The following is a 72,089-nucleotide window of genomic DNA, read 5'->3' as shown; positions in this document are numbered from 1 at the left end:
TTCGCAAAAGGTCATCAATTTCAAAAGTTATTTAGTCTCAGCAATGAGGCATCCAAAATCAAACCCCTTTTCAAGCTTTACGGACCCCAATTTCATCCTTTTGCAAAAACCCTATCGGATTCATTGTGCGGAAGTCCGAAGGTTCCATCATGGGTTCTTCTTTCGAGAATCCCATCATTTTCATTTCTCGGTCATGTTAAGGGATTAAACCTGAGCCTCATTCTGATGAGGTATTTCATTTTCCCGGTCAGGTTAAGGGTCAAACGTGATCTTCGTTTCTACACGAGGTATTTCCCGTCCCATCCAGGTTAAGGGCAAAACCTGAATCTCACTTCTTTCGAAGTAAATTCTTTCTTCTTCATTCTTCATTTCATATCTACCATTTTTCACTAGGGCTAATTTCTTCATACCCAGTCAGATCCTTCTAACTGGGGCATTTTTATAGCCCAAATTTGGTGTGTTTTCTTTGCCACTAAGCTCAACCCTAAGCTGGCTTAGTAGCAAAGAGGGGCATCTGTAAACACCCCAAATTTCCCACACTCATTTCAGACACATCCCTCGTGTAGTGCCAACCCTGTTAGGTCAGTGTAGGAGTCAAACCCCGAGTCAGTTTCAGAAAATCACCACTTTACCCATTTTCACTAGCAAAATTACCATTTTGCCCCTAGGTCATCCTGGACCTCAGTCAGTCGGAGTCAACCAAACTCATTGGTCACTTCAGAACATTTAGAATATCAGTCATTTCAAGCTCATTTGAGCTCACAGTGAGAAGGTCATTTTCATTTCTGACCATTCCTGCCAAAATGAGATCATTTCTTCTGAAATGAGGAAATGAGCTCATTTCTCACTCAAATCCAAGCCAATTGTCTCCGAGTCAGTCATTCCCAGTCAACCATATTCTCCAGAGTCTAGCTTGAGCTCATCAGAAGTTCAAGCACTCCAATTTCAGTTCAAAACCATTTCCAAGTGTCTAGGAGCCCATTTTAGCCCACTTAATCTCTTTCAGCTGAAATTGAGCTGAGTTCAGTCAGTTGAGATAGTGTTTGAGCCTTGATTTTAGTATCACTAACCTTTGTTCTAGCTCAAACCCAACTCAAATTCGTAATTCATTTCACTCCAGTGATCATTCCGTATCATTTCTCTAAAAATGGCAGTTTTTCTTGAAAATTTAGTCAGAAATGTCAGTTGAGTCAGTGTCTGATAAATTCATTTGAGTTCTGAAACTCTAGAATCCATCTCAATCCAACTCATTTCAGTTTATTTCAGCTCAAACCCTGATTTTCAGTGTCACTCTAGCTCGGTAGGGCCTGAAAACCATTTCTTCAATCATTTTGCAAATTTTATCAATTTTAATGCTTTTTAAGCTGGTACACCTGCCAATCGGGGTCTAACATCCAAAAATCTTCATTCAGGGTCTGCATTTCGCATAACATTTCATGTCATTCCTCATCATTTCATATCATTTCTCAGCATTTCATAACATTTCATCACATTTAATTTCATTTTCGAAGTCCATAACTCCAATTTTATAAAATTCAATCCAGATCGAGTTTTAAAAGTTTTCAGAAATCAATTTCAAACCCTAGGTTTCCAAAATTGACATTTTTACCTCCTGGAGTCTAAATTTGGAAATATTTTCCCGAGAAAAATAATTTGGATTTATTTCAAATTCAAATTTTCAAATTCTACACTGGATTTGCTTCGCAACGGGGTATTGAACTTCAAAATCCGAGCTCGTTTTAAAAACTGCCAAAAATAGCTCGTTTCGTCCAAAAATTTTCTAAAAAGACCATTTTACCCCTATGATTATCAAAATGAATTTCAAATTTGGAAAGAGAGCCCACTCTGAAATGGCTCCTTCATTTCTATTTAAAAAAAAGGTTTTATCTTTTCCTTTTCTTTCGTTTTATTTTTTTAATTTGTTTGTTATTTTTTTTATTATTTTATTTTCTTTGAGAGGAGGTGGGACCCACAAGGTGGTCGCCCAAACCTCCATCCCCCTCTTCCTTCCTTTCTTTCCTTTTTCTTTTTCCTTTTCTTCTTCCTTTCTTTCATTTTCTTTTTCTTCTTTCTTTCCTTTCTTTTCTTCCCTTTCTTTCCTTCTTCCCTTTCTTCCTTCCTTCCTTTCCCTCTAGACCGGTCATTCACGTAAAGGGTGCTCCCCTTTTTCATTGTGTCATTAAGCCCTAAGTTGGGGATGATCTTTCCCTAAGTCCAAGACCAAAAAAAAGAAAAGAAAAAAAAGGGCTATACGGCTGCCCCCCCCTCTCTCTCTCTCCACCTCCTCAACACAATCTTCCCTCAGCAAGAACTTCAACCACCTCCAAGGCAGCCCTCCACTACATGCAACCTTCAAGGTCTAGCTTCCTCCCTTCAGCCGGTGCAGCAACCTCCTCTCCAGCAAGGTGCAAGCTCTCCATTGTGACCAGCCTTCAACCACCACTTCAACGCCATTACCAGCAACCCCCCTCGCGCTCCCTCAACTTCCAACATCCCCAAGGTGGCCATAGTGTCCTCCAGCCAGCAAGATCGAGACCCCTCCGTTGCAGCCATCTTTAGCCCTCCTTCAGCCGATCCAAGCAAAACCTATGGTGATAAAGTAAAATCCCTTATAAAGCTTCTTTGTGTTGTCCTCATGAATCTGACGTGAATCCAATTCACGTTACTGATTTTTTTTTTGATGAGTCTCATGTTAGTGCTTTGCAAGTGAGGAGATCCATCCGAAAAAAATGGATCGGATCCCTCCTTTCAACATCCAACAATAAAAAAAAGTAAAAAAAAGTAAATAATATCTCCCTGTATTTCCTTTGGTTTTGTTATTATTTTGATGTAGGTTGCATGTTTTAGATATTGCACTTAGGGTATTTTGATGTTTCGTATCATTAGCTTCATTAACATAGGCTTATTGATCTATAGTTTTTTTCTTTATTCAAGTACACCATGCAGTCATTATTTCATGTTAAATCCCTGGTCAATAAATCCCTAATTTTTTGTGGTAGATGCATGTGTTTATACCTGATTTTCTGCAAAAATTCTGAATGGATTTGAGGTTTGCGGCTTTGTTTTAAAAATCTAACAATCGAACTGGGTTCTAAACCCTGTGGAAATTCTGGATAGCTCAGATTCAGACTTGTGGACCCAAAATCTCTACCATGGGAGATTCGAATCTTCCCCTAAAAATCACAGTGTATTCATGATGAAATCTAATAATCATCTGGAAATTTTGAGATCTTTACAAGCAGTTTTGACCTCTGTCAAAAATCGATTTTCCCAGACCCTTGGGAAAACCTCGATTTTTCCTTGTCAGGGTATGGATAGACCCTAATGCGCTGTGTTCACTCAACCCATAGCCCGTCTGCAAAAACTTTCAACATAAAAGTTGTTTCTAACCAATTTTCCTGTCTTTTCTCAAAAATTGGGAATTTTTTAAATTATCCCAGTATTTTTCCCGGATTTATTTTTTTTCTCTGACAGATTCCAATATCCAAAATATTCAGAGATCTATGTCTCTGATAACAGTGTGCCAATTTCCAAACCATAACCTGAATCCCAATATTGTAAAAAAATAAAATTTTTATTTGTTTGTCAGAGACAGTTTCCCACAATTCCAGCCATTTTCCCATCCGTCTTCTAGTTTTTCCACATTTTCTCCCGAAACCTGTCTGTTTCTCTCAAATCCTAGAGTCGCCGGGTTCTGAGCCGACTTGCCGGAGCTGTAAAGCTCCGACCATAGGTCAAAACCAGAAAGTGTAAAAGGCAAAAATATTTGCCTAACTGTCCTTTGTCACCCCATAAAATTTGGGAAATTTTTATTGTAGCTTGATATCCGACATTCAATTTAGAATCAATATTTTAGGCAAAATTCTATTTTTTTAGGATTTTAGCTATTTTCCATATTAAGAAAATAACAAAAAAATAGATTTTGGATTCTATTCTGTTTCTAGGGTTAGTCTAGGTGTCCATGCCAAATTGGGCTCAATTCCAAGTTTATTTTCTTTGTATGTTAGTTTATTTTTAAATTTAGAAGCGAAAATCAGGCGAAAATCAAGTTAAATTTGATATTTTATGATGTTTTTGCCATTTTAGGGTTTTTATCATGTAAATAAGCATTTCATGTCATATTAGGATTAATTTCAATATCATTTGCATTTCACATTTCTCATTTTGCAAAATTTATTTCAGAAAACCCTAGTTTCAAGGCCATAGTCGTGTTATCAGGGGCATTTTGATCATTTTGACCTCAATTTAGAAATTCCAAACTTTAATTTTCCAAATTTTCATGCATATCATTATATTTTATCATATTATGTTTGGTTTATTTCATTTGATTTTCAAATTTCCAAAATTTATAAAAATTCTTTTCAGAAAACCCTGATTTTAAGGTCATTAGGAGCATTTTGGTCATTCTGACCCTAATTTCGAATTTCCAAGTTTATTTTCAAATTTATTCATTATTTATAATGTTTATATCAAATGGAATATGATTCTGGGTTTATATTTGAATAATATTCGATAATTTTCAATATTTTTGGATAAATTCAGAAAAACCTATATTTTTTGAGCTAACACTGATTTCTAGTTTTGCAGGAACATTCAAGAAGAAGACTTAGTTATTTTATTTCTTTTCTTTATTTAATTCAATGTAAAAAACAATGTAAGATTTGGAATAAGAGTTACATTTCTGCTTAGAATAGGACTGCATTGCATATAGTTTAATTTCAACAATTTTCAATATTTGATGTATCATTCATGCACATTTTTCCAAATTCACTATGGTTGACACGAATGGCATGTGCACAAGCTCTTATGGAGTTTATAAACTCGGTGGGATTTGTATTTATGGCCATAGTCAAAATACGAAGAAAACCAAGATTTATGATCTTCGTATTAGCCACATTCAGCCTACACTCTTAGGCTAACTTAAAAAATGCACTGTATTTCTCAAAGTTTCAAAAGGATTTCCCAATTTCTCAATGAAATTCCCTTTCAAATTCATATTCATTCATTCATATCGTTTAAATTGCATTATTTTCAAATTCATTTTCCAATTTCCATTTCGGAAAAATCAATTTTCTCAAGGATTTACCAAGTCTTTCTTAGGATTGGATTTTCTCAGAATTCTGAGTTTTCAAATGACATTTCAAATCATTTCCCAAGTTCAAATCAAGATTTTCCAATGTTTTAACATTCTCAAATTTTAAAATCCCAAGTTTTCAAAAATCGATTTTCTCAGAGTTCCCATTTTCCTGAGAATCCATTTTCCATTTCAAAAATCATTTTCCAATGAACTTCCTGACTTTCTCAAGATTCTCAAATCCATTTTCTCAAAAAAGCAATTCCAAATCTCAAAAATCGATTTTCCCAAGATTCAAGTTTTTCTGAGAATTCATTTTCCAATCCAATTTCTGATTTCCTATGAAATTCAATGATTTTCCCAAGAATTTCATTTTCAAGTACTTTTCCAACCATTTTTCCAAGCATATTTCAATTTTCCAAGGCAAACATCATATTTTTCAAAACTTGCATCTTTTCAAAATTTCATAGCACATGCATGATTCTTTGTGCATTTTAGGAAAATAGAGCATAATTTAGATAATTTAACTTAGTCAAAGTGCACATTTGATCCTTGGTTCGATTACCTCTGGTAAAGGCGCCAGTAACGTTGAACCTCGTACCGACAAGCGGATCCCATTCCACGGAATTTTCCCCCAAAGTTTTAAAACGGAGGCGAGTGATTTTCAAAACCATTTTCAAAACTTTGGTCGAGTTTGACTCGCAGGATCATTTCTCTCTCGCAAGAAAAGGGAAAAATTTTGCGATGATAACACTAAGGACTTTGTTTTCATGAATATTTCATGCCGTTACACTTTCAAAACATAATTAGAGTCTTTACAGGCTACCACAAAACAAAACCTTTTCTTTTACTTTTCTAAATATCATAATCATTTATGCTTTATTCTCAGAAAATCAAATATATACATGTCATTATTTACTTATCTTCACTCATATGTTTTCAGCATAAATTTTCTCAATACTTATTCCTAAGCAGTGAACTTTTTTTTTTCTTTTTTCAGCTTTCCAATTTCTCCACACTTTTACTTTCTTTTTGTTGAGCACTATATCAAATTTTGAGTTTTCGTGACCCGTGTAATGAGCTTTAGGTCAGTGACTCCCATACCAGACGACCTAGGGCACCATATACAAAGTATCCCTTAGACTTAATTGCTCGAGTCTCTTATCCTTCTATTGTTATAATTTTATATATAGCTTACTTCTTGTCATGTGCAATGTCAATATCTATTAGGCTCTCTATAAAGTCCATGTAACGAGCTTTCGGGCCGGTGGCTCCCAAGCTAGATGATTTTAGGGCACCAGGTGTAAACACCTCTCAAAGCTCTACTTGCTCGAACAAAATAGGCCACAAATAGTAACTTAGACAAATGAGTGACTTCTTTCATTATCTTTTTCAATGTGAAACTCAAACACTTTAACTTGTATCTTAGCCTAGCTACTAGGGAGTACGAAAAGATCAACCAACTAAATGTATGCACTTTTCACTTTTTGAGCTCTTATTTTCAATGTTTGTTTATTTGTTTAGTTTTCAAAAATAAAACTGTGCATATTCATACGTGTGATTCAAAATATACTCAAACATGCACCTATTGCCATTTCTTTGAAATCCACATAAATAACAATGTTTTTATAGATTAGTGTCAGAAATTTTTTCGTGGGGCTTAAAAATTCTCTGAAAACATTAGATTATATAAAACATTCATATAAGATCAAACTCATTTCTTAAAAGCCCAATTTTTATGAGTTTTCATCAATGTGCACGAAGACAAAAAAATTGGGTGCAAAAAATTAGGTGTGCAAACTATACCCTCCCTCATGCTTGAATGACACTGTCCTCAGTGGTACTCCCCCATGCTTGCATGAAACTAGATGAATGCACATGAGAGAGAGAAAAAAAAAATAGGAAGAAAGTGGTAGAAGTCACCTGATCCACACTGTGGAATCTTATCTGATGCTGCCCTATACTGGCTCTGCAGAGATTTCACCTGTTTCAATGCTTAAAACTCATAAAAATACATAAAATATAATACATACATGATCTAACATTCATACTCATGAACAAAGAAAATGACAGAAAAATAACAAAACTACTAATATCACAACACTAATATGGGCTGCCTCCCATAGAGCGCTAAATTTTACGTATTCAGCTAGACAAATCTTTGGTGACCCTTCATCGTCCATGAGATCAATGGACATAAAGTCATGCTCAATTAGGAGGGCTGAGAAAAATGGTTTCATCTATGACCCTGCCCACAACATTTCCTCCAACTCTACTCCTTTGAACCCTAGAATGACTCTCATGCCTGCTAAGAACGAGCTTAGTCTCCATGTGAAGACTATTCTCACAAGATGGTGAGCCATAAACCAAATTTCTACCCATATAATCAGCCAACTGTGGATCGGATTGCTTCCATTGAACGGACATCATATGAAAGCATTCGTCATTTATGTTGCTCTCGTGCCAACATAAAAAATGTTTATGCGCAAATGCTTGTTGCCAAAAGAAACATCCAACTTCCCAGCACGATAATCAATACGAGCGTTGGTAGTGACCAAGAATGGTCTATGAAGAATGATGGGGGTCTGGTGAGCGACATTAGTGCCCTCCATGTCCAGAATGAGAAATCAATAGGTTACTAAAAATCCTTGACCTTGACTAACACATCTTCCAAGATTCCTCGAGGAAGCTTGGTAGACCTGTCAGTGAACTGTAAGATGGTCATGGTGGCTTTAAATCTCCAATCCCAAAAGTATCGTATAGGGAACCTAGTAATATATTCATACTTGCCCCAAGATCGAGCAATGCATGTTCGATGGTCATGTTTCCTATAACACAAGAGATGATCGGTGCCACAAAATCCTTCAGTTTAGGTGGGGCTTAGTGTCGAAACACCGAGCTCACCTGTTCAGTCAGGAAGATCTTCTTTGGCAACAACCTTGATTTTCTTTTATAGGTGCAAAGTTCCTTAAGAAACTTTGCATAGGTGGACACTTGTTGGATGACATCAAGCAGGGGAAGGTTTATGTGAACATGCTTGAATATGTTAAGCATTTCGTGCATTCTGGCCCCCTGCTTGCCAAAATCATTTGGTGTTACTAAGGCTTGAGAAAATGGGGCTCTAGAAATATACAAAGAAGAAGGCACAGGCTGTGGGCCCTGCCCACTTTCCTTGGGCCTTGTAGGAGAGAATGACTGGTCAATAGGTCTATCATTGGGCTCTCTAGTCATCTCTTGAATAGGGTTGTGTTCCTTCCCACTCTGAAGGGTCGTAACAGAGTTGGCCTATTCTTGATGAGACTTTGTGAGATGCAGGCTGTGGTGCATGGGTTTCTTATCCCTCGGGTTGACAACAAGTTGACTTGGGAGACTTCTTCCACTTCGCTTGCTCAAGGGTTCAACCAACTATCCCATTTGAGTTTCTAGCTTCGCTATTGACTGCATATGAGAATTGAGGTTGGCCTTGATGTCAGAAAAGGCCTCGAGAATCTTCTCCTGAAAGGATTGACTCGATGTGGGCTCCTAGGGAGAAGACAAGTTAAGCTGGGGAGGGGCCTATGAGAATGTGGACCGCGGGTAACCTTATGGGAGGTTACCTGGTCTGGTCTGCATCTAAGAAGGTAGATAAGATGGGGCTTGTGGATTGCTCCACGCAAAGTTGGGGTGGTTTTGCCATCCCGGGTTATAGGTGGGTGTATATAGATTATGTATCAGTCTGACAAAACTTCAGGCAACATTCACTTGCTCCTAAACGAATTCATGATAAAGTGGCACTGCTGAACAACCTGAAACATAGTGTGCAGGGCTAGCGCATAACTCACACACTTTTTTTATGTGATTCAATGAAGTTGGGTTGGCCAATAATTGATCAACTTTCTTGGTCAACTGGTCCACTTTGATTTGTAATTCATGTTCGAACCCAACTTCATCAATCCCTCACTTCTTAGGACCACTAGGAACAAATGTGGCCTTATCAAGTCTCAAGGATAGGGTATGATGCAAAGAATTTGTATATAATGTTTCGAATATGGCCCTTGCCACATCCTCGCTCTTGAGCATGAATGTGCTCCTACACAAAAAATCAACCATCTGTCTGTCTTTCTTAGTCAGGCTATCATAAAAGTACTGCAACAATTGTCAATGGGGCATCTGGTGGTGGAGGCACTTTGAGAGAAGATCTTTCGTCCTCTCCCATGTCTCATGAAACTGTTCTCCCTCAATCTGTGAAAAGATGATGATGACTTTTCGATACTGGTCCATCTTATCAATCGAGAAGTATTTCTTGAGAAGCTCTCTTAGCATGCATTCTCAAGTGGTAATTTGAACCGTATATAAGGCCTTCAGCTAGTGCTTGGCTTTGTCCTTGAGGGAGAACAAGAACAATGTCAACCTCAATGCGTCATCTCCAAAATTGTTGATTTGCACCGTAGAGCAAATCTCAAGAAACTTATCGAGATGACTGTAGAAGTCTTCGTTGCTAAGGCTGTAAAAGGATGATAACATTTGAATAATGCTGACCTTTCTCTGAAACTGATTGACTTCTACATCAAGTCTTGTGATGCAGGAGGCGTGAGTATAAGCATTGGGAGTAATGTACTCCCTCAGAGGATGGGTCGATTACTGATCCTCAACCATAGGGCCGAGTCTGCAGGCTTTCCTAATGATGGACTCGGGGTCCTCTACGGGGTCTATAAGCTCAGGGTCAAGTGAGCGGCACCCTTGCATACACTACAAGTAGAGACTGGTGTAGCCACCGTCCTAATGGTTGGTTTTCTACCTAACTAGCGCACTAACGTGATCAAACCACACCATGAAAGCAAGCAAAAATGAAATAAAGAAAGCAAGAAAACAAAAAATAACAAACCACACACTTGCAACCTACAAATATTTTTGCAAAAAACAAACTATGAGCATGGTACTAATCGTGTGCAGTCACCTCCTAGGAGTAGCCTAATAGGTGGATTGTCCAAGAAAGGTAAGCTGGTATCTAGGGTTTGCAAACATGTAGTTCTAGATCCTAAGTACTGTAAGAAACTAGCAATCCTAAACAATTATACAGGGAAAGAAACTAGCAATCCTAAACAAAGAACAGAAAGAAAACTAACAACCTAAGTAAATGAGAACACACAATGGCAATAAAGTGAATACTTATATTTTAATCGCCATTCCCCTGCAACGATGCCAAAAATTTGATGCAACTTTTTCAATAAAGCATTTTAAAAATATATTTTCAATAAAAATGTTTGTGCAAATCGTGCATCAAATAATAAAAACTGTCTCGCACGAGTGGGTGAAATCTGGGTCAAACTCAGGAAATAGGAAAAATACTTTGTATTCTACAAATAACTAAGCTACTCTTTATTGCCTTGAAAATAAAAATAATTAATTAAATAAATGAGAGTGAGCCCCCCCTACAGAGGGCTTAAACAAATAAAAATAATAAGTGCCTTATTACAAACCCAAATTGAATTGAATTAAAATAAACACCCTAAACTAAAAATGAAAGAAAGGGTCTTCAGTGCTTTGAGCTTCTAGTCCCCTTTGATGCCTCTTCCTTATTTGATATTTCTTTGCTTATTGTTGAGGGCTCCTTGAGAGGCTCAAAGGGTCTTTTGAGGGAACCTTTTGTAAACCTCAGAGAGCTTTTTTAAGGTACTTTTGAAGGCTCACCGCACGTTTAAATGCTCTCATGTAAAAGAAAAAATACAGAACACCAAAAATATGAAGAAAAACTATGAGAAAATCAAATGTTAGTATAATGAAAAAACACAAAAACACTAAACAAGCTAGGAAATAACACTATACTACAGGACAAAATAGCATAACTAACTCTATAACTAACATGAACTAAGTTATGAAACAAACTACTACAAGACAAATCAGCAAAACAAACTAACTAACTAATGAACAAGAAACAAGCTAAGATCAAATAAAAGAAACAAACTAAGTTAATCAACCAACAAGAAGAAAAATATGAATACAATTTATACCTAATTAAACTAATATATTATTCTAAGCAAATAAAATGTGCATGTAAATTAACTACTAACAAATACTTAAACTAATGCTAACCACCTTAGACTACCAAAACAAAACTAATGATTTGCTAATATATTATGTTAGACTAATAAGCAAAGACACACTTCATGAGATGATGCACACGCAATAACGTGCTGGGCATGCTTACCAAGTAGTGATCAAGATGGGTTGTTGCTAAGGCTCGTCCAAGTACTGGCAGCAAGGAATTGGATATGACAACTACCAAATAATCTATGCTGGCCTGCGACAACCCCGAAAAGAGAAGAAAGATCAGTTTTCGTGCAGCCCGGGCTGCCCTTCGGACTTAAAAAATTGACAGCCGGATGATCACGGATAATTTGCGTGATCAAGAAATCACGATGGCCAGCCTAGACTCGCTGGTGATCAGGACTGATCTACATGATCGAATGTTCTGCTCTGGCCTATTTGATCAATGTGTGCCAAACATTGCTGATTGCGGCAAATAAAAAGAAGTATACTAAGAAGAAAAAAAAACTAATGTTAAACAACTACACTATACTATGATTATTATATTTTTTTTTCCTGAAATGATAAACAATAACTATCTAAAATATGATATGCTAAAAATAGAACAAAATGGAATCATGCAATATACGATGAAGATGACAAAAATAAAACTAACTATGATGCATGCAACACTCCTAAATATTATAAAGAAGGGGAATAAAAAGTATACCTTGCGGCTTACCTCCGACGGAAGGGTTGAGAAGAAGGCAACGACTTTTCCATTGCAATCATTCAAACCTCCAATCTCTCTGATGATGAAGGCAAGAAGAACCGGCGATGATGAGGGCACGAAGAAAAGAAGAGAAAGAAGAAGAAAGAACGGGGAAGAAAACCAGTTTGAGAATAGAAAAGGAAAAAAGAAGAAGAAGAAGAAAAAGTAGAGAGAACATAGAAGGGGGGGGGGGGCAAAATTTAAGAGGGGAAAACATCCCCTCTTTCTAAAAACAATTTATAGCCTTCTAATTTGGTTTTCAGAAAATCTTTCAAAAAGTGTCTGTAAAATTTTTAATATTTTAAAAGTCCTCTCTTTCTAAAAAATATTTTCTAAAAACTTAATTAGTTTCCCAAATTACTCTGAAAAGGCTCAATATGCTCAAATTACAATTTTGATAAAAACCTTGAAAACCTTCTCAAACAAGCATTTTAAGCATTTATCGCACGTGATCATGCATGAAAATATATGAAATTATGCATAAAAATTATACATGATCACTGGGGCTTGTACAATCCCCAGTCTGCAGCAAAAGTTTTCCCTTGTGAACATAGTAGTTTGGTTTGCTGTGTTAAACAAAGCAGATAGCGGCTGCTGAACCTGCTTAGGTACAACAGGTCGAGTCAAGTCGAACTAGTCGAGTAAAATTAGAATTTATTTGACCAACAGGGGCTTGGCTTGGTACCAGTTGTTGGTGCATGCTACCTTGTATTGGGTCTTTGCATGTTCAAAATCTAATGGTGTAGTGGTATAATTGTTGGGGGTTTGCCTATCCCCAACTTGACTTTCAAGAAAAAAAGTGACCAATAGGGCTTCTCTTATATCGCTAGTGTAGTTGGCGCACGAAGGTTAGTGTGGGACAAAGTAGGTTCACCTAAACTGGTGTGCATGCTTTACAACAACTAAGTAAGTAATATAGATAATTGGGGAAAACATGACTCAAAGCAAACACTATATATATGTATGTATGTGCATGCCCTAAAAAAAACTAAAGAACATAAGTAAATGGCCAAGTAAGATATTTTTAATAAAAAATAATGTCCAAGTAAAAGTATTAAACTTAAAATTTTGCTGGATTTCAGAAACGGTTTTGGCACCCTAATCAATGATGTGAGACAAGGTGTTGTATACATAATTGTGACACAACCTATATCTTGTGAAACTGTTTGCTAAGATATGTTTGCTTGCTACTACTTGTATGCTTGCACAATTACTCGGCTCATATATGAGTCTATGAGTTTGAAAAAAAATGGTGGTCTTTTGTATACTGGGATCACTTATGTGACATGATAAACATAAGTGTTGTAAAATATCAGAAGATATTAATACACTCAATTCACCCTAAGTATGGGTTGGGGTTTTTAGAAAATTCCTAGAGTTGCTATGACTTGCACCAAGAAAATAACCAAATGTAATACATGATTACATAACTTAAGATTTCAGATCCTGGGTATACCTGAAAGATGATATATGTTACCTGTTTCTCCTAAGTTTTGGGTATTTCTAAAAGATAATATATGTTATTGTGGTCTACCATGGAGAGGGTAGATGATACAAACTTTGTGGGATATATTTATTTATGTGAGAGATAGGAATCTCACTTGGTCTTCAGTCCTTGATGTTAGGGGGCCAAGACTACCAATGTGTCATAGTTGGTAGATCCAAGTCTTTTGCAGAAGTCTCGGGATGCATTCTATTCTTGTTGTGCCTTTGGGAAGTACTCTCTCGGTCATGGACTATCCCCTCAGGGTATCTGTATAGCTAGTCACACGGGATACAAAAGATAAATAATATTGCATAATAAACCCCCATGTGGTCTCGGTCCGCTACGATGTCTCTGTAAGGTCCATAATATTTTTGAGGTAATATTATGCGAAGTGATACATTGTATGGAAAATTCTTGTGAGATTCACGAGCTTTTCATTTTGTACCTTTGTGAATATACGAAGTTGAAAATCGCATAAGTAGAATGTAAATGGCATTTGAGAGAAATCCGTGACAGATTAACCTCTGGAATTTTAAGGGTAAGTTCATAATATATATTTTTGGTTTGTCCCCGAATTTGAGATCCAAATGATGGAAAAACCCCGTCAGTGCATGTGACTTATGGGAGATCGCCTAGCGATTCAGTGAGGGGCCTATATGTTATCATCGCAAAATTTTTCCCCTTTCCCTTTGCGAGAGTGAGAAGAAAAGATTTTGCGAGTCAAACTCGACCAAAGTTTTGAAAATGGTTTTTGAAAATTAACTCGCCTCCGTTTTGAAAATCTGCGGGAAAATTCCGTGGAATGAGATCCGCCTGTCGGTACGAGGTTTGACCGTTCCTGACGCCTTTACCAGGGCTAATCGAACCAAGGATCAAATGTGTGCTTTGACTAAGTTAAATTATCTAAATTATGCTCTATTTTCCTAGAATGCACAAAGAATTAGGCATGTGCCATGAAATTTTGAAAACAATGCAAGCATTTGAGAAATATGATGTTTGCCTTGGAAACTAGAAGATGTCCTTAGAAAATGATTGGAGAAGTACTTGAAAATGGAATTCATAAGAAAATCATTGAATTTCATTGGAAATTAGAAATTTGCATTGGAAAGTGAATTCTCAGAAAAACTTGAACTTTGGGAAATCGATCTTGGGATTTGAAAATTGGAATTGAGGATGTGAAAATCTTGGGAAATCTTGATTTGGACTTGGGAAATACTTTGAAATCTCACTCGGTCTTCAGTCCTTGATGTTAGGGGGCCAGGACTACCAATGTGTCATAGGTGGTAGATCCAAGTCTTTTGTAGAAGTCTCGGGATGCATTCTATTCTTGTTGTGCCTTTGGGGAGTACTCACTCGGTCATGGACTATCCCCTCAGAGTATTTGTATAGCTAGTCACACAGGATACAAAAGATAAATAATATTGCATAATAAACCCCCATGTGGTCTCGGTCCGCTACGATGTCTCTGTAAGGTCCATAATATTTTTAAGGTAATATTATGCGAAGTGATACATTGTATGGAAAATTCTTGTGCGATTCACGAGCTTTTCATTTTGTACCTTTGTGAATATACGAAGTTGAAAATCGCATAAGTAGAATGTAAATGGCATTTGAGAGAAATCCGTGACGGACTAACCTCTGAAGTTTTAAGGGTAAGTTCATAATATATATTTTTGGTTTGTCCCCAAATTTGAGACCCAAATGATGGAAAAACCCTGTCAGTGCATGTGACTTATGGGAGATCGCCTAGCGATTCAGTGAAGGGCCTATATGTTATCATCGCAAATTTTTTCCCCTTTCCCTCTGCGAGAGTGAGAAGAAAAGATTGTGCGAGTCAAACTCGACCAAAGTTTTGAAAATGGTTTTTGAAAATTAACTCACCTCCGTTTTGAAAATCTGCGAGAAAATTCCGTGGAATGAGATCCGCCTGTCGGTACGAGATTCGACCGTTCCTGACGCCTTTACCAGGTCTAATCGAACCAAGGATCAAATGTATGCTTTGACTAAGTTAAATTATCTAAATCATGCTCTATTTTCCTAGAATGCACAAAGAATTAGGCATGTGCTATGAAATTTTGAAAATAATGCAAGCTTTTGAGAAATATGATGTTTGCCTTAGAAACTAGAAGATGTCCTTGGAAAATGATTAGAGAAGTACTTGAAAATAGAATTCCTAGGAAAATCGTTGAATTTCATTAGAAATCAGAAAATTGCATTGGAAAGTGAATTCTCAGAAAAACTTGAACTTTGGGAAATCGATCTTGGGATTTGAAAATTAGAATTGAGGATGTAGAAATCTTGGGAAATCTTGATTTGGACTTGGGAAATACTTTGAAATCTCATTTGAAAATTCAGAATTATGAGAAAATTGAATCCTTAGAAAGACTTAAGAATTTTTGGGAAAAACTGTTTTTCTGAAATGGAATTGGAAAATGAATTTGGAAATAATGCAATTTGAATGATATGAATGATTGAATATGAATTTCAAAGATAATTTCATTAAGGAATTGGGAAAATCTTTTTGAGTTTTGAGAAATGAGTGCATTTTTGAAATTAGCCTAAGAGTGTAGGCTGAATGTGGCTAATACAAAGATCATAAATCTTGGTTTTCTTTGTATTCTGACTATGGACATAAATACAAATCACACCAAGTTTATAAACTCCATAACAGCTTGTGCACGTGCCATTCGTGTCAACCATAGTGGATTTGAAATAAATGCACATGGAATTTTGTAGAAATCAAACTATATGCAATGCAATCCTATTCTAAGCTGAAAAGTAACTATTATTCTAAATATTACATTTCTTTTTACATTTAATTGAATAAAACAAATGAATAAAATAGCTAAGTCTTCCTTTTGGATGTTCCTGCAAAACTACAAAACAATGTTAGCACAAAAATGTAGGTTTATATGAATTTATTTGATAATATTGGAAATTATCGGATATTATTCATATATAAACCCAAATTCATACTCCCCTTGATATAAACATGATAAATAAGTAATAAAATGCAAAAATAAACTTGGAAATTCGAAATTGGGGGTAAATGACAAAAATGCCCCTGATGACCTTGAAATCAGGGTTTTCTAAAAGTTTTTTTGTAAAATTTGGAAATTCGAAAATCAAATGAAATAAAATCAAACATAATATGATGAAATATGATGATATGCATGAAAAATTGGAGAATTAAAGTTTGAAATTGAGGTCAAAATAACCAAAATGCCCCTGATAACAAGACTATGGCCTTGAAACCAGGGTTTTCTGAAATAAATTTTGCAAAAATGAGAAACTGAAATATAAATGATATGGACATTAACCCTAATATGACATGACATGCTTATTTACATGATAAAAACCCTAAAATAGCAAAAATATCACAAAATATCAAATTTAACTTGATTTTCGTTTCTGAATTTAAAAATAAACTAACATACAAAGCAAATGAAGTTTTAATTGAAAAAAATTTCTCATGGACACCTAGAATAACCATAAAAACAGAATGGAGCTCGAAAATCTAATTTTTTGTATTTTCTTAATATAGAAAATAGCTAAAAATCTTAAAAATCAAAATTTTGCCTAAAATGATGATTCTAAATTGGATTTCGGATATCAAACTTCCATAAAAATTTCCCAAATTTTATGGGGTGACAGAGGACAGTAACACAAGGATTTTTGCCTTTTACAGATTCTGGTTTGGACCTATGGTCGGATCTAGACAACTCTGACAAGTCGGATCGGAATCCGATGACTAGGATTTAGGGCAAACATAAAAGTTTCGAAAGAAAATGTTGGAAAAATAGCAGACAAATGGAAAAATGGCTGAACTTATGAAAAAAGGTCTCTGACAAATAGAGAAAAATTTCCTATTTTTACAAAATTGGGATTCGGGTTATGGTTTGGAAATGGGCACACTGTCATCAAAGATCTGGATCTCTGGAATTTCTGGATATTGGAATCTGTCAGATAGAAAATATAATTTCAGTAAAACTGCTTGAACAATCCCAAAAATTCCCAAATTTTGGGAAATGACATAATAATGGGTCAGGAACAACTTTCATGTTGAAAGTTTTTGCATTCAAGCTACGGGTTGAGCGGACACAACACATTTGAGTCGGTCTATACCTTGACAATGAAAAATCAAGGTTTTCCCAGGGGTCTAGGAAAATCGATTTTTAACAGAAAACAAATCTTCTTATAAAAATTCCAAAATTTCTAGAAAATTAGTAGATTCCACCGTGAATCTACTGTAATTTTTAGGGGGATATTCAGATCTCCCATCTAGGGGATCTTGGGCCAACAAGTCTGCTAAAAGAGAAATTGAAAATTCCAAGGTAGAGAAAACCCAATTTAGGGTTTTGTTTTGTTCAAAGGGGTTCCGAAACCCAACATAATCTGGATTTTTGGAGGGGAAACACAGATAAGCATATTCATCTAACACAAAAAAAAAATATTTATTAATGAAAAACTAGACATAAAACGATAGCTAGACTACACGCAAATTCAATACTTGCAAAACAATAAGAAGCCCTTGATATACCTATACTAGGCTTATGAAACGAATGATACATGATACTGTAAAAAAATTAATTCAGTGCTTTTGAAAACATATAATCAATATCAAAATAAAGAAATAAAGAAAAATCTCAGGGAAGCATAAATGTATTTCTCTCATTTTGGCTATTGAAAGGAAGATCCGGTCCATTGATTGGACGGATCTGTTTTCTTCAATAGCGAACATATGGAATATATAAAAAAAAAACATGAAAATATGTAACATATAATGAAGACTTTGATGTAATTAAGGATCTTACCTTGGATCGATTGGAGGGAAGGCTATGTTGGCTGCAACCTTGAAGCTTGAAGGTGGGCTGGGCGTCTCCAAGGAAGGGGCTGCACTTGCTGTGGCTGAAAGATGGGCTGCATCAACTGTTGGTGGTGCTATCAAGGAAAGAGATGGCTGCAAGGAGGCGTGAAATTGAGGTGGCTGGGCGTCGGCTGCAACAGCTGCCAAGGACCAATGGGGTCTGCTGCCAATGTTGAAGGTGGCTGGAATGGCTGGTGGTTGCAAAGGAGGTGAAGAGAAAGAGAGAGAAAGAGAGAGAGAGAGAGAGAGAGAGAGAAGACCCACCGTATCCTCTTTCTTTTTCCTCGTTTTTTTAAACTTAGGGAAGAATCAGATTTTCCCTAAGTTTTTAATGGAATTCAGTTTAATGAGAGGGGGGAAGAAGATTTTAGGTGACTGGCTGGAGAATAGGGAAAGGAAGGAAGGGAAGGGAAGAAAAGAAGGAAAGAAAGGGAAGAAGGAAAAAGGAAAAAGGAAAGAAGAAGGAAAAGAAGAAAGGAAAGAAAAAAAAGAAGAAGAAGGAAAGGAAGGTTAGAAAGAAAAGGAAGGAAGAAGGAAATGGGTCTGGAGGCTTGGTCGACCCCCTTGTGGGTCCCACCTCCTCTCACAAAAAATATAAATTAAATTAAAAAATTAACAAAAAATAAAAAAGAACGAAAGAAAGCAAAAGATAAATTTTTTTATTTTATTTTAAAATGAAAATGAAGTTTTCAGAGTGGGCGCACTTTCCAAATTTGAAATTAATTTTGAGAATCATAGGGGTAGAATGGTCTTTTTAGAAAGATTTCTGATGAAATGAGCTATTTTTGGCAGTTTTTGAAATGAGCTCGGATTTTGAAGTTCAATACCCCGTTGCGAAGCAAATTCAGTATAGAATTTAAAATTTTGAGTTTGAAATAAATCGAGATTATTTTTCTTGAGAAAATATTTCCAAATTTAGACTCACAGGGGTAAAAATGTTAATTTTGAAAACCCAGGCTTTGAAATTGATTTCTGAAAACCTTTAAAACTCAATCTGGATTGAAATTTATGAAATTGGAGTTCTGGACCTCGAAAATGAAATGAAATGTGATGAAATGTTATGAAATGCTGAGAAATGATATGAAATGGTGAGAAATGACATGAAATGCTATGCAAAATATAAACCTTGAATGAAGAATTTTGGATGTTAGACCCCGATTAGTACTTATACCAGTTCAAAAAGTGTTGAAATTGATAAAATTTGCGAAATGGTTCGAGAAATGGTTTCCAGGCCCTACCGAGCTAGAGTGACACTAAAAATTAGAGTTTGAGCTGAATTAAATTGAAACGAGTTGGATTGAGCTGGGTTTTAGAGTTTCAAAACTCAACTGGACTGACAAGACACTGACTCAACTAACCTTTCCGACTAAATTTTCAAGAAAAGCTGCCATTTTTAGAGAAATGGTACAGAATGGTCACTAGAGTAAAGTGAATTACGAATCTGAGTTAGGTTTGAGCTAATACAAAGATTAGTAATAATGACACGAACTAAAATCGAAGCTCAAACACTAGCCCAATCGACCAGACTCAACTTAATTTCAGCTGAAAGAGCTGAAACATGCTAAAATGGGCTCCTGGACTCTTGGAAATGGTTTTGAACTGAAACTGGAGCACTTGAACTATCGGTGAGCTCAAGCTAGACTCTGAGGAATATGAGTGACTGGGAATGACTGACTCAAAGACAATTGGCTTAGATTTGAATGAGAAATGAGCTCATTTATGAAGAAATGATCCCATTTTGGCAAGAATGGTCAGAAATGAAAATGGTCTGTTCATCATGAGCTTAAGTGAGCTTGAAATATTTGATATTCTAACTATTCTAAACTGACCAATGAGCTTAGATGACTCCGACTGACTGAGCCCCGGGATGACCTAGGGGTAAAATGGTAATTTTACTAGTAAAAAAAAGGGTAAAGTGGTGATTTTCTGAAACAGACTCAAAGTTTAACTCTTACACTGACCTAACAGGGTTGACACTGCATGAGAAGGGTTGTTTAAGAATAGATGAAGAAATTTTGGGGTGTTTACAGATGCCCCTCTTTAATACTAAGCCGACTTGAGGATGAGCTTAGTGGCAAAAAAACGCACACCAAATTTGGGCTATAAAATTGCTCCAGTTAGAAGGATCTCACTGGATATGAAGATTAGCCCTGATGAGAATGGTAGATATGAAATAGAGAATAAGGAAAAAAATTTACTTCAAAGAAGTGAGATTTAGGTTTTGCCCTTAACCTGGATGGGACGAGAAAATACCTCGTGTAGAAACGAGGCTCAGATTTGACCCTTAACCTGACCAGAAAATGAAATACCTCATCAAAATGAAGCTCAGGTTTTAACCCTTAACCTGATCGGGAAATGAAATACCTCATTAAAATGAGGCTCAAGTTTAACACTTAACCTGACCGGGAAATGAAATACCTCATCAAAATGAGGCTCAGGTTTAACCCTTAACCTGATTAGGGAATGAAATACTTCATCAAAATGAGGCTCAGGTTTAACCCTTAACCTGATTAGGGAATGAAATACCTCATCAAAATGAGGCTCAGGTTTAACCCTTAACCTGATCGGGGAATGAAATACCTCATCAAAATGAGGCTCAGGTTTAACCCTTAACCTAACCAAAGAGATGAAAAATGGTAAGTTGGCGAATAAGACAACTTTTTTTAAGAAGAATAAGGCGACTCTTTCGACAATGCGAAAGATAAATTCTTTTGACAATGCGAAAGACGACAAAGGTGATCCAAAGGAACAAGGTGATTCTTTCAACAATGCGAAAGATGACAAGGTGATCCAAAGGAGCAGGATGATTCTTTCGACAACACAAAAGATGACAAAGCGATCCAAAGGAGCAAGGTGATTCTTTTGACAACGCAAAAGATGAAATCTTTCGACAACGTGAAAGATGACAAAGGCCATCCAAAGGAACAAGGTGATTCTTTCAACAACGCGAAAGATGACAAGGCGATTCTTTTGACAACGCAAAAGATGAATTCTTTCGACAACCCAAAAGATGAAAAAGGTGATCCAAAGGAATAAGGTGATTCTTTCAATAACGCGAAAGATGACAAGGCGATCCAAAGGAGCAAGGCGATTCCTTTGTCAACACAAAAGATGCATTCTTTCGACAACGCGAAAGATGGATTCTTTCGACAACGCGAAAGATAACAAAGGCAATCCAAAAAAACAAGGCGATTCTTTCAACAACGCGAAAGATGACAAGGTGATCCAAAGGAGCAAGGTGATTCTTTTGTCAACACAAAAGATGAATTCTTTCGACAACGTGAAAGATGAAAAAGGCGATCCAAAGGAACAAGGCGATTCTTTCAACAACGCGAAAGATGACAAGGCGATCCAAAGGAGCAAGACGATTCTTTTGACAATGCGAAAGCTGAATTCTTTCGACAACGCGAAAGATGGATTCTTTCGACAACACAAAAGATAACAAAGGCGATCCAAAAGAACAAGGCGATTCTTTCAACAACGCAAAAGATGACAAGGCGATCCAAAGGATCAAGGCGATTCTTTTGACAACGCAAAAGATGAATTCTTTCGACAACGCGAAAGATGGATTCTTTCGACAACGCGAAAGATAACAAAGGCGATCCAAAGGAATAAGGCGATTCTTTCAACAACGCGAAAGATGACAAGGCGATCCAAAGGAGCAAGGCAATTCTTTTGACAACGCAAAAGATGAATTCTTTCGACAATGCAAAAGATGACAAAGGCGATCCAAAGGAACAAGGCGATTCTTTCAACAACGCGAAAGATGACATGGCGATCCAAGGGAGCAAGGCAATTCTTTTGGCAACTCAAAAGATGAATTCTTTCGACAACGCAAAAGATGACAAAGGCGATCCAAAAAAACAAGGCAATTCTTTCAACAACGTGAAAGATGACAAAGGCGATCCAAAGGAGCAAGGCGATTCTTTTGACAACACAAAAGATGAATTCTTTCGGCAACGCGAAAGATGACAAAGGCGATCCAAAGGAACAAGGCGATTCTTTCAACAACGCGAAAGATGACAAAGGCGACCCAAAGGAGCAAGGCGATTCTTTTGACAATGCAAAAAATGAATTCTTTCGGCAACGCGAAAGATGACAAAGGCTATCCTTTCAGAGAAAAGGCTAATCTTTCAACAATGCGAAAGACGATAAAGGTTACTCTCTCAAGGAGGTAAAAGGTGATACCAGAATGTGTCAAGATGGACATCAAGCTCTTCACTTCATGTCAAGATAGTAAGAAAATATTGCAAAAATGTTAAAAATTATTTGTTGATTCAAAATGCTTGAAATTGATGTATATTGGTATGAAAATCTTTCCTCTTTTCTACCCAAAGTATTACCTCCAATTGGGCTAACTCTGTAGAATCAAGATTCAAATTCAAATTGCTTGCAATTGACTTTCTTTCAAGGAGGCTATCAATTTCCTTGATATAATCAGAAAAGAGAGTATTCTTGATATTGTGAAAGCAATTGGTGAAAGAATATTGATAATAGAATTTCACAAAATTTAAAGAGGATTCTTGGCAGCTTTGATAGTTTGATATCCTGAGATTCTTTTCTCATGATGATCTTTCTGCACTTTCTTTTTTTTTTCTTTTTGGCAGAATTAGAGCTCTCTTGGGTTTTTTGGGGATTACATCATCCTTCATTTTGAAGATGTCCTGACTTTTTTTTTCTCTCTTTTTTTTTGAAAGGGTACGTCGCAAACTCCTTCATCTCAGAGATGTTTCAATCCTTCTTTTCTCTCAGGGATTATATTGACGGTTATTTGCTCATTGGCTGAAAATCTCTTTATGATAGCAGAAATTAAATATCCTTTAGGGTTTGTCGAGAGGTTCATCGCAGTCACCTTCATCTTGATGGTGACCTGAACTTTCCCTGGAAGGATCCGTTACAAACTCCTTTATCTTGGATATGATCCAAATCTTCTTTGGCCCCGGGGGTCTAACTCGCATAATTCGTCTTCACCTTGACGACAATTGAGAGATCCCTTTTGCCGATATTTAATTGCAGCTTAGATGATGAAGGAGATATGGAAATTGAGTGGATTTTTCTGTATCACCCAGGATATTTTGACTGCCTTATTTTCCAAGAATGATCTTTAAAAATGTTTCATTGACTGCGATCAATATCGATCACTTATGGCTTTATGACAACATTGAATTTTCTTTGCTCGCCATATCGAGAATTTATTCTTTATCCTTTTGGTTGGTCAATAGAAAGATTTTGAATTTTGAATCATTCTTCGCAAAAGCTTTGTCCTTTTGAAAGTAATACTGAAGGTAATTTTGAGGTAATTCTTTTATGCAATAAAGATTTTGAAATCAACAAATATTTAATGACAAATTGGCAAAATATTCTTAGAATCTTTGGTAAATGAAATTGCTTGATATCCGAGTTGACACATCAGTGGGGTTTTGGATGAAGGTCCAACACGAACCTAAAATCTGTAGGTAAATCCAATACAAAATTGGAATACTGAAGGTAAGTCCTAGCACAATGCTGGATTTTGAAAGTAAGTCCAACTCAAAGGTTGGTTTTGAAAGAACGACCGAGTCGAAACTCAGATCCTGTAAGAAAAACTGAAAAATTCGAGTCAGAACACAAGTCTTTAAAGGAAAACTAGAAAGTTTGGTTTTGAAGGAAAGAAAATTTGAGTCGAAACTCAAATCTTTGAAGGAAAAACTAGACCCATTTGGACTTAAAGGAAAGGAAATCCGATACAGAACTCAACCCCTAAAGGAAAAACTGGAAAATTTCAGAAGAAAAGAAAATTCGAGTCGGAACTCAAACCATAAAGGGAAACTTTATTCAATTTGGATTTAAGGAAAAGAAATTCGAGTTGGAACTCGAATTCTAAAGGGAAAACTGGAAAGTTTAGAAGGAAAGGAAATTCGAGTCGGAACTCAAATTCTAAAGGAAAAACTTAGACTGATTTGGTTTTAAGGAAAAGAAATTTGAGTCGGAACTCGAAACCTAAAGTAAAACAAGATCAATTTTATTTCCTATATATTATATAGATTTTTTTTTGTGGGTAGGGCCAATCGTGGCCCTCCCTTTAATATTTGGCCCACATATATTACAAACAATTATCTTTCCAAAGCCTATCCAAGAAGAAAATTTCCTCTTCTTATGAAATGGCTCCCATATAGTGTAAACATCCCAAAATTTCCTTATCTATTCTCAAACAACCCTTCTCGTGCAGTCCCAACCCTGTTAGGTCAGTGTAGGAGTCAAACCCTGAGTCTGTTTCAGAAAATCACCACTTTACCCATTTTTACTAGTAAAATTACCATTTTACCCCTAGGTCATCCTGGGCCCCAGTCAGTCGGAGTCAACTAAGCTCATTGGTCAGTTTAGAATAGTTAGAATAGCAGTTATTTCAAGCTTACTTGAGCTCATGATGAACAAACCATTTTCATTTCTGACCATTCCTGCCAAAATGGGATCATTTCTTCATAAATGAGCTCATTTCTCATTCAAATCTAAGCCAATTGTCTCCGAGTCATACATTCTCAGTCAATCATATTCCCCAAAGTCTAGCTTGAGCTCACCAGGAGTTCAAGTGCTCCAGTTTCAGTTTAAAACCATTTCCAAGAGTCTTGGAGCCCATTTTAGCCTGTTTCAGCTCTTTCAGCTAAAACTAAGCTGAGTCTGGTCAATTGAGCTAGTGTTCGAGCTTCGATTTTAGTTCATGTCAGTATTACTGATCTTTGTATCAGCTCAAACCCAACTCAGATTTGTAATTCACTTTACTCCAGTGACCATTCCGTACCATTTCTCTAAAAATAGCAGCTTTTCTTGAAAATTTAGTCGGAAAGGTCAGTTGAGTCAGTGTCTTGTCAGTCCAGTTGAATTCTGAAACTCTAAAACCCAGCTCAATCTAGCTAATTTCAATTCAATTCAGATCAAACCCTAATTTTCAGTGTCACTCTAGCTCGTTAGGGCCTGGAAACCATTTCTCGAACCATTTCGCAAATTTTATCAATTTCAACACTTTTTGAATTGGTATAAGTACTAATCGGGGTTTAACATCCAAAATTCTTCATTAAGGGTTTACATTTTGCATAGCATTTCATGTCATTTCTCACCATTTCATATCATTTCTCAGCATTTCATAACATTTCATCACATTTCATTTCATTTTCGAGGTCCAGAACTCCAACTTCATAAATTTCAATTTAGATTGAGTTTTAAAGGTTTTCAAAAATCAATTTCAAACCCTGGGTTTTCAAATTTGACATTTTTACCCCTGAGAGTCTAAATTTGGAAATATTTTCTCAAGAAAAAAAATCTGGATTTATTTCAAACTCAAAATTTTAAATTTTACATTGGATTTGCTTCGCAACGGGGTATTGAACTTCAAAATCCGAGCTCATTTCAAAAGCTGCCAAAAATAGCTCATTTCGTCAGAAATCTTTCTAAAAAAACCATTCTACCCCTATGATTCTCAAAATGAATTTCAAATTTGGAAAGTGAGCCCACTCTGAAAACTTCATTTTCATTTTAAAAAAAATAAAAAAAAATATCTTTTGCTTTCTTTCATTCTTTTTTATTTTTTGTTAATTTTTTAAATTAATTTATAATTTTTGTGAGAGGAGGTGGGACCCACAAGGGGGTCGACCAAGCCTCCAGCCCCATTTCCTTCTTCCTTCCTTTTCTTTCTAACCTTCCTTTCCTTCTTCTTCTTTCTTTTCTTTCCTTTCTTCTTTTCCTTCTTCTTTCCTTTTTTCTTCTTCCCTTTCTTTCCTTCTTTTCTTCCCTTCCCTTCCATTCCCTATTCTCCAGCCAGTCACGTAAAATCTTCTTCCCCCCTCTCATTAAACTGAATTCCATTAAAAACTTAGGGAAAAATCTGATTCTTCCCTAAGTTTAAAAAAACAAGGAAAAAGAAAGAGGATACGGTGGGTCTTCTCTCTCTCTCTCTCTCTCTCTCTCTTTCTCCCTCTTTCTCTTCACCTCCTTTGCAACCACCAGCCATTCCAGCCACCTTCAACATTGGCAGCAGACCCTTTGGTCCTTGGCAGCTGTTGCAGCCGGCGCCCAGCCACCTCAATTTCACGCCTCCTTGCAGCCATCTCTTTCCTTGATAGAACCACCTACAGTTGATGCAGCCCATCTTTCAGCCACAGCAAGTGCAGCCCCTTCCTTGGAGACGCCCAGCCCACCTTCAAGCTTCAAGGTTGCAGCCAACATAGCCTTCCCTCCAATCGATCCAAGGTAAGATCCTTAATTACATCAAAGTCTTCATTATATGTTACATATTTTCATGTTTTTTTTTATATATTCCATATGTTCGCTATTGAAGAAAACAGATCCGTCCAATCAATGGACCGGATCTTCCTTTCAATAGCCAAAATGAGAGAAATACATTTATGCTTCCCTGAGATTTTTCTTTATTTCTTTATTTTGATATTGATTATATGTTTTCAAAAGCACTGAATTAATTTTTTTACAGTATCATGTATCATTCGTTTCATAAGCCTAGTATAGGTATATCAAGGGCTTCTTATTGTTTTGCAAGTATTGAATTTGCGTGTAGTCTAGCTATCGTTTTATGTCTAGTTTTTCATCAATAAATATTTTTTTTTTGTGTTAGATGAATATGCTTATTTGTGTTTCCCCTCCAAAAATCCAGATTATGTTGGGTTTCGTAACCCCTTTGAACAAAACAAAACCCTAAATTGGGTTTTCTCTACCTTGGAATTTTCAATTTCTCTTTTAGCAGACTTGTTGGCCCAAGATCCCCTAGATGGGAGATCTGAATATCCCCCTAAAAATTACAGTAGATTTACGGTGGAATCTACTAATTTTCTAGAAATTTTGGAATTTTTATAAGAAGATTTGTTTTCTGTTAAAAATTGATTTGCCTAGACCCTTGGGAAAACCTTGATTTTTCATTGTCAGGGTATAGACCGACTCTAATATGCTGTGTCCGCTCAACCCGTAGCTCAAATTCAAAAACTTTCAACATGAAAGTTGTTTCTAACCCATTACTATGTCATTTCCCAAAATTTGGGAATTTTTGGGATTGTCCAAGCAGTTTTACCGAAATTATTTTTTCTGTCTGACATATTCCAATATCTAGAAGTTCCAGATATCCAGATCTCTGATAACAGTGTGCCCATTTCCAAACCATAACCCGAATCCCAATTTTGTAAAAGGAAGAAATTTTCCTCTATTTGTTAGAGACCTTTTTACATAAGTTCAGCCATTTTTACATTTGTCTGCTATTTTTCCCACATTTTCTTTCAAAACGTGTCTGTTCGCCCTAAATCCTAGAGTCACCGGATTCTGATCCGACTTGCCGGAGTTGTCTGGATCCGACCATAGGTCAAAACCAGAATCTGTAAAAGGAAAAAATCCTTGCCTTACTGTCCTCTGTCTCCCCATAAAATTTGAGAATTTTTTATGGAAGTTTGATATCCGAAATCTAATTTAGAATCATCATTTTAGGCAAAATTTTGTTTTTTTAAGATTTTTAGCTATTTTCTATATTAAGAAAATACAAAAAATTAGATTTTCGAGCTCTATTCTGTTTTTATGGTTATTTTAGGTGTCCATGTCAAATTGTGTTCAATTCCAAGTTCATTTGCTTTGTATGTTAGTTTATTTTTAAATTCAGAAGCAAAAATTAGGCGAAAATCAAGTTAAATGTAATATTTTATGATATTTTCGCCATTTTAGGGTTTTTATCGTGTAAATAAGTATGTCATGTCATATTAGGGTTAATTTCCATGTCATTTACATTTCAATTTCTCATTTTTTCAAAATTTATCTCAGAAAACCCTGGTTTCAAGGCCATAGTCTTGTTATCAGGGGCATTTTGGTCATTTTGACCTTAATTTCAAAATTTCAAACTTCAATTCTCCAAATTTTCATGTATATCATCATATTTCATCATATTATGTTTGATTTTATTTCATTTGATTTTCAAATTTCCAAATTTTATAAAAAATCTTTCAAAAAACCCTGATTTTAAGGTCATCAAGGGCATTTTGGTCATTTACCCCAAATTTTCGAATTTCCAAGTTTATTTTTGCATTTTATTACTTATTTATCATGTTTATATCAATGGGGGTATGAATTTGGGTTTATATATGAAAAATATCTGATAATTTCCAATATTTTCGGATAAATTCAAATAAACCTACATTTCTGTGCTAACATTGTTTTCTAGTTTTGCAGGAACATCCAAGAGGAAGACTTAGCTATTTTATTCAATTCAATGTAAAAATCAATGTAATTTTTGGATTAAGAGTTACTTTTCAGCTTAGAATAGGATTACATTGCATATAGTTTGATTTCTGCAAAATTCCAATATCTGATGTATGATTCATGTGCATTTATTTCAAATCCACTATGGTTGACACAAATGACACGTGTACAAGCTCTTATGGAGTTTATAAACTTGGTGGGATTTGTATTTATATCCATAGTCAGAATACGAAGAAAACCAAGATTTATGATCTTTGTATTAGCCACATTCAACCTACACTCTTAGGCTAATTTAAAAAATGCACTGCATTTCTCAAAACTCAAAAAGATTTTCCCAATTCCTTAATGAAATTCTCTTTCAAATTCATATTCATTCATTCATATCATTCAAATTGCATTATTTCCAAATTCATTTTCCAATTCCATTTCAGAAAAACAATTTTTCCCAAAAATTCTTAAGTCTTTCTAAGGATTCGATTTTCTCAGAATTCTGAATTTTCAAATGAGATTTCAAAGTATTTCCCAAGTCCAAATCAAGATTTTCCAAGATTTCCACATCCTCAATTCCAATTTTCAAATCCCAAGATCGATTTCCCAAAGTTCAAGTTTTTCTGAGAATTCACTTTTTAATGCAAATTTCTGATTTCCAATGAAATTCAATAATTTTCCTAGGAATTCTATTTTCAAGTACTTCTCTAATCATTTTCCAAGGACATCTTCAACTTTCCAAGGCAAACATCATATTTCTTAAAAGCTTGCATTATTTTCAAATTTTCATAGCACATGCCTGATTCTTTGTGTATTCTAGCAAAATAGAGCATGATTTAGATAATTTAACTTAGTCAAAGCACACATTTGATCCTTGGTTTGATTACCCCTGGTAAAGGCATCAGGAACGGTCGAACCTCGTATCGATAGACGGATCCCATTCCACGGAATTTTCCCGCAGATTTTCAAAATGGAGGCGAGTTAATTTTCAAAAACCATTTTCAAAACTTTGGTCGAGTTTGACTCGCAGAATCATTTCTTCTCACTCTTGCAGAGGGAGAGGGAAAAATTTTTGCGATGATAACAGGTTTGGCGACCGAGATGGGACCTGTCTTTGTCTGATCAATTATGTGCTTGACTTAGTTTAAATTATCAAAATCGTGTTCTATGGAATGTCAGCTTTTATTTTCTGATATCATGTGAACCTAGAAGCCTAGACTTGAACCTAGCTGACATGAACTGCATGTAGACTAGGCAAGGTTTGGTAGGACCATATTGAGGAGAATTATTCATGCTCACGTAGACTTAGGTCTGAAATACAACACTCTTCAATCTAAGAATTGTATGAAAACAATGCTTGCTTCTTCAAAAATTTCAAAATTCTATCTCTTTAGGACTTAGAGCCATCTGTTTGTCTGCATGTGATCATTTTTCAAAAACCACCCCACCTATGTCTACCCAGTCTTCACGTTGCTAGGCTCTCTTCCAGAAGCATAGTTTGGGACAGAGCCTCACAACTAGGCCACTTATTTGTGCTAACGCTCCCCTGTCACGTACCAAGGGCCATAGTCCAATGTATATCGGCAGGCGCTCAAGGATGTTGGGAAAACACAAGCTTAGAACCGGAGATGAATTTTTATGCCACGTACATCGAGCCTCGGCTTGAGTATATCGGCATACCATGATTGGACACAGATGATCTGAACCTAGAGTCAAGATTAGGATCCTAAAGCTCTTTCAAAACTGATGCATTTAGAGTCAGCTTCTTAGGGAATGATGTATGTGCACAATTATTTATGATTGAATGTATGATATTCATTTTCATCTTATTTTCTCATATTTTTCCCAATTTTTCCAAAATACCGGACAATTTTCCAAAATACCTCATTTTCCATCTTTTGTGAAATATGTCCTTTTTCTCAAAAACCTTGGATGATTTTTCCAAATTATCCACCTTTTCTTCAAAACTCCAGGTGATTTTCCATTCTTTCATTCCTCTGGACTTCAAATTTCCAGCTTTTTATTTTATCCTGCCTGCAATTTTCAAAATTCTTGTATTTTTCCAAAGTCTAATTCCAATCTTCCTATCTTTTAGTCCAATGGCATTCGGTCAGCTCGACTTTGTCTTTCCTGAGGGTCACATCTCCTATGAGGTGCGACAAAGTCTTCCTAAGCATCGAGCTCTTATCACCGGACCCTTCTTTCCCTGGTGGTACTATACTTGATTCAAGAACTTCTCTCGTATGTTTCTGGACCACTTGAGCGATTGCGGGTTGGAACTGGAATCCGTAGTGGGAAAGTTGGCAGTCAACGACAATCTGATCCATGCATTGGAAGAGCGGTGGAATCCGCACACTTGCATATTTTGGTTTCCATAGGGCAAGATGACCTTGCTGATGAACTAATTTTCTGAGATTAAGGGATTACCGAGCCAGTTGGTCAGCCTGAAGATCCACTTGAGCAACAGTTCTTGATCAATGTCAAGGGTTTGGATCCCAAAGATGCTTTAGCTCATATGACAGGACGTAAGTCTTGGCCACTGATTGAGGAAAATAGGAATGAATATGTGGGCTTGATCGAGATCTACCGACAGTAGGGGGCATTTGCAGAAGCCAGTTTATTATCCAGGATAGCTCAAGAAAGAATTCAGCATGCGATGGTTCTATGCACTGTAGGGCTCGCTTTCTTCCTAGATACACCTATATATATGGCAAGAGATTCAAGCTACTTGGTCCTTTCTTCTGTGCTTATTACCATCCAGACCGATGCGTCAGACAATTTCTTCAAAGACAGAAGCACGTAAAAGCTCGACTGCTATCAGAGGTTATGCCAGAGTTTGATCTCTCATTAACACAGTGGTCCAGAATATATCATTCTGCCAGATATGGCTGAGATTCCTTTTCTACTCTCACTCTTTATCCCAGTCCTCGGGTGTCTAATGATTTTCAGGAGTGGTGGAAAATTGTTCATCCCCCTCCTCTCTATCAAGTTTATTATTGATAAAATCATATCTTTCTTCAATAAAATTCCTTCAATTTTCATTTTATTATAGTTTGACGACCTTGCCTAGGTAACAAGGCACATTTTCAGTTGTTTATTTTACAAAAAAAAGGCAACACCATTGTCGTGATTCCAGCGACGACTCAATCCCTAGTAATGGGATACTCTTCCAATTGTCATCCTAATTCTCACCAGATACTTTTTCTCTATTCATTTCTATCTTGAATCGTCATCATCAAGTCCTAAATCATCTATCTTCTTCTGAAGAGAGCATCAGTATTCCCAAGTGGTTCAGATCAGATCAAGCAAGAAGACACCATCGTATCAGTGCATCAGTGACTTCAGCAGTAGGCAAGAAGAAATAGATCCTCCAAGATATGCCAGAAGATAGAGTCCGAATGGTAGGGATGACATTGATCTTGCTCATATCAAATGTTCAAGAAAATGATGATTAGGATGATGTCTGAGCGAGCTCAAGTCAGTTTCAAAAAGGCTCTCATCAAGGAGAAGACATTTGTCTCCTTCTCCCAGAATATCACTGGCAAAAGCAACGAGCGATCCGGCACATGTTTGTCTGATATTTTATTCTCGTTGATGTCCTCTATCGTCGTAGATTCAGTTCTGAATATTCCAGATGCCTAGGCGAGGATGAAGCCAAAGAAGTCATGTAGGTGGCAGACAAAGGCATTTGCGGCGGTCATGTTGGCTACCAAACTCTTATCAAGCAAATCATCCAGGCATGATATTACTGGAAGACTATGCAGCAAGATTGCTATCATTTTGTGAAGAAATGTACTTTATGCCAGATACATGCACCTTCTATTCATGCGCCAACAACATATTTGCAAACCGCCATCTCTCCATGGCTATTTTCTATGTGGGACTTTGATATTGTGGGTCCCATCACCCCTTCTGCTTCAAATGGTCACAAATATTTTCTTGCCGCAACAGAATATTTTACTAAATGGATAGAAGTTGTCACTCTACGCATAGTAGAAGGTCAACATGTGGTCTCATTCATCCACAAGAATATCATGTGCCGCTTTGGTATACCGCATGATATTGTGTCAGACAATGACAGTCATTTCAAGAATGAGAGAATGAGGACATTCTGCTCAAAGTTTGGAATCCATCATCATTTCTCTGCTTCTTATTATCTTCAAGGAAATGGTCAGACAAAGGCCACCAATAAAATTCTGATTAGAATCTTGGAGCAAACTTGGGAAACAGACCGTGACTGGCATGAGAAGATCCATGATGCATTGTGAACATACAAAACCACCATTCGAACTCCAACTAATGCTACTCCATCAGAACTTGTCTACAGAATTGAAGCAGTACTACTTTTACATGTTCAGAAATCCACTCTGAAACTTGCATCACTTCTAAAGCTGCCACTTGATCAGTATCAGCAACAACAGCTAGTATAGCTTATTTTGCTCGATGAAAGGAGGCTCAGAGTAGCAAAGCACGCTCAATCATATCGGTAGAGGGTAGCCAGAAAATATGCAAAATTTGTCATTGAAAGGAAATTCTGAGTCAATGATCTAGTGCTCAGATCCATGGCTTATCTCAAGCACCGCCCAGGTGGCAAATGGTTGCCGAATTGGGAAGGACCCTATGTTGTCGAGTAAGCATTACCCCGTAATTCATATCTGCTCATCAATGCCGATGGTGTGGAATTATCAGACCCCATCAATGTTCAACATTTGAAAATTTTCTATACTTAAATCCTCTATTCCATCCTTTGTAATTTCTCAATATATTTTCTTCAATAATGGTCAAATTCTTCTTTCTCAGTTACACTGTGGCATTATTTTGAAAATTGTCTTCAAAACGTCATGTATGCAGGCAGGATCACACAAATCTCTCCTTTTGCATGCATGTGCACCCATTTACAGCATTTGCATTCATTTGCATTTGCATGCATTCATTCATATTCATCTGCATTCACCTGCTTCAATTTGTATTTACATCAAACTTCCCCTTCAGGTTAAGGGATAAACCTGAGTTTCCCCTTCAGGTTAAGGGATAAACCTGAGTTGCTCATTCAGGATAAGAGATAAATCCTGAGACCCCGACAGTTGTCAAAGTCGTCGTGAGGGTGAAGACTGAAAATCTTCTATCAGAATCAATTGGTAATTTTTCAAAAAACCCAGTGTTCGTGCTGATAATTTTCCAAAATCCAGTGTTCGTGCTAGTAATTTTTTAAAATTTAATGTTTATGCTGGTAATCTATGTTAGAATTACTCTATGCAAGTAAATAAACTACTAAGTCTAACACATAAATCAGAAGCTAACCTATGTTAGAATTACTCTATGCAAATCAAGCTACATCTAAATTAGCAAGTTAAACAACTAATCTATTTTTACTAATGTTAAAACTATCTAATTAATCTATGAAATAAAAACAATCTAATTTAAATCAGAAAATAAGTAAACACAGGAAAACACTACTAAATCAGCAAATTAGCAGCTAATCTATGTTAGACAATATTAAAACAATCTAATTACTCTATGAAATAAACACAATTCTAATCTAAATCAGTAAATACAGGAAATCACTGCTATGTTATCTAAGACTCACTTGTCTAATAGATCATTGAAGCATGGAATTCAGTGAATCCTAAGAAAAACAACAAATGAAACCTATATTTTCTAACTATGTTAAAACCTACAACTAAAACAATTAAATAAACTAAACTAAACTAAACACATATTAATAAAATGATATCTCAGAAATAATCAGAATATAATCGCTGTTCCCCGACAACGGCACCAAAATTTGGTTGGTCTTTTTTGGAATGCATATTTTTCAATAAAATCAAGGGAAAATCGTCAACCAAAGATATAAAAACTGACTTTCCACAGAAGTGGCGAGTACGAGTCGAATCCACAGGGAACAGGATACATTCTGAATTAAATCTAAAATAACACTTTATTAATATAACAAAGTTTACAACTATGTCAGTATTACAAATTGAATCAAATAACAATCTAAACTATGAAAATAAACTAAGCAGGAAGCTAAGTCTTCTGCAGATCTCCAGGGGCAAAGTTGTCTTTTCACCACATGTGCAGTTGCACTTCATCTTTGAAATACACCTGTAAACCTGTTCTAACTTATCACCCTACAACAACGAAAACACAAAGTCAGTAAACAATAAAAATTAAATCTAAATTATATCTACAATCATTTCTAAACTAAGTCAGGAATTAAATTACACTTAAACAAATAATTAAAAACTACAATTACAATATCTAACTAATCTAACTAAACAAAGCAACTCTAATTAGTCTAACTACTCTAATTTACTAACTACAATACTAGAAATACTAAAAACTATGGTAAAACAAACAATTAACTAAATGACTGTTTTGTCCCTAAACAATGCAAAAGTGGACTCAGACAACTTTTTACAAATCGAAGAGTAGAGGGGTCAAACGAATTTCAACTTTTTCGAAATTACTTCTGTTCTGTAACTGATAGATTCAAGAATTTGACACATTTTACAGATTTGCAAAATACATTCTGGATCTCCAGATATAAGCGTTTCAAAATCAGGATAATCTTGGAAATCACAGGACCCGAAATTTGAAAACCCAAAAAAGCTATTTTCACAAAATGCTTAAAAACCAGACTAAATCAACTCGGATTGAGCTGAAATTTGGTCTGCAGACAATTAACACAAAGATGTGGAGAATAGAAAAATAAATTTTAGAAAACTCTAGAAAAATTCACATAAAATAATGAGGGCACCACAGGGTAAAAATCAGGGTTTATGTTCAGTGCACTATTCATTGATTTAAATCCACTAATGACATTAAAACAATAAACCTTGAATAAACACAGTTCTAAACTAATCTAAACTACTGGTTAATACATAAAAGAGCAACAATTAAGCTAATTATCTAAAATCTAAGAAATAACCTAAACCACTAAGATTAAGTCTAATCTAAATCACTCGTTAACTCTAATCTAACCTAAACTCACTAGCTAACTAACTCTAATGCTAAACTATCTAACTGCATCACAAATCTAACTAAGTCTAATATGCTCTAGCTAATATAATTAACTAATGAACTAATTAATCTAGTGTTAATGCTAACCTAATAAAACAACTGCTAACCTACGGTTAAGCTAACTAGGTTAACTATGACTAATCACTAGGGTTAATTAGGGCAACTAAATAACTAAGATTACACACTAACTAAGTTGGACACTAACTAGGGTTAGTTCTTAACTAAGGTCGACTGGTTAGTTACTAACTAAGGGAAGTTATGATTTAACTAATTAGGCTAACTAAAATTAATTAACTAACTATGGTTATCTACCTAGAGTTAGGCACTAACTAGAGTTAGCTCGGAGTGGTTTAGGATATGGTTTGAATAGGGTCCACGCCAACCTAGATGAATAACTAACTATGCTAAGAACTAAATGTTACTTCATAAAACACTAGTAAAAACCTAAATTAATTTCTAAATGAAATACATACCTAAAGAGATATACACGATTTTACTAATCTAATCTAAGTTAATAACTTACCTTAATTAAGCACACACGATTTTACAAAAGCTAAACTATTACTATCTTTACTAAATTAATTAATATTTACTTAATGCTAAGTCAAACTAGGCAATTAGTAAGTAGGGCTTTAAAAAGATGAATCCATGAATTTGGTAATTAATTCCCCCTCCCTTCTTGCCTTAAAAGCTCAATAGGAAAGATTTCAATTTATAAAAACCGTCCAGACTATTAGTCCATGCGTTTTTTTTCATTTTTCTCATTAAAATCAATCTAACCAAATTGAAAGCCTTTCCCAAAACATAATACTCGATTTTGGTTGATCTTAAAAGTAAATAAAAAATGGCAACTCAAGCCAAAATCGTGTAGTCATATTTTAGAAACTCTTTTGAAGTTCAAATGGAAAACCCTTTGAAAATGTAACTCATGGCAAATTGGCTGGACAAGATTTATTACCCTTTCCTTAATTGATTCCCACGAATTGGAGGGCTAGCATTATACCAAAAATGTTTCTTCAACTGTAAATACCATAGTGCCCATTATCTACAATCAACATTAATTAACTACCTATACTAAAATAAAATTAATCAAAGGGCATAAATGAAAGGATACCAAAACTCACAATCTATCTAAATTAACTATTACACGCAAATCACAATTCTAAGTTAAATATAAGTTAACTAGAATACACATCAAGAATTAACTTACTAATTAACCTATAATTAAATATAAACTCAAAGACAACAAACAACAAACTACACTACGAATATCTACAGAAATTTTAATAAAATGAAACTAAACAAAATCTTATATTGACTCTACACGAAAATACAAATTAAATTAAAGACACCTAACAACGTAAAGTTACTCAAGCATCTAAATTACATTACACTAATATACTTTAATGAATTTGTAAGACTAAGAAACACAAATTATTAATCTACCTAATCATGCTGTAAAAAAAACAAAAACATAAAACGCTGAAACAATTATTCCCACTACACTCGACTAATCTCACAACGCAAAACTGTATTTACTCTAAACTAAATATGATATATCAAGAGAACTACCTTACAACGACACAACCCCAATGACTGAAACTAATATACGACATTCAAATCCTACACAACACGCTACAACTAGAATCAAACTAATGGAAAATAAACTCCAATTTAGACGCACATGAGAAATATTGATCTTCAACAACACTCAATGGATTAAAATGAAAACTAAATCTAACTAAAGCTTAAAACACCTAATTGACTCACTATGTTGGACGAGAATCTCAAAATAAGCACATGATGACTGGAAGATACATAGAAACAAAAATCAGAAATCAACTTTTATTTTTCTCAAAATTAGAAAATGCATAAAACAAAGGAATAATACCTAGACACTAAAGTGCTGGTCTCAAGCACCACACAACTATACTAAGGCTGGAAAGACAAAAACCACACAGCAAACATACATAAAATAAAACTACACAACACAATCACACGTTGGGTTTTAACTAGAAGCAGTGGATGGGAAGATCTAACTTCCAGGGCGATCCGACGATTGAGGGGAAAGGCATAGCAGTCTTTGCTTCGAGTCTACGCCAAAAAGTCCTCGGTGATGCTGTCTAACATCGCTTTGCTGTACTTTTACAGGGAGCCACAGGTGGTGGTGTTCCGAAATGAGGAAGAAGAAGATGTAGTGGTGAAGATGCGTAGAGGGCCGTATGGAGGTAGAGATGATCGGCCATGGAGAAGTAGACGACGCCCCTACCATGGCTAGAACACTCCAATGCTGCAAATACCTGCAAAAGACAACCTTGATGATTAGTTTCAGCAAGGTGAATAGAAAAGAAAAGGTTTGGGAGAAAAGAATGGAAGAAAGGAAATGGCGCCTCTATTGGATTTGGTGTTTCTCATCAAATTCCATCGAAGATGAAGAAGGTGAATGAGGGATGGCTGGGAAGAGAGTGGTTGGATCAAGAATCAGTCCTCTATGGTGTAAAACCCTAGGCCAAGACAGCCTCTATGCTGGGCGTGATTTCCTATTTAAACATTGGACTGCTTTTTGGCAATTTCCTAGAAGAAGGATTAAAAATAAAATAATGCTTGGGCGCCTCTTTCTAGAGGGGTTTTTTGGAAAAATCATTTATGAAAACTTGAATTGGGTTGGCTGTGGTGGATCTCTAAGTGTTTTGGTCTAGATCCAAGGTGCAAATGGAAGTTTGGATCCAAATCTTTCAATTCTGCTCTAAGGTTTGACCCGTTACACTGTAAATGCATTAATTCCTTCGTTTTAAGTCCGATTTCAATGAAATTCAAACCAAAGCTCTATAATATCATTATGCACCTAAGTGTATGCCCTAAACCTATAGATGATGCATTTATACAATGAAAATGTGTTAATAAAGCGTATAATTTATGCATCATCACCCGTTGCATCCCTTTTGTCGAAGATCTCGAGAGAATTATTCATTCTCCTCGAGGTCCAAGGAAAATGGGTGACATGGCACTTTCTACTCTTACACGCCCTCTAAGGGAGTACTTCATTCTCATAGAGTACACCCAGGCGTCCTGCTTCAGGAGACCTATTGTAGGAGTGCCGCAATATGAGATTAAGGCCAACGTGATTCAGATGTTACCTTGTTTTTATGGCCTTAGTCATGAAGATCCCTATAGACATTTAGATGAGTTCCTCAAAATTTATTCTACTGTAAAAATCAAAAATTTCAGGGACGATGCTTTAAAGTTGACTATTTTCCCATTTTCAGTGAAGGCTAAGGCCAACTATTGGTTAAAGTCTTTAAATACTATAGAAATAAGGTCCTAGGATCGGATGCAGAAGGAGTTTCTGAAGAAATACTTTTCCATAAATAGAACGAACCAATTTGGGTGAGCTATAACTAGCTTCTCAGAGCTAGAGGGCAAGCAATTTCATAAGATCTGGGAGAGAATGAAAGATCACCTTTGAAAGTGTTTCCATCACCAGGTGCCAAGATGACAGTTGGTGCAGTGCTTTTATGATGATCTATTTGAACATAATTGTCATATGATCAACTTTTCTTGTGGGGGCACATTCATGTAGAAGAGCGAAGATGAGACATGACAATTATTTGATACATTAAACAAAAATTCCATACATCATGCCTCTAGCTCTCGTACCAAGAGACCCATTGATGATGCATTAAATGCATATCATGTTATTAATATATTCATTCATTTTTAGGTGATTTTAAGGTTTAAAACCCATGATTGGATGTATTTTAGCATAATGGAGTCATGGTTCGAATTTCAGGAAAATCAAAGTTAAATTGAGTGAGATATAACAATTTTATTGTTCGGGCACAAATTTCAAGGTGATTTGGATCAAGATCCGACCCATATAGACCATCTTGGGTCGTGGATCAGTGTTTAAAACATCATAATCCATCTCCAACGTGATCCAAAACTCATTTCAAAAAGGTTTTCAGAAAACCCCCTCCAAAAGAGGCGCAGAGCAAAATTTGCCATTTTAAACCCCTTTTTGCAATTTTGGAAACTTGAGCCAAAAGACAAAAATGAGTTTTCTGAAAACCGTAGAGTTTTTTGCCTAAGGATTTGCACCTCCTCAACTGGTTCTTGCTCTAGCCACCTTCTTCCCCAACCATTCCACGCCAACCCCCTTGTGTCGTTGGGTTTTGCTTGAGATTCAAGCATTTTCCCCTTGTTATTTCTATTTGTTTTCATATCTATTGTTCATTTCTTTTCATCTTTGCTGGGTGTTGAGCAAATGTGCTTTATTTTGCAGGTGTAGCATATGTTGAAGACACTATTCTTGCGTGGAGTGCCGTCTACTCCAACAAGAAAGATCGACCCTACCTCCATCTGATCTTCTACTCCACCCGATCGTGAATCAGTTCTCCTTCCGCCCTCGGTGTACTTCAAACGTGGTGCAGCTGCAAGAACGAGTTCCGTTGTGAGGTTCCAGCATCATTGAAGAAGATGGGATGCATTTCCATAGACTGATTCCGCTCTTTCCACCCCCACAATTGTCGGATCGCCCTTGAGGTAGGTCTTCCTCTCCTTCATTCTTTTAGATAGAATCGTGTCATCCTATAGTAGATTCTTTAAATCTCAGCCCATTCTCTGATTTTCTCATTCTTTGACAGCAAACCACTGTCATTTTTCTGTCACTTCATGCTTTTGAATATCGTTTTTGGGTCTAGATTAGGTGTAATCAGTTATTTGCAAATCGTTTTAGTCAAAACGTGAAAATCGGCTAGCATTGGTTCTAACCGATTTAGCGTTTTGTCCAGGTCCAAGTTCTGAGTTTTTGTCGTAGTGCAGTCTGTTAAAAAGATTTTATTTCAAGTATTTGATGATTGAAATTAGTTTAATGTTATGTTGAATTGTTAGTTTAGTGTTATTTGTGTTAATTTGTTGAAATCGTCTAGTGTGTGTCTAGTTCAAATTTAGCGATTTTTGAGATTCCAATTTAGATTAGTTGTTTAATTTTTTTTTTAGTTGTAATTCAGTGGCTGTGGAATGTTTAACTGCGTTTAGTGGAAATTAGGTCGAAGCTTGTTTGAAATTTGTTTCAAAAAGAAAAAGAAAAAAAATATTATTGTTTTTTTTAGTTTAGGTAAAGTCGTTTTTTTAGTGTGTTATAGTGGCTTTCTTCTCCAAAGAGACGTATGCCATTGCTGTAGTTTAGGTTTTAGGAAAGTGTGTTTAACATCCTTTTGCAATTTACTTAATTTAGCAATTGTAGGTGTTAGTCATTCATGTTGATTTAGGTGCATTTTCTATAATCGTCATTTTCTGTCCATTTTAAGTTTAGCTTCCTGACATAACCCTTCATTTCATTGTATAGAGGTTAGTTTATTTAGGATATTGATAGTATAGGTCAATTAAGTAGGTAATGTCGAATTTTAGAAGGAGGGCAAGTAGGTAATTTTTATTGAAAAACGATTTTGGTAAGTTGAAAGGCTCATCCAATTTCGTGAATTCCCCTTAAAAAAATTGTAACTTCTTTTGTCCAAAAAATCTAGAAACATATCTCCTTTCAAGTTTAAAAACAAGTGTGAGTTTCAAATCCATTCCTAAAATCGTGTTTTGGGAAAGATTTTAAAAAAGGGTCTAGTGCTTTTAATGCAAAATTAGAAACCGTGTGGGTCCCTTTAGCTGAACAATTTTGCTAGCCCAAGCTTTCCAATTGAGTTTCTAAGGCAATTATGGAGAATGGTCTTCCTTCCAATTTCGTAATTCTCATTTATTAACCCTTTTTCTAACCTTCTATATTGACCTAGAGTAGATTTAGTATTAATCATTTTAGTAAGTTTGAATTAGCCTTAGGTTTTAGTAAGTGATTCATCATTTTCTAATCGAGTCTTTAATTCTTGGGTTTCTACGTTAATTAATTTTCTAATTGAGTCAACCTAGTGGGTTCATAGGGTGGCATGAACCTAAGTCAAAGTCAACCTTAAACCGCCCCCCTAATTAACCCTAGTTCCCTACTAAATCCCAATAGTCAATAGCCTTAGTTAAGTTAACTAGTTACTTTGAGTTAATGTTCTCTTTAATGCTAATGTTAATTTAGCTTTGGATGTGATTTGCGAGTTTCTAGTTCATCATTTAGTTAATATTAGTGTATTAGGATGATTGAAGTTTAGTTCTTTAGATGTTCCAAGTAGTATTACCTATTAGTTTATGATAGTTTAAATGTGGCGTGTTGTTTAGATTAGAATATCATTAACTTGTGTGTTTCCTTTACATGATCGCGTATTTCACTTAATTGTATTCATTCTCTGTATTTTAATAGTCATTTAGCAGTGTTAGGACTGTTTTTGCATTTAACTTACAGTCATAGTGTCATTAGTGGATTCGTGTAAGTGAATAGTGCATTGATTTAAAAACTCAATTTTTACTACATTTTGCACTCATCATTTTATGTGCAAATTTTTGAAGTTTTCTCAAAATTTCTATTCTATTCTCTTCATCAAAGTGTTCACTGTCTGCATACCAAAAATCATCTCATTTTGAGTTTACTTGGTCTGACTTTTAAGTGTTTTCCAAATGCAGCTTTTTCGGGTTTTTCAGTTTCGGGACCTGCGATTTCCAGAATTTTCATGAATTTGAAACACTTATATCTGGAGCTTCAAAACGAATTTTTCAAATCCGTAAAGTCTGACATATTCTTGAATCTGTCAGAAACAGAACAAAAGAAATTTCATGAAAATCACACTTCGTTTGCTCTATCAAACTCTCTGTTTTCAAAAAGCTGTCAGAATCCACTTTTGCACTAGTCGAGGGTAAAACAGTCATTTTAATGGTAGTTTGATTTTCGGTAGTTTTCAGTGTTTTGCTGCATACTAGTTAGTGCATCTGCATCAATTAACTTAGTTAGACATATTATAATTAGTTAGTAGACTTAGAATTGATAATTTAGTTAATTTTTATTTTTAATTAGAATTTAGTTCATTAAGTTCTTGTAGAATTAAATTTAGCATAATTTCTAGATTTATTTATCATAATTGTGTACTGACTTATTCTTTTCTTTGTTTTAGGTTGATAAGCTTACTACAGATTACAAGGTTAATCTTATCCAGTGTGAAAAAGTGATATTTGGTGAAAGGACAAAATTGCCCTTGGCGATCTGCAGGAGAAATTAGATTCATGTTTCTAGTTAATTGTAAATTTTAGTCTGTAATTTTTTTAGAATTGTACTTGTTAACTTAGATTCAGAGTTTGATATTAATAAATTGAAATTTTTAGAATTAATTTGAATAGTTCCCGTTCTCTGTGGATTCGACCCGTACTTGCCACATTCGTGGAAAGTCGTTTTTTATTACTTTTGGTTGACGATTTTCCAACTGTTTTATTGAAAAATAATCTTTTAAAAATATCATTGCAAAAAGTGCAACCAAATTTTGGCGCCGTTGCCGGGGAACGACAAATATATTTTGTTATTTCTTAGATTTCAGTTTATTAATCTTTGTTTAGTAGCTGTTTTCTTTTAATTTTCGAGTTAGCAGGATTAACATAGTTAGTAAATATAAGATTCAATTACTGTTTTTATAGGATTTACTAAATTTCATTCTTCGAGGAGCGATTAGACAGGTGGGTTTTAGAGAACATAGTTTTTGATTTCCTGTATTTTTTTAGTAATTTAAATTAGATTTTGTTTTGTTATTTCATTTAGCATAGTTAGTCAATTCTGACATAATTAGCTTAATATTATTAGTTATTCTTTATTTTTGTTATTTGAATTACAATATTTAGCTTAGTCTAGTTTAGATTTAGGTCGTTTCATACATCTGGTCTTAGTACCAGTGTATGCAGGGGCGAAGAGCTTTGGATACTCCATTACATTTGTTTGTTGACAACCTAGAGAGAATTTTACATTCTCCTCGAGGTTTGACAACTGTGGGTGATATGGATCCTCCAGCTCCAGTTCCTCCTCGCGCTCTGAAGGAGTACTTCACTCCCACAGACTATGTTCAGGCATCCTGCATTCGGAGACTCGATGTAGGAGCGCCTCATTATGAGATTAAGACCAGTATCATTCAGATGCTCCCATCATTCTATGGCCTTAGTCATGAAGATCCCTATAGGCATTTAGATGAATTCCTCGAAATCTGTTCTACAGTGAAGATACAGAATTTCGATGATGATGCGTTGAGATTGACCCTGTTCCCATTCTCATTGAAGGACAAGGCCAAGTATTGGCTAAAGTCCTTAGATTCTATAGAAATATGGTCATGGGATCAATTGCAGCAGGAGTTCCTGAGAAAATACTTTCCCATCGGTAGGGTGAACCAATATAGGTGAACCATCACTAGCTTTTCAGAGCTAGATGGTGAGCAATTTCATGAGACCTGGGAGAGAATGAAGGATCTCCTTAGGAAGTGTCCCCATCATCAGGTGCCAAGATGGAAGTTGGTGCAGAGTTTCTACGATGGATTGTCTGACAGGAATCATCAGATGATCGATTCTTCATGTGGAGGGACATTCATGTTGAAGAGTGAAGATGAAGCATGGAGACTGTTTGACACATTAGCAAAGAATTCTCTTCATCATGCTTCTAGCTCTCATACCGATAGAACCACACCTAGCATTCCTAAGAAAGGTGGTGTTCTCGAGATTGGATCATCTACAACATTACAATGCAAGGTGGATATGCTTTCTCAGAAGTTGGATCAACTTCTCGCGGACCCATCTATCTGTCAGCAGGTGTGTACTCTCTGTGCCGGTCTGGCACATTCGATCACTGAGTGCCCTTCGGCAGCTCAGTACCCTGAATTTGTGCAAGAGCAAGTTCGGGCTGCTCAAGGTTACGTCAGACCCCCGAAAAATCCATATTCACCTACATATAATCCGGGGTAGCATAACCATCCTAATTTTTCATGGAAGAATCTTCAACCTTCCACTCAACTTTCATCTTCTCAGCCTGCTTGGCCGCCACCATTCACTCAGACATTTCAGAGGCCGAGCTATCCTCAAAACACTCCTTATTTTCCTCCCCATATCCCACAAGAGTCTGCTCAGTAGACCTCTTTCGAGGAGAGACTTCTCCAAGCGTCCTAAGAGGTGAAAACCTCTAATCAAAATGCTTTTGAGAAGTGCAGTCAGATCTTGAGCTCATATACTCAGTCCATCACGAAGTTAGAGTCACAGATGGGACAGTTAGCAGAAGCGATGAGTCGAATACCTGAGGGTAGTCTGCCGAGCCAAGCAATGATAAACCCGAAGGGCAAGGAACAAATGACAGGAGGCCTGTACATCACTGAGTCACAGCAACATGCCAAATCTGTTATGGCCCTTAGGAGTGGACGTGAGTATCACGTCGAGAGTAGAGAGAGGACAAATGAGCCAGAATCGAGCATACCATCTTCTGTGGCTCAACCCTCTACCCCAGTTCAGGAGCAGGATAGGAGTGAGCCTTCTCACAAAGAGGAGGACCCCCAGATGTATATCCCCAAACCACTCTATCCCAAAGCGTTAGAATTTCTCAGTGTCAGAGGAAAGCAAGGCACGAAGGTCCAGGACATGCTTGAGATCTTCAAGCATGTACAGATCAACCTGCCTTTGCTAGATGCCATTCAGCAGGTGTCGGCTTATGCCAAATTCCTGAAGGAACTATGTACCCAGAAGAGGAAATCTAGAGAAAAAGTTCCTACCAAGGTCCATCTGACTGAGCAGGTGAGTTCAGTGATTCAACATCAGACTCCACTAAAGCTTAAGGACCCTGGAGCCTCGATCATTGCATGTACCATAGGAAACATCCGGATAGAACGCGTTTTGCTCAACCTTAGAGCAAGCATGAACATTCTGCCTAGATATTTCTATGATTCATTTGGGCTGGAAGAAATGAAATCCACCCCAATTACACTTCAGTTAGCAGATCGTTCTGTCAAGGTACCGAGAGGTGTTTTGGAAGACGTGCTAGTTAAAGTGGATGAGTTCTACTTTTCAGTCGATTTCATTATCCTTGACATGGAAGGAGTGGATAGCCAACACCAGACTCCGATCATTCTGGGTAGACCATTCTTGGCGACTGCCAATGCATGTATCAATTGCAAAACCGGAGCTATGGACTTGTCATTCGGCAATCGAAAGGTCAGGCTGAACATTTTCAATGCCGCGATGGGTCCAGTGGGAGATATGGAGTGCTTCCAGGTTGATATAGCACATGATTTAGTGAAAGCACAGCCTGAGTTGTACATGACAGAGGATTCCATTGATTTGTATCATACAGGAGAGAATAGCTGTAGAGTTAGTGTATATGTGTCTGTAGTTTTGTCAGGATTCCCTCCTTGGAGAGGTAGCATTGAGCCTCTTCCACCACTTGCGGAGACCCCCGCCAAATCATCGATAGAGTCTCCCCCGAAACTTGAGCTGAAACCCTTGCCAGATTCACTCAAGTATGCATACATCGGAGTTGGTGAGACTCTGCCTGTGATCGTCTCGTCGCTGCTCACAGAGGAGCAGGAGCAGAGATTGCTAGACATTTTACGAGAGCACAAGGCAGCGATTGGCTGGGGGGTTGCTGATTTGAAAGGGATTGATCCTTCATTCTGCATGAACAGGATTCATTGTGACGAAGAAGCCAAGCCAGTGCGTGACATGCAGAGAAGATTAAATCCTAACATGAAAGAGGTGGTGAAAAATGAGGTGGTCAAGTGGTTATATGCTGGGATCATATACCCCATTTCTGATAGCCAGTGGGTCAGTTCGATTCAGGTTGTGCCGAAGAAATCTGGACTCACTGTCGTGGAGAACGAAAAGGGGGAAAGTATTCCGATGAGGACCACCACAGAGTGGCGAGTCTGTATTGATTACATGAAGCTGAATGTAGCAACACGGAAGGATCACTTCCCATTGCCATTTATTGATCTGATTTTGAAAAGACTCGCAGAACAAAGCTACTACTATTTCTTGGACGGATACTAGGGATATAATCAAGTAGTTGTCCATCCTGAGGACCAGGAGAAAACCACATTTACATGTCCGTATGGCACCTTTGCATTTAGACGTATGCCATTTGGGCTCTGCAATGCCCTGACAACTTTTCAGAGGTGCATGTTAGCTATCTTCTCTGACATGGTGGATGATGTCATGAAAGTTTTTATGGACGATTTTTTGGTGTATGGCTCTTCCTTTGAGGATTGCCTTCAAAAATTTACTCGAGTACTGAGTAGGTGTATGGAGACAAACCTGGATTTGAGTTGGGAAAAGACTCATTTTATGGTCCAAGGGGGGATTGTGCTCGGACACATTGTGTCCAAGAGAGGGATAGAGGTTGATAGAGCAAAACTTGAGTCTATTTCATGATTGACTCCACCCACCACTGTTAGGCAGGTTCGATCATTCTTAGGGCATGCCAGATTTTATAGGCGATTCATCAAGGATTTTAGCAAAATATCTCGACCGCTTTGCTTATTATTGGAGAAAGATCAACCCTTTGAGTTTAGTGATGATTGCATGAAGGCCTTTGAGATACTCAAAGAGGCCTTGACCACTGCACCCATTTTGAGACCTTTGAATTGGATGCTTCCATTCGAGATTATGTGTGATGCTTCTGTTTATGCTATGGGGGCCATTTTAGGACAAAGAATTGACAAGAAGCCATATGTGATATACTATGCGAGTAGAAATCTGTCCGATGCTCAAATGAATTATACCACGACAAAGAAGGAACTACTCACAGTCGTATTCGCGTTGGATAAGTTTAGGTCCTATCTTCTCGGTTCGAAGGTGGTTGTCTATTCTGATCATGCTGCATTGAAGTACCTTCTTAGCAAGAAAGACACCAAACTGAGACTCATCCGATGGGTCTTGCTACTACAGGAGTTTGATCTCGAGATTCGAGATAAGAAGGGAAGTGAGAACGTAGTAGCAGACCATCTCTCTAGACTGATCATGGAGACCACTCAGGATCAGAGACCGATCAATGATTCTTTCCCCGATGAGCAGATCATGACAGTTAGAACATCGTAGTTACCCTGGTTTGCGAATATTGTGAATTATCTGGTTTTAAGGCAAATCCCTGAGCATTGGAACAAGAATGAGCGAGAGCGATTCTTATCACAGGTGAGACAATATTATTGGGATGAGCTAGAGTTGTTCAAATATTGTGCAGACCAGATCATCAGAAGATGCGTCTCGGAGGAGGAGTATGAGTCCATCCTCAGTTTTTGTCATTCATTAGCCTGTGGATAACATTTTAGTAGTAGGAAGACAACTGCAAAGGTTTTGTAGTCTAGATTTTTTAGGCCCACACTTCACAGAGATGCACATGAGTTATGCAGGAAATGTATTTATTGTCAGCAGTCTGGGAACATGTCCAAGAGGGACATGATGCCCTTGCTCCCTATTTTGATTGTAGAGATTTTTGATGTTTGGGTGTGATCATCACAAAATTTTTCCTCTCGTTCCTCTTTTCCTTTTCTCTTCGCCTTTCTAACCTCTGCTCCCTTTTTGAAAGGGAATAAAAGATAGAAAAGAAGAGAGAATGAGAAAAAGGAAGAAGAGAGAGGAACTCTTTTGCAAAGTCTCACTTGACCTTAATTTTGAAAATGTTTTAGAGAATTACTCGCCTTCGTTTTGAAATATTTGCGGGAAAATTGGGAGACGGGATTCGCTCGTCGGTACAAGGTTCGACCGTTCCTGACGCATTTATCAGGGGTAATCGAACCAAGGATCGAATTTATGCCTTTTTGTTTTGCTAGAATATCATCTAAGAATTTATTCTAAGTCTAAATGCACAAAGAATCATGCTTGTGCAATGCAAAGATGTATGCTCTTTTGAAAAGAATGATTTTGGAAATTTGAGATTTTCCAAGTGAAAATGTGATGATAGAATGAAGAAATGATTTCTGAATAGTTGAATCTAACTTAGAACTTGAGATATATCAGGAAAGATATTTTGAAGTTCTAAGTCTTTGAAATAATAAGAGTTTGGGAAAAATAAATCTGGACTTTGAAAGGAATGATTTGAAGCTGAGATAAAAGAAAAGGAAATGAAGTTTCAAAGTCAGAAATGGACTTTGAATTTAGACTTTTGAACCTGAATTTTAGGAGAGGAAATGAAATTTGAAGTGGGATTGAATTCCAGATTTAAAGTTTGAAATCAGGATGAAATTTGGATTTGAGAAATCCAAATTGAGTTTGAAAATAGAAATGGGGTTTAAGAGATTTAGGAAAAATGGAATTGGTTTTTGGAATTTGAAAATCAAGATAGACTTGGATTTGAAATCGGACATCCTAAATGGATTTCGAAGGCTGAGTTCCAAGATGGAATTTGGATCTGAAGTCTGAGATCCAAAATGAAGTTGAATTCTAGGATCCTAAATGGAATTGGATCCGAAGTCAGATATCCAATATGGAATTGGATTCGGAATCTGGATCCAAAGTGGAATTGGGTTCTAACTTTGGATTTAGAAAGCCCAAATGAGACTTTTGAAGATGGATCTGGGTTTTTGAAAACCCCGATTGAATTTAAAACTTAGGAAAAATCGAATTTTGAGATTCAGAATCAATCACAAACTTTGATCTTGAATTTGAAGATAAGGAAACAAACTTGATTTTGATTTTGAAACCAGAAGATGAATCAAAAATTTCAAAGTTAAATTTGAACTTTGAAATTGATTTTGAGATATTGATTTGAGTTTGAATTTGAATCTTGAAAATGAATTTGGAATTTCAAAGTTGATTGGAACTTTGAAAATTTGATTTGAATTGGAAATTTGAAGTTTGAATACAAAATGATTTTGAAATTTCAAAGTCAAATTGGACTTTGAAATTGAATTTTGAATCTTGAAATGAGATAGAATTGAATTTGAATCTATAAATAAGCATTGATTTGAGAAATGAAGAAAATACTCAAAATCACTTAGAGTTTTGAAAGGGAATTTTGAAAATATGATGCAATTCTATCCTAAATGATGAATGAATCTAAAGAATGTGAAATTGGATTTGAAAATCATATTTCATTCTTTAAATAAATGCAAATAAGATTGAGGATATAATACACTTCTGACAATGGTCATTAAATGTATTATATAATAATCATATTTAAATTCAGATGAAGAATAAAATATATTTTGGTGCTTTTATAGAGTTTAAAATGAAATTAACTCTCAATATATCCTGACTATGGCCATTGATATATATTTTGAATTAATTTTAATTTAAACCCTGATAAAAGAAGAAAATATTTTTAAAAATATAATGATTTTTGAAGAGGATCCAGTGTGGATCCAGTGTTATTCTATAAAAGATGAAATTCCTAAGTTTTTGTTTACATCCTCACTGTGGCCATTGATGTAAATCATCAACTTAGGATTAATCACCTTTTATAAAACGGTGCACGTGCCATTCGTGTTTCCATTTCGTGAATTTTCTTGAGAAATAAAAGAAAATAATGAAACAGAGGGTATTTACATGCTCATTCATTCTATCTAAGACTGGAAATGTAGAGTTTTCATTAATATCTAGCTTATTACAACACTGGAATTGAAAATATCGAAAACTTCTAATTCAACTTTTCACATATTCCTGCAAAAATGGAGTTAGCACAATGCCAAGATAAAAAAAAGTGGAAGAAATTAGGTTGAAAATGCAAATGTAGATGGTTATGATAATTCTAACATAAGATGCTATACTCATGCTAAATAAGAGAGGCATATGGCATATCTTGCATTTATGAGAAAATGTGCATATATACATGTATATATATTATATATATATACATATACATATACATATACATATACATATACATATATATGGGCAATACCATAAGCAAACGAAAACCTGCATGTGAGAAGGCACATGTAATGGATGAAGGCAAGAGTCAGGATGATCCAAGATGAATCAACATGAAATAGGGTAGTTCCTGATGAACCACCATAGAAAAGAAGGGACACAGTGGTTCATTGTGAACCACTGTGAAAGAAAAACAAACTATAGTAGTTCTTAATGAACTACTATAGTAAAGAAGGGTTACAAGGGTTCTTTGTGAACCACTGTAAAAGATAACCACTATAGTAGTTCCTGATGAACTACTATAGAAGAAAAGAAGGCCATGGTGGTTCATTGTAAACCACTGTGTAAAATAACAACTATGGTAGTTCTTGATGAACTACCATAGAAAAGAAGGGATGTGAGGGGTGTATGAATGTGAAAACAAGTAGATGTAGCATATGCAGCAAATAAAGTGATAGGAAATGTATGATGTTGTTTTGAAGGTATGGGAAGATGCAACAGATGATACTGCAAAATGAATGTGATGCACAAAAGGAGGTGTGTATGATGTAGATATATAGGGTAAATGTGAAGGTTGTGCAAATGGAAGGGGAAATGATGCACAACAGGTGGTTGGGGGTTGTGAGGATGTGATGAAGGAATTGTGCGTGTGTAACAGTGTGTTTTGTAGGTATAAAGGGTGCTGAAGGACATATAGTGATGACATATGCTGATGCAGTGAGAGTCATGGTGCCACTGTAGTAAGTGAAGCAAGTTAGGTGCAGGAGAAATGATGAGCTGCTGATAGTGCAGAGAAACAATGACAAATGGAATGGGTGTTGGAGCTGGAAGCCACAGAGATTGCAGCAGATGGTAATTGACAGACGTGAGTCCTCTGATTTTGCAGGAATAGTCACCTTTGTAGTAGACGAACCAAAAGGCAGCATTCATTCCCTATCTCCACATCTGTCAACAGAAAAAGCTGAATTTTCTTTGGCAGCTCTACTATCAGAATCTTTGTTTGCTGCTAGATCCGATGGAACATACCATCTACTAACAACAGTTTACGAGAATAAAGTGCAATTGGTAGTGAAGTATGCAGAAATATGAGTGTATATAGTGGGAATAAAAGGTGCAACAGTGAGGTGAGTGATCAGTGATGCAATGTGGATGAACCATGATATGCAACAGACGATAAAGATGGCCTGGCAGGTGTGGAAAGTATCATGTGCCATTATACAAGTAGAATGCTGTGAGGGATGATTTACAATAAAGTTGAGACTCTGCACATAGGTTACTCACCTTGGGTTATAAACTTTAATTTAATATGACAAAATCTGCATGTGATGAAATTTGGGAACAATGAAATGGTGGCTTTCAAACTCATCCATCCTTGACACAGAGGTGGACTGACATGCACATTTAGGGAGACATCCAATCTCTAAGAAACAAAGAACCCTCTAAGTGCCTCCAGGATGATTTTGACTCAATCATGGGAGCCTTGACATATGACAGCAGTCAAAGAGGTGGCTACCTGACGTATCAACCCTTCCTTAGTTGAATGTAGGGTTGTTAATGCTCCAGAAATCACTCACGTAGCTACAACTCTTACAGTAAAACAGAGCTTCAGATCCAGTTGTGGTCATCAGTAGCTTGGATAAGCTATTTGATCATATGTTGGTGCTATGACGAAGCTGTAGAGACAATGAACTTACCATAAATTTGATAGATACGACAGAGACTTACTCAGATAGTCTTTCCCTTCTCTCGTACTTTCCTCCTCATAACATTGTCTGATGATTTATAGACTTTTATCAACGGCAACAAGTGCCCTTATCCCACATCACTGCGATTTTACCATATCATGTTTAAGCATTAATAGCCTTTTAAGGCCATAATGCCTAAAATCCTATAGTTTTGAAAAGGCCTTTCAGCAATGGCCCTGCAATGGATCTATAGGGAGAGGTTGTAGATGGTGTGATTAATGATGCAAAGGGACACAACCAGATTGAGAAGAGGATTGTCGATAATCAGAGAGGAACCAAAGTTTAAAACAGTGAACATAAATTCAGAAGACTAACCTTCGTATACCAAATTTAGCAGTGCTAACTTGAATGAACATATGAGCTTATGCCAGGTCAAACCAAATATCCATTACTCATTGGCTCAAGGCTTCAGTACACTTGATAATTCTATCATGGCTTGCCAAGTTTTTAATGATTGGTAACATGTGCTATGTCAAGAAGAGGAGCCACAAAGAAGATAATCTGAATATATCTTTCATAAAGGATTGACTGTACAAAGGGACTGATTAGATCTTATTACAAAATAACTAAGTGCTCTAACAATGTAATAGCTAACAACTTAGCTAACGATATCCAATTAACTAACAGTAAAGATTATATTGAAAAATCAGTATAAATCGCAAGGAAAAATCAGTTTAATAATCAGTAAAAAAAAAGAATCCTGTTAAATTCAGCGGTAACAACAAATCTAGCTAGCAAGACTCATTTAAGGATGCTCATCAATAGTTAAATGGCGTACCTGATGAGTTGGTCCTCACTTGATCTCAGGTGACTGATTGCAAGAGTTTCTGAATCCAACTGAATTTACAGATGCAAGTGGTGCTGGAGATCATTCAGGGATATGCTTTAAGAGCAGATCATCCAGTAATGACAGCTGAATACCCTTTTATTATGATGTATTTCTCCAGAGGTCACTTGGTTACAAAAGAAATATTCCGCTAATGACACAAGAAAACTTTCTTGTAAATTCTTTTCATTAGAGATTTGGCGAGGCGAGTCTGTCATGAAAGAACTTCATGATGACCGATTATATAGCCTAAACAAGAACTATCAGAATGATCCCAATCAAAAATTTCTGCTTCTGAAAATTCAACATTGATATCTAAACATTATAACTCTGACTAAAACAGATAGGCAAAAAAGCATCATTGGTTTGAATGACATCCAAAAGAGGAGTAGATTACAAAAAAAGAAAAAAAAAAGAATGTGGAAAGCACAAAATGTGAATGCCAAGCGTAAGATCGAGACAAACGATGGCTTATAAATCTACTTCTACAACTGCAAATGATTGGAAATAAGAGCAAGGGATAGAGAAATACCTCAAGCTGATTATACACGTTTATATGCTCAATAATAAGAAATAAAGACAATGCAAGGGTAATGAGCATAAATATTCCAGCACTAACAATTGGCCAGCTACACAGCAACCATACTGATCCATCCATACTGGAGGGCCATAGTCTTCTTGATCCACTTAATGACTCAGCTAAAGCGAGATGAAGAAGAAATAACAAACACCAAACTCCTCTCCATGCCATCATGAATGCTAGCTTATGAAAAAAAATGAGCTCCGAAAATCATGAAAGTTTAACACCCTTAATTCATATCAATTTGCCTCTGAAGCACTTTGCATGATAAATGCAAAATGATCATATGAATTATGGAGTCCTTAAAACACTTCCAAGTTAAACCACAATGCAATCATCAGATAGAAATGATTCAACCAAGCAACAGAACACACAAAAACAACATCCAAAAGCTATTTGGTGATAATCAGTGCTATTATATATCTAATTTCCCTAGAGGCATGAACAACTTAATAGGAATATTTTATTTTCATAAAATCTATTTGATCATCTGAAAAATTTATTTCGCATAGATAGATCGAGAAGAGCTTCAGACTTTATGCATATAATGATTATGAAAACCCTGCAACCTGTGAAGCCACTTAATCACCAAGTAATATCAGGTAACGAAGAGATGAGAAGAGATGGCAGATACTCGTGAGTTATCTGTTACCTCAGACGCCAGTTTCAAATGAGAACAAAAATTAATCTGGTAAGTATATCCTAATTACACAGACAGTCGAGACAGGGCTTCGATATGTATAGATACCTATGATAGGATAATGAGATAATAAGCAAAATACATAAGATATTGCATCAGGAAAATTCAAATTGCAAAAATAGCTAACGAAGTGAATAGTAACAGGTAAAATATAAGATTAACCGAAGATTACGGAAGATTAAAACCCGATCTGATACTGGATCAGATCGGATGTTTACTTTGAAAATCATTGGAAAAGAAACCATTACAGAAGAAAAACAAAGGTAGGATGCATAAGGAAGGATTCATAGACCATGAGAACATTAACGTAATCCAATTATGCCGAAATCAAAGAAAATTAAACAAAGTAAAGAAGGGAAGGAGATGATGATATGTGAGTGCCTCTGTATGATAAGGAAGTCAAAATGCATAGGTGATACTAGAACAAGGATGTGATGCTTTGCAATTGAAATGAACGAAAAACCAGGTGAACAAAATGCCATTAAACTCTATTGAAACAGGAAATGAAATCAATAGAGAGTTGTTGGATCAACAAATGAATGAAATAATGTACTAAATGAAATGCTATGAACTAAATGCAAGTAAGAACCTATTAATGAAATGCATTACAGGTAAAAGGGAAGAAACAAAACAACAATAAATAAATAAAAAATCGATGAAGAAACATACTGGATCTAACGCATAATGGCATAAGCAGGTATTGGAAATAAGAAATTCAGAAATAAATTGTAAAAGGGAAATGAAAAGATGTAGGAATATACATTCCGTTGATTTTGCATACAGGTGGGTCGGTTCTGCCATATGCAGACCAGTTCCACTCCTTTGCTTTGTAATAAAAAGAAGAAAGATGAAAGAAAATGGGATTTTAAAGAAATGCTACAAAAGAAAGACAAGTTTCTATGAAGAATCAGAAAAAAAGGGTGATTACTTACCTACGACTGCAGGGGTTTTGAAGGAAAGAGGAGGTCCTCTTTCTCTACCGTGAAAATCCTCTCCTAATTGAGAAGAAGAGGGGATTCAGAGGCTTGATTGTGAAGAGATGAAGAGGCGATAGATTCGGGAAAGAGGGAGGAAGACCGATGCGGGGGTGAGAGCGGAGCTGCTGTAGGGTTTTCTTCAGAACCCAAAACGAAGAAAAGAAAACTAAAAAAAAGAAAGAAAAAAAAAAAAGGATCGAGAGGAATAGGGGACGTTCCTTCTGAATGTTGCAGGGAGGGTCATCTTCCTTCAGCTGTTTGGGAGAAATCGAGAGAAGAGAGGCTCGATGAAGCTGCGCAAGAGAAGAGTCTTTCTTCTGAACAGTGGATGGATCCGACTCCTTCAAACACGAGAATAAAACCAGGGAAAACGATGGATCCTCGAGAAGGAGGAGGGTGCAAAGGTGAAGAGCGGCCGATGCATGAAGAAGAGGGGTGCGGGGGTGAAGAGGCGGTGTCGTCCCCCTTCCCCTCTGCATCTTTTTATAAAGAAGGGGAAGAAGCCTAGAGAAAAGAAAATTTTCAAAAAGCTTGAGAAATTTTTAATAAAAATCAAAGGGGCGGCTCTTTTAAGAAAATTTGCTAAAAGGGGTTTTAAAAAAAAGATTTTTATAAAAAGAGGCTTACTTAATCATTTTTTTTGTATTTTTCTCTCTTTTTTTATTATTTTTTTATTTTATTTTTTTTTTCTTTGCTTTGGATTTTCTATTTTTTTTTTATGTTTTTGATATAAAAACTTTGAAAACTAAAAAGGTTTTAAATTAATTTGGCAAAATTTAAAATATTTATCAAAGAAGTATTTTTTGAGGATTTGGGTTTATCTTTTTGGAATTTTCTTCAGAAGACAGGTTTAGATCCGGGATTTGAGAAAATATTCGAGTTTTAAACCTCGAATCGAGAAATACAGAGCAGTGGATCCAAACGGATGCCAGATGAACTGCCCGAGCCATTCAAAACTATTTTTTTGGTATTTTTGTAATTTTAATTTGAAAATTTGACAACGAGGCTCAGATTTGGATTTTGACAATGGATCTGGATCCGAAATCGAGTCAGCTATATAAAATGAATTTAATTTCTTTAAGTCCAAAGAATAACTGAAATTTAAATTGGAATTGACTTGATTTACTCAGAAAAATGGGGTCAAGGGCAAAAAGGGAATATTTACAAAGTTTTGAAAATTTTGGAGTGTTCACATTGGGGCATAGATTTTATGGGCTCATTTCCGCCATCATTCGGTAATTTGTATATCTTAGTGGCGGTCGATTATGTTTCCAAATGGGTCGAGGTTGTGGCAACCAAGACCAATGATCATAGAGTTGTGCTGAAGTTCATTAAGCACAACATTTTCATTCGTTTTGGTGTGCCACGCGCGATGATAAGTGATGGTGGCAAGCATTTCAGGAATGTACAGATAGCTTCACTTCTGAGAAAATACTCTGTCAATCACCGATTCACCACTCCTTATCATCCGCAGACCAGTGAACAGGTCGAGGTTTCTAATAGGGAAATCAAGCGAATTTTAGAAAAGACAGTTCGTCTGGACCGCAAGGATTGGTCTCAGCGCTTAGATGATGCACTTTGGGCATATAGGACTGCATTTAAGACTCCCATTGGCATGTCCTCGTATCGTCTTGTGTTTGGGAAAGCATGCCACCTCTCTGTCGAGATGGAGCACAGAGCATATTGGGCAATCAAGAAGTTTAATTTTGACCTCACTCAGGTTGGCAAAGAGCGATCATTGCAGCTCACCGAGTTAGAAGAGCCAGGAATGATGCATATGAGAATGCCAAGTTATATAAAGCTCACACTAAGGCCTTTCATGATAAACACATTATCAGAAAAGTGTTTGAGCCGGATCAGAAAGTTTGGTTGTTCAATTCTCGCTTGCATCTATTCCCAGGAAAGTTAAGGTCAAGATGGGATGAACCTTACATTGTGAGAGAAGTATTTTCACACGGGGCAGTGACATTATTTGACCCACAGACCGGAGGCACATTCAAGGTGAATGGGCAAAGACTGAAGCCCTACATTTCAGATTCCTTACAGGTTGGTGAGTGTGAGGTCTGGGATCTCATGAAAGAATAGGATTTGAGCAGAGGAATGTATCATATGTAGATAGTAGATTAGTTCTGTTTTTTCAGTTCAACATTTGCTTTTGTTCAGTTATTTTATTTCATATGAACTTACACTTGTTCTGATTCATGCATGTTTATCTAATATTCAATGTGTGAGGATTAGTTACCAGGTACAAGGCACAACTTTCAGAGCAGACCATTGACCAAATTAGCAGAAAATTATGCATTCATATATGCATAGGGTGATGCAAAGTCAAGTTAATCAGCTTCAGAGGCCCGACACATATCAGGTTGTATCTATCCTTTCTCCCGTATTTAGTTTATTGATCTTTAGTGTGCATTTGCATTGCATGTTTACATATTTTGTATGCCACTAGGGACAGTGTCATTCAAGCATGGGGGGGGGGGTTAGATGCACACTAAAAATTTAATTTTTTTTTATGTATGGTAGCTAAAAACTCATAAAAGTAGGCTTTTAAGAACAAGTTTATAGCATATATGATTGTTTTTGGCATAATCTAACAATTTAGAATTTTTTAAGCCCCATGTAAAAAAAAAATTCTGATCTGATCCAAATAGAGTAGTTATTTATGAGAAAATTCAAAGAAAAGATAGTATTTGAATGTTAGAAAGTTTTGAATCACTTTAGTATAAGTATGCACAGTATGTTTTGGGAAAAAAACTAAGCAGTGGAAAAATATTTTGAAATATGAGCTTAAAGGAAAAGAACTACGTTTAGTTGTTGATGTCTTCATGATTCCTAGTAGTGGAACTCAGACACAAGTTGAAGTGTTTGAGTCTCTTGACGAAAAGGATAACGAAGGAGATCATCTTCTTGTCTAGTCAATATCTGTGGCCTATGTGGTTCGAGTAAGTAGAGTCTGAAGGGTGTTTTACACCTGGTGCCCTAAAGCCATCTGGTTTGGGAGCCACCGATTCGAAAGCTTGTTACATGAACTTCATAGAAAGCCTAAGAGATAGAGACATTGCACATGATGAGAAGAAGACTATAGGTAAACTATTAAAATAGAAGGTCTAGTGACTCGAGCAATTAAGTCTGAGGGATACTTTGTATCTGGTGCCCTAAGGTTGTCTGGCCTGTGAGTCACTGACCCAAAGCTCGTTACACGGGTCAAGAAACTGGATATTTGAAATAGTGCTCAAATGAGAATAGTGCTCAAGTGAGAAGAATGCTCAAGAGAAAAGAATTGAAAGATGGTGAAAAATTGAAAAACAAAAGAAAAAGAATGAGCTTAATGAGAAAAATTCATTGCTTAGGAATAATTGTGAAATACTATGCAGAAAATATACAAGTGAGGATAAATGAATAATAACACGATAATACTTGATTTTCTGAGAAAAATCATAGATAATTACAAGTTTAAAAAAGTGAAAGAAAAAGGTTTTTACTGTGGTGGCATAAGAATTCTAAATTTGTTATGAGAGTGTACATTACATCAAATATTTGCTTAAACTGATTTCTTAATTGCCTAATATTTCTGGAAAATCATTCTTGCATGGCATTGATGTTTGTGGGTAGCATCTCTGCAAACCCTCATGAGACCTTACTCTTTCACTGGGGTAACCCAGGGGTTTAAAGAGCTTGTTACATGAGCTAAATGCAACCGTGATTCCTACGAAAGTGAGTTATGATTTTAATTGATTAGTGCATATTTGTCTATTATTTCTTTTCAAATTCATAACATAGTTAGTTGTTTGTTAAGGGACTAACAAACATTCAAGCATGGGGGTATTTGATGCTGCATGAAATGCACATCATGTTATTAATATATTCATGCATTTTTAGGTGATTTTAAGGTTTAAACCCATGATTGGATGTATTTTGGCATAATAGAGTCATGATTCGAATTTCAGAAAAATCAGAGTTAAATTGAGTGAGATATGACAATTTTAGTGTTCGGGCACGGATTTTAAGGTGATTCGGATCAAGATCCGACCCAAATAGACCATCTTGGGCCATGGATTAATGTTTAAAACATCATAATTCATCTCCAACGTGATCCAAAACCCATTTAGAAAAGGTTTTCAGAAAACCCCCTCCAAAAGAGGCGCAGAGCAAAAATTTTCATTTTAAACCCCTTTTTGCAATTTTGGAAACTTGAGCCAAAAGATAAAAATGAGTTTTCTGAAAACTCTGGAGTTTTTTGCCTAGGGATTTGTGCCTCCTCAACTGATTCTTGCTCCAGCCACCTTCTTCCCCAACCATTCCACGCCAACCCCCTTGTGTCGTTGGGTTTTGCTTGAGATTCAAGCATTTTCCCCTTGTTATTTCTGTTTGTTTTCATATCTATTGTTCATTTCTTTTCATCCTTGTTGGGTGCTAAGAAAATGTGCTTTATTTTGCAGATGTAGCAGAGGTTGAAGACACTATTCTTGCATGGAGTGTCGTCTACTCCAACAAGAAAGATCGGCCCTACCTCCATCCGATCCTCTACTCCACCCGATCGCGAATCGGTTCTCCTTCCGCCCTCGGTGTACTTCAAACGTGGTGCAGCTGCAAGAACGAGTTCCGTTGTGAGGTTCCAGCATCATTGAAGTAGATGGGATGCATTTCCATAGGCTGATTTCGCTCTTTCCACCCCCACAATCGTCGGATCGCCCTTGAGGTAGGTCTTCCTCTCCTTCATTCTTTTAGATAGAATTGTGTCATCCTATAGTAGATTCTTTAAATCTCAGCCCATTCTCTGATTTTCTCATTCTTTGACAGCAAAACACTGTCATTTTTCTGTCACTTCATGCTTTTGAATGTCATTTTTGGGTCTAGATTAGGTGTAATCTGTGATTTGCAAATCGTTTTAGTCAAAAAGTGAAAATCAGCTAGCATTGGTTCTAACCGATTTAGCGTTTTGTCCAGGTCCAAGTTCTGAGTTTTCGTCGTAGTGCAGTCTGTTAAAAAAAATTTATTTCAAGTATTTGATTATTGAAATTAGTTTAATGTTATGTTGAATTGTTAGTTTAGTGTTATTTGTGTTAATTTGTTGAAATCATCTAGTGTGTGTCTAGTTCAAATTTAGCGATTTTTGAGATTCCAGTTTAGATTAGTTGAATTTTTTTTAGTTGTAATTCAGTGGTTGTGCAATGTTTAACTGCGTTTAGTGAAAATTAGGTCGAAGCTTGTTTGAAATTTGTTTCAAAAAGAAAAAGGAAAAAAATTTATTATCATTTTTTTTAGTTTAGGTAAAGTCATTTTTTTAGTGTGTTATAGTGGCTTTCTTCTCCAAAGAGACGTCCGCCATTGCTGTAGTTTAGATTTTAGGTAAGTGTGTTTAGCAACCTTTTGCAATTTACTTAATTTTAGCAATTGTAGGTGTTAGTCATTCATGTTGATTTAGGTGCATTTTCTATAATTGTCATTTTCTGTCCATTTTAAGTTTAGCTTCCTGACATAACCCTTCATTTCATTGTATAGAGGTTAGTTTATTTAGGATATTGATAGTATAGGTCAATTAAGTAGGTAATGTCGAATTTTAGGAGGGCAAGTAGGTAATTTTTATTGAAAAACGATTTTATTCATTCTCTGTATTTCACTTAATTGTATTCATTCTCTGTATTTTGATAGTCATTTAGCAGTGTTAGGACTATTTTTGCATTTAACTTACAGTCATAGTGTCATTAGTGGATTCGTGTAAGTGAATAGTGTATTGATTTAAAAACTCAATTTTTACTACATTTTGCACTCGTCATTTTATGTGCAAATTTTTAAAGTTTTCTCAAAATTTCTATTCTATTCTCTTCATAAGAGTGTTCACTGTCTGCAGATCAAAAATTAGCTCATTTCTAGTTGATTTGATCTGACTTTTAAACGTTTTCTAAAATCAGCTTTTTCGGGTTTTTCAGTTTCGGGACCTGCAATTTCTAGAATTTTCACCAATTTGAAACGCTTATATCTGGAGCTTCAAAATGGATTTTTCAAATCCGTAAAATCTGACAGATTTTTGAATCTGTCAGAAACAGAACATAAGAAATTTTGTGAAAATCGGACTTCGTTTGCCTTATCAAACTCTCTGTTTTTGAAAAGCTGTCAGAATCCACTTTTGCACTAGTCGAGGGTAAAACAGTCATTTCAATGGTAGTTTGATTTTCGGTAGTTTTCAGTGTTTTTTTGCATACTAGTTAGTGCATCTGCATCAATTAACTTAGTTAGACATAGTATAATTAGTTAGTAGACTTAGAATTGACAATTTAGTTAATTTTTATTTTTAATTAGAATTTAGTTCATTAAGTTCTTGTAGAATTAGATTTAGCATAATTTCTAGATTTATTTATGATAATTGTGTACTAACTTATTCTTTTCTTTGTTTTAGGTTGATAATACAACAACAACAACAACAACTACGCCTTCATCCCAAAACAATTGGGGTCAGCGATATGAACCAAAAAAGAAATTCATTTTGGGTCTTCCACATGAATCCTTTTCCTCCAATCATTTCTATCCAACGCCATGTCCTTGGTGAGGTTCAAAGCATTCATATCCTTTCCTATCATCTCCATCCAAGTCTTCCTAGGCCTACCCCGACCTCTTTTAACTAATATATTTTCCCATTTCTCTAACCTTCTAACTGGAGCATCATTAGGCCTTCGCCGAATATGTCCAAACCACCGTAAACGATTCTCTCGCATCTTATTTTCAATGGGTGCAACACCTACCTTCTTACGTATCTCTTCGTTCCGAATCTTATCTTTTATTGTATTTCCACACATCCATCTAAGCATCCGCATCTCAGCTACACTCATTTTTTGAATATGATGTCTCTTGGCAGCCCAACATTCTGTACCATATAGTAAAGCGGGTCTAATAGTCGTCCTATAAAACTTTCCCTTCAACCGCAATGGCATTCTACGATCGCACAGCACTCCAGTAGCACTTTTCCATTTCATCCACCCAACCTTTATCCTATGATTTACATCTCCATCAATTTCTCCATACTTTTGAATGATGGATCCCAAATATTTGAAATAATCATTCACCGGTATATCTTGCTCACCAAGCTTCACTACACTCCCATCACTACTTCGTTGCTTACTAAACCGACATTCCATATATTCAGTCTTACTCTTACTCAACTTAAAACCTCTAGCTTCCAATGTCTGTCTCCATAATTCTAACTTAGCATTAACCCCAGCTCTAGACTCATCAATCAAAACAATATCATCAGCAAACAACATACACCACGGTACATTTTCTTGAATTGATCTCGTAAGCTCATCCATCACTATCGCAAATAGGAAAGGGCTTAAAGCAGATCCTTGATGTAACCCAACCGTTATCGGAAAATTGGTTGTCACCCCTCCACAAGTGCGGACATTGGTTACTACTCCTTCATACATATCTTTAATTATACTAATGTACTTGAGAGAAACACCTTTCTTCATCATTGTCCACCAGAGAACGTCCCTAGGTACTCTATCGTATGCCTTCTCTAAATCAATAAAAACCATATGCAAATCTTTGTTCCTCTCTCTATATCTTTCAATAAGTTGTCTAAGAAGATGTATAGCTTCCATAGTTGATCTTCCAGGCATAAAACCAAATTGATTCTCCGATATCATGACAACCTTCCTCAACCTAGACTCAATCACCCTCTCCCAAAGTTTCATAGTATGACTCATGAGTTTTATACCACGATAGTTTGTGCAATCTTGTATATCACCCTTATTCTTATATAAAGGCACCAAAGTACTCTTCCTCCACTCATTAGGCATCTTATTTGTTCGCCAAATCAAGTTAAAAAGATTTGTCAACCATTCTAAACCTTTCTCTCCCAAGCATTTCCAAGCCTCGATAGGTATACCATCTGGGCCAACTGCCCTTCTTGATTTCATTTTCTTCAAAGCCTCTGCAATTTCTTTCTTTTGAATCTTGCGCATGAAGTCACGATTTATCTCATGAAAAGGAATGGAGAAGTCTCCAAGATCTTGAGCATGACTATCATTAAATAGCTTATCAAAATAATCTTTCCATCTCTCCTTAATCTCCTCATCTTTGACTAAAACCCTTTGCGTTTCATCTTTGATACATCTAACCATACCCAAATCCTTCGATTTCCTATCTCTCATCTTTGCAAGCCTATAAATATCCTTCTCGCCTTCTTTGGTATCCAACTTGTCATAAACCTCCTTATATACCTTAGCCCTCGTGTTTCGAACAACTTTTTTAGCTTCCTTCTTTGCTATCATATACTTCTCCAAATTCTCACTATCACGACTCTTACTTAGATTTCTATAACACTCTCTTTTAACCTTAATAGCTAATTTGACATCCTCGTTCCACCATGATGTATCCTTACCTAGTGGTGCACCGCCTTTAGACTCACCCAATACCTCCTTAGCTACTTTTCTCATACCACCCGCTATCTTATTCCACATTGATTCTGAATCCTCCTCGAGACACCAATCAACTTCCTTAACTACCTGCTCTACAAACATTCCTTGTTTAGCTCCTTTCAGTGCCCACCACTTAATTCTAGGATCTATCCTATGTCTATCCCTTTTGCGGCATTGTCTAATTCTAAGATCTAAAATTAAGACTCTATGTTGTGTAGCTACACTTTCTCCTGGTATAAACTTACAATCGATGCAACAACCCCTATCTCTCTTTCTAAGTAGGAAAAAATCTATCTGACTCGTATTAACCCCACTTTTAAATGTTACTAGGTGAGACTCCCTCTTCCTAAACCAAGTGTTTGCTAAGATCATATCATAGGACAAACAAAAATCTAAAATCCTTTCTCCACTTTCATTTCTTTCTCCTATACCATAGCCTCCATGGATATTCTCAAATCCATCCCTACTAATGCCTACATGTCCATTAAGGTCACCGCCGATGAAAAGCTTTTCTCCATAAGATGTCTCTTGTACTACTCCATCTAAATCTTCCCAAAATTGATGCTTAATGGAATCATCTAAACCTACTTGAGGTGCATAAACACTAATAATATTAATAATATCCGTACCTAATACTAATTTAATAAGTAAAATTCTATCACCCTTCCTACGGACCTCAACTACATTATCTATAAACTGACGACTCATAACAATCCCTACTCCATTCCTATTCCTATTTATTCCTGTATACCAAATCTTATATCCCCAAGGTTCTATCACTTTAGCTTTCTCACCTACCCATTTGGTCTCTTGAAGACATAAAATATCAATCTTTCTCCTACACATAACATCTACTAACTCTACCAACTTACCAGTTAAAGACCCTATGTTCCAAGTGGCTAACCTAATTTTATGGTCTTGGACTAACTTCTTTACCCCCACCCGTCCAACAAAGTGAGGGAACCCTTGCCTATTTGACACCACACCCGGGCGCCGGTGTGACGCGTCGCTTCTGGGCGACGACCTAGCAACCCTTGCACATTTATCACTGCCTCCGGGCCTAGAGAGTACAGCGCGTCGCTCAGTAGGGAACGCCCCAACGAAATTCTCATATTGGTTCATTTTCATAGGATATGACAAAGTTTTTATGCTGGCTGTCACAGGCCTACCGCAACCCTCCTCCTTTATCCGGGCTTGGGACCGGCAGTGTATAACTACACAGGCGGAGTTTTGTTTTAGGTTGATAATCTTACTACAAATTACAAGGTTAATCTTATTCAGTGTGAAAAAGTGATATTTGGTGAAAGGACAAAATTGCCCTTGGTGATCTGCAGAAGAAATTAGATTCATGTTTCTAGTTAATTGTAAATTTTAGTATGTAATTTTTTTAGAATTTTACTTGTTAACTTAGATTCAGAGTTTGATATTAATAAATTGAAATTTTTAGAATTAATTTGAATAGTTCCCGTTCCATGTGGATTCGACCCGTACTTGCCACATTCGTGGAAAGTCGGTTTTTATTACTTTTGGTTGAGGATTTTCCAACTGTTTTATTGAAAAATAATCTTTTAAAAATATCATTGCAAAAAGTGCAATCACCCATACCTAGCATTCTCAAGAAAGGTGGTGCTTTAGAAATTGGGAAGTTGTTGAGTTAAGGAGAAAAGTCGATCTTATTACTGAAAAGCTTGACCAATTTCTCGCAGGCCCATCACATACCCATCAGGTGTGTGCTCTTTGTGCCAGTCTGACACATTCTTTTACTGAGTTCCCTTTGATATCTCAGTACCCTAAATTTGTCCAAGAGCAAGTTCAGGTTGCTCAGGGGTTCACCAAACCCATGAATGACCCATATTCTTCTACATATAATCCGGGTTGACAAAACTATCCTAATTTCTCATTGAAAAATCCACAAGATTTTATTACAGTCCCTTCGAACCAACAGGTTAGGCTTAGTACTTTCACTCATACTTATCAGAGGCCAAACTATCCCTAGACCTCTCTAATCTTTCCTTCAGTTACCCCTCAAACGACTGCTCTACAGTCATCTTTTGAGGAGAAACTTGTCCAAGAACTTCAGGATGTGACAACTTCCAATCAAAATGCTTTCAAGAAGTGTAATTAAGTACAAAGTTCTCATACCCAGTCCATAGCCAATCTTGAGCATCAAATGGGATAATTAGTAGAGGCCTTAATGCGAAGAACTGAGGGTAGTTTACCCAGCCAACCTGTTATGAACTCAAAGGGCAAGGAACCCATGTTTGGCCTGCACATGACAGATATTCATTAACAACAGGCTAAGACATTGATGGCTCTTAGGAGCGAACGAGAGTATCATGTAGCCCCGAGAGAGACGACAGATGAGCCCAGTGAGACCATGCCATCTTCTGCTCAGTCGTCTATCCGAAATAAAAAAAGGATAGAAGTGAGTCTCCTCAATAGGAAGAGGAACCCCCAATATATGTCCCTAAACTACCCTATCCTAAAGCATTAGAATCTCTCATTGGCATCAGCAAGCAAAGAGTTAAGTTGCAAGACATGCTTGAAGTATTCATGCAAGTGCAAATCAACCTTCCTTTGCTAGATGCCATTCAACAAGTTTTGACGTACGTCAAATTCCTAAAGAAACTTTGCACACAAAAGCATAAATCTAGAGACAAAGTTCCTACCAAGGTTCTCTTGACCGAGCAGGTGAGTTCGGTGATTCAACACCAAGCTCCACCTAAGCTCAAGGACCCTCGCACCCCGATCATCTCATGTGTTATTGGAAATATCAAAATCGAGAGAGCATTGTTGGATTTAGGGGCCAATGTGAATATCCTACCTGGATATTTCTATGATTCTTTTGGGTTAGAAGAAATGAAGTCGACACCTACGACCCTACAACTAGCAGATCGTCCTGTCAAGGTTCTGAGAAGAATCCTAGAGGACGTCCTAGTCAAGCTCGATGAGTTTTATTTCCCAGTCGACTTCATCATCCTGGACATGGAGGGAGTAGAAATCCATCGACAAACTTCAATTATTTTTGGCCGACCATTTTTGGCGATGGCCAATGCACGTATTAACTATCATACCAGAGCGATGGATTTATCCTTTGGCAACAAGAAAGTAAGATTGAATATCTTTAATGTTACCGTGTGACTCGTCAGAGATGAGTCTTGTTTCTATGTAGACATTGTTCAAGAATTGCTGGAAGAAGACTTTGGCTTGCTGTTATGTAATGATCCACTCGAGGTGTATTATATAGTAGAAGATAACATAGATAAAGACTTTGTAGATGTGTCTTCTGTTATGTCAGAGGAGGGGATTGTGCTCGGGCATATTGTGCCTAAGAGAGGAATTAGATAGGATTTGAGCAGAGATATTATACCATATGTATATAGTAAGAGTAAGATTAGATTATTATTTTCTTTTCATTTTTGTTGTGCTTTTGATTTGATTGTTTTATTTTCTTTTGATTTAGTTGTCATGCATATGTGCTTTAATCTTTTGTGCATTAGTGTTATGAGTTATAGGTTACAGGACACATGGCATTTTTACAGGAGCATATCATTTGCCAGACCAGCAGGAAATCATGCATTCATATATGCATAGTGGTGGTGCAAGGACACGATGACAATCAGCTCAAAAGGCTTTGCACATAATCATGTTGTATCTCTCCTTTCTCCCATATTTATTTATTTCATGCTCTTCGGTGTGCATCTGCATTGCATGCTTGCATTTTTTGTATGCCACTAGGGACAATGTCATTCAAGCCTGGGGGAGGGTATGAGATGTACACCCAATTTTTTTTGTCCATGTATCTGTTTATGTTAAAAACTCATAAAATTAAGCTTTTAAGAAATACATTTTAAGCATATATGAATATTTTTTTTACATGATCTAACATTTTAGATAATTTTAAGTCCCATGTGAAATTTTTTTCTGAAACCAATCTAGAAAAAATGGTTACTTATGTGAATTTTAAAGAAAATATTGTATATGAATGTTAGAGTTTGTTTTGAATCACAAATATAAATATGAATAAATCTATTTTTGAAAAACTAAGAAAATGAAAAATATAAAAAAATATGAGATTAAAAAAAAGAGCATTCATTTAGTTTGTTTGGTGTCTTGGTTGCTCTTTAGCAACTAGGTTGAGACACAAGCTGACGTGTTTGCTTCTCATATTGAAAATGACAACTCATAAAATTACTTCTTTGTCTAGTCGACATTTGTGGCCTATTTAGTTCGAGCAAGTAGAGCCTGAGGGGTGTTTACACCTAGTTCTCTAAAGCTATCTGGTCTGGGAGCCACCGGCCTGAAAGCCCGTTACATGGACTTATAGAGAGCCTAAGAGATGTAGACATTGCACATGACAGGAAGAAGACTATATATAAATATAAAAGTCTAAAGTCTAGTGACTCGAATAATTAAGTATGAGGAATACTCTGTATCTGGTGCCCTAAGGTCATCTGACCTGAGAGTCACTGACACAAAGCTTGCTACAAGGGTCATGAAAACCTAAAAATTAATATAGTGCTCAACTAAAAAAAATGAAAGTGTAAAAAATAAAAAATAGGGAAAGAAAAATCTGAATAAGAGCTTAATAAAAAATTCATTGCTTCAAAATATTTGTGAAAAGTTATGCAGAAAATATACAAGTGATGATAAATGAGCAATATCATGATTATACTTGACTTTCCGAGGAAACAACATAGATAATTGCAAATTTTAGAAAAGTAAAAGTAAAAGTTTTTCTTCTATAGAGGCATGCAAAACTTTAAACATGTCGTGAGAATGTAATTGCATAAAATATTTGTTTAAACTAATTTCTTAACTGCCTAATACGTTTTAAAAAAATTATACTTATGCATGACATAGATGTTTGTGGGTAGCATCACTGCAAGCCTTCACGAGACCTTACTCGTCCAGTAAGGTAACCCAGGAGTTTAAAGGGCTTGTTGCATATGCCAAATGCAACTGTGATTCCTACGAAAGTGAGTTAGGATTTATATATTATTTGCTTTGAATACATGCATTGTTTATTTCTAGTTTCTTAGCAGAGCAGTTTAGATTTAGTTTGCTCGAGGACTAGCAACCAAATAAGCATTGAGGCATTTGATAATACATGAAATGCATATCATATTATCATAAAATCATACATTTATATGATCTTTTATAACTTAAGTATCCTTGTTTATGTTGTTTTAGGTACGAAGGAGCTATATTTTGAATTTCATTAGAATCAGAGTTAAAACAAAGAAATTACAACATTTTCTAAAAAATCAGATCTGTATCGATTCAAACCGGATCCAGATCCGATCTAAAATTATGCAAATGGATATCAAATCTGGTTCACACATCCTCTAGGCCCAAAGTCCAAGGTCCACACGTAAATAAATATCCAAAACCCCCTCTTTGAAATGGCAAATATGTTTTTTAGCAAAATTAAAATGTTTTAGGTACTATTTTGCAAATATTATAAAATAGGGCCCTGATTTAAATTTTTTAAAAATTGTGTTTATATATGGGGAACGTCCAACACTGAGAAAAATGCCTTCTCCTAGGGTTTCATGCCACCCTCTCTCCCAAACCCTTTCTTCCCTTTTGCTTTCTGATTTCTTCTTCTTCCCCCTTGTTCTTCCTCGCTTGCGATTTTTGATCTTCTTCCCCTCCATTGTTTTGCATATTTCTTTTTCTTATGTGGATTTGTTTTTTGTTGCAGGTACACATGGTTGGATGCTTCAATTTAGATTTGGTGAAAACCACCATCTACCTTCATGATCGGTCGGTCGAGAACCCTCTTCCTTTGCAACTGACCAATCTCTTTTCTCCCACCATCGATCTTCATCTTCGTTAAATCAATCTTTAACGTGTTGCAGCCAAAAATGGATTCTAACAACAAAAAAGATGTTTATGTCATGAAAACCAAGGTATAAGTCTGCTTCTTTCTACCCCCACATTCGTCGGGCAACCCTTGAGGTGCGCCTTCCTCTCCCTCTCTACTTTTTGGTCTTTAACCCCTTATTTTATATAAAGAACCCGAGTTTTGGCCCCATTTTTTTTATTTTGTTTTGGGTTTTTAGTATTAGATGCTATTTGTCATCTAAAGTCAATATTCGAGGTCTGATCATTTTCTTGATGGTGATTTGGTTGAGTCTTGAGTCATCCAAGTAGAAGAACTTAACCGAAAAGGCCCGTCATGTAAGTTCTCATTTGTAAAATTTGTCTGTATTGATTCGTAAATTAGTTTATTTTTATATTTGCTTTGATTAGATTAGATTTAGGTTAGTTTTAGAGTAGATCTGATTTTCTTTATTTTTAGATTTTGGTTTTTCTAAAAATAAAATAGATAAATTAGGGTTTTATCAATTTTCTTGTTTTTCAGGCATAGTTTTAGGTTTTTCTTGAAATCATTAGATCTAAAATATATTATTTTTATTATTCACATGATTTTTAACTCAGTTCATAGTTAGATTTAGATTTAGAGTAATTTGAAATAGGTTTTAAATTTTTGGTATTTATTTATTTAATTTATTTAAAATTTCTAAAGTAGTCGATTAAGGTTTTTATAGAATTTTTAATTCTTTATTATTTCGTAAGTATATATGAATGTTTCCAGTTTATTTTTATTAAAAGGGTAGTTTATTTCTTGATTGCATCACATTATTTATTACTCCTAGCATGTTAATTAGTTTGTTAAAATTCAATTATCATTGGTGATTATTTTATTGTTAGTTTGACTTAATCGATAGTTAATAGATTACAATAATAGTTTTTCTTTTAATTCAACTACATAGAATAGGTTAATGTTATTTCTTTTTAATAGTTAGTTAATGCTAACTTAAATTCCAGAACTTTGATTTCATTGCTTAGATTAGAAATTAGTTGCTAATTTATTCTATTGTCGTTTTTAATTAAAAATTCTGTTTTAGCCGAATTAGATATGAATCATTATTTCTGTTTTGATTAATTTTAAGTCACGTCAATTTTTGTTTATTTTACAGTAGTAGATCAGTTTGGTAGTTAGTTTGATGTTATTAAATTAATTAAATTAATTACAAATTAGTTTAGATTAACATAAATTAGATGATTTAGTCTTAAGTGTAATTATCATTTTCTTGAATAGTTAATTATTATTTTGTTGTTTTTAGATTAATCATAGTTCTGTAGTTTAATGTTAGTTCAGTTTAATTCAGTTAGTTAGGTTAGTTTTAAATTAATTCACGATTATTTCATTGTTAGTTCAGTTTTAGTTTCCAAATTTGTTTAGTTTATATTAAAAATAATAGTTATTGATTCTTGTCCTCATTTTAATTTATTAATTTAATTGCTTAGATTAGAAATATATTATTTACAGCATTCATTATTTAGTTTAGATTCATGTTAATATGCTAGTCTTAGTTAGTTTAATTTAGTATTATAAATCTTGTTAGATTAGAATATAGAATAACTCATAGCCGATTCTTATTTTAATTCATTGAATACATTAGCTATCATAGTTAGTTTTCTTTATTTGTTAGTTTTGAATTCGTACAACAAGTAGTTAGTTTGTTATTTATTGTTATTTAGTATATTAGTTAGTTTTAATTCTTGTTATTCGGTTAGTATGTTTTCTTTAGTTATTAATTAGTTAAAACTTTAGAAGCTTGATTTTTGGTTATCTTGATTTTTTAGTTAGTTAGTCAAGTTAGTTATTTCTTGTCTTTTAGTTATGAAGTTGTTAGTCAGTTTCTTTATTTCTTGAATTCATGATTTTGTTTATTTAGTTGAATTTAGTTAATTTAGCTGATTAGATTAATTATTGCTAGTAGCTAATTTAGATAGTTTAGTTTTATTTTAAATTAGAATAATTAATATTTCTTTGTAGTTATTAATTGCCCTCTTAATTTCATAGTGTAGTTTAGTAAATTAATTTTTTATTGTTCCCTTAATTTAGTTTCCTTTATTTAGTTAGTTAACTCTAATTTTCTTATTTGATATTTATTTGATAATTGTTTAGAACATGGTAGGTCTTTTTTTGTTTTCTTTCATATTACAAGTCCCTACTGTGACAATATAAAAAGGAGGGTGGGCTGGGGTGGATACACAAGAAGAGGATCCCTTCTGTTTCTTAGTTAGCTTGTTATTAAGAATAGTGCAATTTTCTCTTCTCAGTTATTAATAAAGTTAAGTTTAGTGAATTAATTTTGCCTAAGTTCCATTCTCTATGAAGACAACCCGACTTGCTACTCTGCAACGAGTGCAAGAACTAGTTTTAAATTATTATTTGGTGCACAATTTTTGATTTAAAAATATTGTTTTCAAAATCGTCACCAGTTGTCCTGCGAAACTCTGATGAAGATTTTATTTTCACATGAATTATGATCTTTATGTAATAATGATAGACAATTTATTTTGTTTGAATGGTATGAAATGAAATTTGTATGGAATAGAATTCTCTGTTATCGCCTGTAACTCACCCGACTTATTTAACCAAAGTGTTAATAAATGATTCCACTATGATTAAAAAAAATCACAAAAATTTGAGTTAAATATTTTGGGGCGTTACAACCTGTCTAGTAGCCAAGGCCCCTTTGAGTGCACAAAACCCATTAGGGCTCTAACCAACTATGTTTGGTGCAATGAAACTTCACCATGTGGTCCAAGTTGCATTTGGACGGACTTTTTTTAAAAGTTG

General features: G+C 35.9%; 2 pseudogenes; both read left to right on the top strand.

Moving 5' to 3' along the window:
• Positions 1–18,358: 18,358 nt before the first annotated feature.
• LOC149837995 (uncharacterized) lies at positions 18,359–59,643 on the top strand (annotated as a pseudogene).
• Positions 53,014–53,089, top strand: LOC149837996 (small nucleolar RNA SNORD36; annotated as a pseudogene).
• Positions 59,644–72,089: the final 12,446 nt, after the last annotated feature.

The sequence above is a fragment of the Nuphar pumila genome, chromosome 5 (assembly GCF_984573655.1).
Source record: "Nuphar pumila chromosome 5, dmNupPumi1.hap1.1, whole genome shotgun sequence".
Classification (NCBI taxonomy): Eukaryota; Viridiplantae; Streptophyta; class Magnoliopsida; order Nymphaeales; family Nymphaeaceae; genus Nuphar; species Nuphar pumila.
The sequence above is the reverse complement of the archived record's forward strand: the minus strand, read 5'-3'. Positions and strand labels throughout refer to the sequence as shown.